We start from the raw sequence: 72,089 nt of genomic DNA, 5'->3' as shown, positions 1-72,089 counted from the left end.
CTTAATTTCAAATCATCTTATCTGAGTAATTGATTGAACAAGATTTTCTGAGCAGTCTTGTTCAGACAAAACTCAATACTATAAGAGAGAGTGAGATTGAGAGTTACTATCTTGCAATCAAACACTGCAGCATTAAAAATACATATCAGCAGGTTCAAGTAGAAGGTATACTCACTGTCAGAGATGTGAATAGAAAGATCACACAATGCAAAGAGAAGAAAGCAGAAAAAGAACATTATAAGAGAGTCAAATATGTTGAGAGAGCTTTGAAGAAAAATACCACAGATTCAACTCAACAAGAGGTTAATGATATATATGAACATCTCATGAATAATACAGCTACTACAGATGATATAGATAAATTAATTATCATAGATTAGCAGCATGGTGATGAGATATTAATTTTTGAAGTTCTAATTATCCATAATTTTATTATTATGCTGTTTTTATCATTACGCTGTGGCGCAGGGTGCGCGGGGCACGATTATTAGCCTGACTGATAAAGTAAGCACATGAACTGGACGGAAAACAACTCAATTTCCTTAGTCCCTCATATAGGCCAGCTAGCCGCTTCTTGCTCTTCCGGTTCGTAATAACGCATCTTCAGGCAAATATTTAGGGGAACAAAAGAATGGACAGACGAGTCTGAGGCGAACACTACCCTTGACCTTTGGCTCTTATCAAGCTCGGGGGAGTATTTCGAGAAGAACATTTGCTCCATTGTACGGAATATCACTGGTTCTGAGTTACCTGCTTCTTTCTACGAAGAGTTGACATTTGAGGCGGATCAGCCGGCGAGTGACCAGGATTGCGACTTGGTCTTGTCGATGTGCCTTAGTGAGGTGTTGGCTGGTGGTGTGGAGATGAAAGAGATTGGGGATTATTAACAGTTAGCGGTGGAGAGCAAAAGTCTACTTACTATGAGGCGATTTCTGCAACCAGATTAAAAGGTGGGATTGTCGTTCCTATAATGCATTTTTTTATATACAGACTGAATGAAAGGCTAGATATTTATAATTGGGGTGTTTAATGCTAAAATCATGAGTGCACCCACGTGGCTTGATGGCTTGTTTTCTGATATCTGATTACATTATTTTTGGGGACCCTATGTACGATCTATATTCAAGCAACCTCAACAACGACCGGCGCGCTCGTCTAAGCTAAGTTATCTAATTTTGGAAAATTTCGCCCGGACATTTTTTGCAGGTAGTAAAACTGTGGCATTTTAGTGAGAATATCTTCTTATACGTGGAACGAACATGCATTTTTGAGTATAAGCTCTGTTAAAATAGGTCTATTCCAAACCTGATATAAACATAAGAAATATCCAACCATACATACATACATCATAAATGACAGAATGATATAAACTCAAGCGTATATGCAAGGGGAGGAAGATAAATTAGGAATAATAACTAATTGGAATGTACAAAAGACCCAACCAAAATGTATTTCACATCAAGCTTGTTCTTCCTCCAATCTCCCGTCCGCCCTCTCCAGAAGGCATCTCCCCGTTCCTCCCCACAATGAATTCCCTATAGATGACTTCGAGGCGCTTCCGCTCCACGTCACTGATGGAACACCGAGTGGTAGCAATGGATCGCTCGATGTGGGTCCAGCCTATATGGATGTCATCAACAGCACTTTTATTAGCACCGTCCACACTATTGGCACGGCTCGTAGAAGCCTCAGTTAGCGAATCTAATCCTTCACGTGAGATCTGGCGTTGACGTCTGCGGGCTTGTTTAATCGCGTCTAGTTTTGCTGCCACAATAGCAGACGGGATCAGAGAGGCAGCGGAGCTGTCAGTTGGTCGGTACCCAGATGCTAGAGCTGTAGCATGCTGGTCTGAAGAGTACAGGAATTGGATAAAGGGCCTACTTGCCGATTGGCCTGAGTGAGTGGCACCGTTGACTCCTGGTTTGACGCTGTTTGCTAACGCTTTCGATTTAGTCTGTGAATTTGGATCGGAAGATCTATCGCCCAAAACGTCGTGGATGGCTTCGAGATGGGCGTTATATAAAACTGCCTGCAGATCGGCACCGGAATATCCCTCTGTACGATCAGCAATTTCCTCAACTCGCGCCATTACTTCCTCTCTAAGTTTGAGTTTCTTGCTCAGGGTTTTGATGATATCCACCCGGTCTAAGTGTGAAGGCATGTCGCACAGAAGGGATTTATCGAGACGTCCCGGTCGGAGCAAAGCGGGGTCAATGAGGTCTGGTCGTGACGTAGCTGCCAGAACGTACACTCCCGAAAGCCCTTCCGCACCATCCATCTGGGTAAGAAGCTGATTGACTACTCTATCAGTGACACCTGTGGAGTCATGTCCTCGCTTTGGCGCGATACTGTCGAATTCATCGAAGAAAAGGACGCAGGGCCTCGCAGCCTCAGCTCGTTCAAATAAATCGCGCACGCTTTTTTCACTTGCTCCGATATACTTGTTGAGAATTTCGGGGCCCTTTACACTGATGAAGTTGAGTCCGCACTCCCCCGCAACTGCACTTGCAAGAAGTGTTTTCCCGCATCCCGGAAATCCATAAAGCAACAAACCAGAACGTAGGCGAAGTGGACACTGAGCAAATATCGGTGCATATGTTGTGGGATACTGAAGGGTTTCGAGGAGTGTTTTTCTCGTCTCATGAAGCCCACCTATTGACGCAAAGGTGGTCGAGGAGGATGTCAGAGTGACATTGCGGAGAGATGCAGGGGTAAATCCCTTCAGCGCACGGGCAAAATCTTCTGTACCCAATGTAACTGTGGCCGAAACAGATGATGTATCTTTAACCAAACGGATCAGAACTTCATTCCTTGCACGAGCAGTTAAAAGGACGAGATCTCCGGGCATGTATCCGTCTGTCTTTCCAGCTAAGTCAAGAAAATCCAAGTCTCGGCTCAAAACGAAACCATCGGACCCGCGGGACGAACTTGGTCGGCTGCCGGGATTTGAGGGGTCGAGCCAAGTCTCTTGCGTGGACGAGCTGCGACTTCTAGAATGACCGTTGACTTTAATTTGGAAAGTTGCAGCCGCCGCGTCCTCAAAAGTTAATTTCTCCAAAATTTTTCTTCTTCCGTCCTTATTTGGCGCCTTCAAGCTAATGATTTCCCGTACAACATGACCTCCAACAACAACGTTGTTAAGGGATTCTTTCGCTTGTGCTGTCGCAAGTATCACAACCGAAGACCTAGCCGAACAGAATTCTCTTACTGTTGAACACACGATCTCACTGATCTGGCGACTCCTTCCATTCTCACCGCCAACTTGAAGCTCTGTTTCCACAGGACAGAGTCGATCAAGGTCATCCAAGATCACGATTGACTTGCCACCTTGCCTAGCACACCAGGTTGCAGACAAGAAAAGGCGATGAAGCGTTTCCTTAATGGCGAAAATTCGTGTTTCATCCGTGACCAACTTCCGGCAAGAAAAATAGGAGACGTTAAATAGGTAATCCTCCCGTAAACTGTTAGCTAGTAAATGGCAGAGAGATGTCTTGCCTGCCCCTAAACCGCCAGTAAGAAGAACCGATGACGACCGAGTAAGATTCGATAAACAACTTTCGATAGTTGTATCTATCCCTACCAAAATAGGCGCTTCATATGGAATGAGAACAGTAGATGGGGAGAATGAAGGAACACTGTCCTGCGGTATTGGTATTTCTGGCTGGATCTCTAAGTTGGCTCTGCATTCCGAGCCCAGAAGCCAGCCAAACGCAGGCCTGCCACCAGCATCCGAAGACGTGTTCAATGGAGGGTCGAAGCGAACAATAGCGCCTTCAAAGTCAGACGATGTGAATCGGTCTTCAAGGCTGGGCAAAATCATCCCATCTGTGATTGGGCCCGACAGCATTCCTGTACCCGATGAACCTGGGGTGCCATATAATAGTTTAGTTTTTTCAGCCAGAGCATCGCGGGATGCAGATGGATCGCCACCGAATTTTAAACCATCCTTCTTTTTCAGCGAGGCCGTAGCGAAAGGAAAGACTTTGATTGATTTTACAGAAGACCACTGGATTGGAAGGGGCGCTGGCTCAACACGAACAATCCCCCCAACCATTCCACCAGATCCTAGGGCGGAACAGAGTTGGGAGGAAAGGGTGACATGTTGGCAATCAGGGCTTTGAACCCATGGGAGAATTCTGGCAACAACTTTCTTGGAAGCCTTGCCTGCATCAGAGGTCTCTTGCTCCTTTTGCTGTACCTGCTGTTGAGGGTCGACAGGTGGAAGTAGTCCGGGTGGAGTTACTATCGAGACGCATGCCCATATTGCTCCGCGCAGCTCATTTTTCGCCAGGATGTCATAGTCAACCCATATCCTAAGTCCCTCGTTTTTCTGATTGTCTGCACCCTCATCAAACCAATTCCGAGCCACGCTCCGATCTACACCTCGAAGATAGACTGTTCCGCGCGACGCCAAATCGGAATGGCTACTCCTGGGACGGATAGTACTTCCACTGCTACGACCACTGATGCTTTTGCTCCCAGCGCTCGCCGTGCTCCTAATTTCGCTGCGCGAAGGTCTTCCAAATTTTGGACGCACTTTTGGAGCAACTATAACTTCAGCATCTGGTGCAATTTTCGCAAAAGGCGAAGTGGAAGGCGGCGGTGGAATTAGTGAGGTGATGGTAATGTTGGCCGTTGAGGTGGGTGACAGATGTAGTGTGAGGCTATGGGAATGGGATATTTGTCCAGATGTTGCCATGCTATATGCCGGGTTTGGAAGAGCGCGAATTTGAGACAGGAGATTAAGTTCTAGGAATGTAGCATGCAGCTCAATAACTATGGGGAACGTGTTAGCCATGCGATTCGGAATAGAAAGGTGCTATCAAGGACATACTCTCCCAATCCGCCGATGTTAGGGGTTCTATATTGACAGTATGAGCCACTGGGGGGTCGAGATGCAATAGCAACCCGACCTAACTCGAAGTCAGCAGTCTGACAGTATTAGAGCTTAATATTTTAAGTTGTGTGCTAATCACCCGTTGACCGTCACTCAATCCCAAAACTCTACCAAAGGAAGAATCTATATCCAAGATGGGGATCTCGTGCTCTCTTGAGGAGCCTCTTGAACCGCTAATTCCGTCTCTGCTGACTACCGGTGAGAGCCTGCGCTTACTTGGCATACCCGTCCAGCCAACGTAGGAGAATTTTTGCGATTGTGACACGCCGGCGGTAGAGTGGTACTGAATTTCGACAACAACATTTTGGGCAGGCTGAGAAACAACCAGGCATTAGAGATCAAGCGTTTCTAAAATCTGACAGGACGATTACTGTACCGTATTTGCGTTTATCAACAGAGAAACCAGCGACGATGGCAAATTAACAAGACAATTCTTGAGCGGTACAAGGGCAACCTCCGCCGTGACTGATGTTTTCCCATTAGCCGGAGGCATGGCTGATAATTACGAAAACGAGGTCTCCTCTTGCAAATGCATTAACAAAAGAAGAAAAGAGCCTCTAGCAAATGAAGCTATAAGAAATATGTAATCTACCTTACTAAACAAATGTTGATGTTGTAGATGTTGTAGATGCTGGTTGTTAAAAGCTCCCGGGTCAAACTTCGGCTCATGTCGGCAAGAAAAGCCCAAGCCGAGATCTGGGCCTAAATATAATCCGCTCCGGTATACACTAGGCCATATTAGGACTAGATGTCTTTTTACGTGTCGCGCCGAAAACGCGTCGAAGGCAGCTCTGAAACAAGGTTCAGGGAGACTCAACTTCTTCTTATTAGTCCAGCAGTTCGCTACACACTACCATACTTTTCCTTCAACACAGTTACTCCTCTTACAATTTAGATATTATATCACTCTCAGATTCCCATTTGCCTAAGTCGAATCACTACCTTCCTCTCTTGGAAGCTGTTCCATGGCGCTTCTCCAGTATCGCGCGCCCGTCAAGTATGCGGTGCAACAGGAGATCTTCAAAAACTTTCTTCAGACATTTAAGATCTTCTCATCAACTTCAGAAAATGCTGCCACTGAGGCAATCGAAGGCCTTCATCTCGACGGCGATGATATCAGCGACGAGTACAATTTCACGGATGATACAGATGCAGATGGCCAGCGCGCAAGAAATGATCGATCGAAGGAACCAAAGTTGAAGTATATGAAGATGCTGCAAGATGTCTCGGACCGAATACGAACCAATATTGTCATAGAATTGGATGATCTGGACACTGTAAGTTGGAGAAAAAATTTGGCGACATGCCAGCATTCTTCGCTAATTCATTTGGTGGTAGTATGTTAAATCCTTGCCAGATGGGCCGGAGTCAAATATCCTCAACAACATCCAGACCAATGCGAAACGGTACATCGATGTATTCTCTGATGCAGTCGACGAAATTATGCCTAAAGTGACAAGGGAACTCTCGTGAGTTACCTATTTCCCGTGTCCATTCATTAATTGCAATACGGTTTTGTGCCTAATTTCCTTTCTGCCAACAGATTTAAAAATGATGTTCTCGACATAATAATGTCCCAACGCGAACGAAGAAACGAAACTATGACCATGGCGGTTGAAGCTGATCCTGAAGCTGAAGCTGGCATGCCATCCTCAATGTTTCCTCCCGAACTTACCCGTCGCTACACCTTGAATTTTAAGCCATTAACAACTTCTTGTTCAAGCACTGATCGAAGCAAAGCAATGGCAGTACGGAATGTTCGTGGAGAACACCTTGGTCATCTCATTACTGTTCGTGGAATTACAATTAGAGTCTCGGATGTGAAACCTGCAGTCAAAATCAATGCCTACTCCTGTGATCATTGCGGATCAGAAGTATTTCAACCTGTTGTCACGAAACAATTTGCACCCCTTTTAGAGTGTCCTTCTGCTGAATGCAAGCAGAATAACACGAGGGGACAGCTGTTCCTATCTACTAGAGCCTCCAAGTTTATTCCCTTTCAGGAGGTTAAAATCCAAGAGATGGCGGATCAGGTACCCGTTGGCCATATCCCTCGTTCTCTAACCGTCCACTGCAATGGAAGCTTGGTGCGACAGGTAAATCCTGGTGATGTGGTTGATATTTTTGGAATTTTCCTTCCAATACCCTATACTGGCTTCATGGCCATCAAAGCAGGCCTCCTAACAGATACTTATCTCGAGGCTCAGCATATAACCCACCATAAAAGGGCATATGAGAATCTTGTAATGGATGCCCGAACACTCCGTAAAATAACCCAACATCAAAAATGGGGAAATATGTATGAGTACCTTTCTCGATCCATTGCCCCTGAAATCTATGGCCACCTAGATGTGAAAAAAGCTCTCCTTTTGTTGTTAATTGGGGGAGTCACGAAGGAAATGGGTGATGGAATGCGCATTCGTGGTGACATTAACATATGTTTAATGGGTGATCCTGGTGTTGCAAAATCTCAGTTGCTCAAATATATTACTAAAGTTGCTCCTCGCGGTGTTTACACCACTGGTCGGGGAAGCAGTGGCGTTGGTCTCACAGCAGCAGTGATGCGAGATCCCGTTACTGATGAGATGGTGCTTGAGGGAGGTGCCTTGGTCTTAGCAGATAATGGCATCTGCTGTATTGACGAATTTGATAAAATGGATGATGGGGATAGAACTGCAATTCATGAAGTCATGGAGCAGCAGACAATATCCATTTCAAAGGCCGGCATATCTACCACTCTCAATGCTCGTACCTCAATTCTCGCCGCAGCCAATCCACTCTATGGCCGATATAATCCCCGCATATCACCGGTTGAGAATATTAACCTCCCAGCTGCCCTTTTGTCTAGATTTGATGTTCTCTTCTTAATGCTGGACACCCCATCTCGCGATGCTGACGAAGAGCTTGCAAAGCATGTCGCTTATGTCCATATGCATAACAAGCATCCCGAAACTGAGGACAATAATGTTGTTTTCACCCCCCATGAGGTCCGACAATACGTTGCGAAAGCCCGAACCTACCGCCCAAATATCCCCAAACGCGTCTCTGACTACATGGTTGGATCCTATGTACGTTTAAGACAGGACCAAAAACGCGACGAAGTGAGCAAGAGGCAATTTTCACATACTTCTCCGCGTACATTGTTGGGGATACTCCGCCTGTCGCAAGCTCTGGCCCGCCTACGCTTCAGCAACGAAGTAGTTACAGAAGACGTGGACGAGGCCTTGCGTCTAACGGCAGTGAGCAAGGCGAGCTTGTATCATGATGCCCATGGAGGTGGTGATCACTCCCCGATAAGCAAGATCTATAATCTCATCCGGAGTATGCGAGATAGCGGTGCTGCCGCTGTCGAAGACGGAAATGAAGGAGAGATGAGCATGCGAAGAGTAAGAGAACGCGTTCTGGCAAAAGGCTTTACCGAGGACCAATTGATGCAGACCATTGAAGAATATACGGAGCTTTATGTAGGTTTATATTGTCCTTGCTTGCTTGCCGGTCCCATTGGGTTCAGTTTCCCATTGTATTAACGATTCTTTTTTTCCTAGATCTGGCAAGTAATTGCCAATGGGATGCGCCTCGTCTTTATTGACGTTGACGATGACGATGAGATCATGGCATAATTTAATAACAAAAATAGGCAAGTTTACGAGAAAGGATTGTACCAGCTGAACTACGTTAGAATATGGCAGGGTTTATCTACCATTATTTGCATTTCCATTTCAGTTAAATGGTTCTTGAATGTAGACACATGATATCTTCTCTGAAATCTGTTTACGTTATCCAGTTGTTATGTTTTCTTTTATCATTTGCTTTGAGTACCTTAAACGGAATTTGCGATGTTATCCGAACAGGTGTTTTCTATTTACTGGCATGGCGTTGATACAAGACAGGAAGGATCATCTAGAATCTCAACACAGCTATTTTGTTAACCTTGAGGTCCATGCACTCAGTTCAATCATGCTATTGAAATATTTACTCCCTCTTGTTCCTTTGTAAGTTGACTCAATAACCGTATGCTGTCTTTCTCTGCGCTGGGATGAGTAGGTATCCCGGGGTCTTCTTGAACATTCTAGAATGTATTCCGCGCTAGAGCCTTGTGATGCTTCTTGAGCTTCAGATGTGACAGGGATAGAGAAAGTCCTGAGAAGTTGTAGAACCATTGAACAGTGGCATTGTCATGTTCATTCCTGGGATGTTCCGCTCTGATAACTTTCGAGCCTGCTAGTGGTTGAAGCCTGGTCTCAACCCATGGAAATTCTGAAAACGTCAAACTTAAAGAATAAATAATGGTAAGCTTAAGATTCAGGATAAAATTCCTTGGAGTTTCTTATCGTTGGGAATAATTGCGTTGATTAAAGTCAATAAATACATGGTCTTAATTGTAGTTGACCATCATGCTGATTGGAAACATTCTGTTTTTGCCATGATGAGTGAGGTCGCCAACTGTCACCACTTTTTGACTAGTTCTGACTGGGACATTAGAGGGTGTTGGTGGTAATGATTTGAAAACATGTTTAGTGTCAGGGAGCGAATGCGAGCTGCATAAGAAGGGATTCTCTGCGCTGCTAACTGCTACAACGAAATACCAAGCTTTGTGAGAGAAAAGGGTCGTCCGTAACTTCTTGCTCAATTAGCGCGGTGTCAATTAGGGTATATTAACTAGTTAGTTGTATGATTTCTCATTGAATAATCAAAGTAATTTTGGTAATAATTGTGCACTGCGCACCCACACCTGATGTGGGTGCAACACAGTGTAATGATAAAAACAGTGTAATGATAAAAATATCAACTTCTTTATTAATCAATCTTCAAATATTAATATATCACCACCACCATGATCAATAAGATAGATGATCTTGAAAAATGTATTCAGAGTGTCATTGAAGTCTATAATGACAATTGAAAACAGAAAATTCTATCTCTAATGTGCAAATTCAATGTTTCTTATCAATATCTTCAAGCAAGAATTAATAAAAGAAAAACACACAATGCAAAGACTACACTGAACAAAAAGCTTAACAAGAGTCAGAAGAATGTGTTAAAAGAGTGAATAGCTCATATGAACAGAAATAATTACTCACTGACTGCAGAGCAGATTCAAGATAACATAAATCTCATTCTCAAATATTATAATACTGATTCTTCAATCTTCTCATCTGTGATCAGCAAGATGTGAATTTATTAATATATACAATGTTTGAATGAGTATAAAAGAGTTAAGCAAAAGACAATGAATCTGAAAAGAATTACTATTGAGAATATTAACTATATCAAAATGTGATTTAATCATTTGAAAATCTTACTTTAAAAGTATATATTTTAAATCTGTGATATCTACAACTTTGATGAGATTGACTTTCAAAAAAGTCAAGAATGTGGAGAATAGCTTATTACTGCTTTTAAATACTTTAATTCAGTTATAACTTCATCATATTCTCAAGAATTGATCACTGTGATTGTATGTATTTCAGCAGATGATGAGATATTGAATTCTTTCATCATCATGAAATTTAAAACTCAATTTGAAGATTGATATACACAAAGAAATCTATCAGATGAATATATAATCACAACATTAGATACTGATTATATCAATGATGAGATTGACTTTGTATGAATTCAGCACTTTAATGAGATCTCTAAAAAATATCAGCAAAATAGTCATCAAATGCTGCTTTTTGACAATTATAAATCTTATCTCACTGAAGAATTTCTACAATACTGTGATCTTTATAAGATTATTCTATATGAATTTTCTTCACATCACATTCAACTCATATACTGCAATTTCTAGATGGTATGTTTTTTCATCAGTATAAGCACTATCATTCAAAGACAGTTAATCAAGCTGTGTAATACAAATATGAGCAGTATGAAAAACATCAATTTCTATAGAATCTAGTTGATGTCTGCAAAAAGACTTTTCAATCTTCTACTTTTCAGACTAATTTCACAGATTGTGACATTGTCTCATTCAATCTGCAATCTATACTGCTTAAGCTAGATTTAAAGATCTCTGACTACTGTTAGTCCCAGCGCTCAACTGAGCTCGACCGAGGCCCGGTGCCCGGTTAGACTCGATGTCGGATTAAGCTCAGTGTCTGATTAGGCCAAATATTCTCACATGATCAAACAATCATGCAGGTGGTTATAATCTGAGCAGGCTTCAGCACCTCTTTCATCCCATCAAGCTTAGTATTTCATTATATAGCAGTTAGCAATGCAGAGAGTTTCCTTCTTATGCAGCTCACATTCACTCTCTAACATAATACTAAGCTTCATTCTACTTCTTCTACTCAGAATTGAGTAGAATCTGCTCAGCAAGAATCTGACAGCACAATATACAACAGCAACTCATCTCATCCCCTCTAGTCACCAAAGAGACTCAGATCAGAATGGTCATCTCAGACTTCCAGCCCTCTGAAAAGATCAAGAGGGACTGATGATATGTTTTAACTAGGCCAATCAATCAATCACAGATCTCACTTGAAGAATTCAAACATATGATTCACTCAGACAAGAATCATGTCTACAAAAAGTTAGCAGCAATCTTTGACAGCATCTTTAATGATGAAAAAATGTTGAGAGATACAATCACACATCTGAGAATGGAATGAAACAGTGTCACTGACCAGACTACTGTCAAGCAAAGTCAGATTGATGAGCTAATTGCTGAATGCAATGAACTTAGCCACACTCTGGTTCACATGACATTTAGCAATCAAGCAGCAAGTCAAGAGATCATCTCCTCTGAGACTACTCAGAGATCTGTCAAGATTGATGACTCAAAACATCTCACTGACAGCAAGAAGTCAAAATTTGAACACTGACTCTCTCAGATGAAGAACAAGCTCTGGGAGAACACTGACCACTACCCTACTGAACACATGAGAATTGCATATATCAAAAACCAGACTGATGAGGATGCAGCACATCACATTGCACCTCATATGAAAAAGAACCACTTCAAGCAATATCAAACTGCAGAAGAGATATTTGAGCATCTCAAGTCAATATATGAGAATGCTAACAAGCTGCAAAATGCCAAGAGTGATTATTGCAAGCTGATTATGTACAATAAGAACAATTATCATAAATTTGTAACAAATTTCTTACATCTGGCAGATGAGGTTGAGATTGTCAAAGAGAACTATAAGACAGACTTCAATGACAAGCTGTTCATTAATCTTCAAAGAATGATGGCAGTAGCTAATGCAATTATTAATACATATGCTGAGTTTCAGAAGATCTGTGCTCAGGCAGCTCACATCCTCCAGACAATCAATACCACTCAGAAGTCAAAGAGCTTTCAGAGAAATGAGTCTAATATCTTCAAGCAAAACACTCTGTGAGTCTCTGACAGTCAAACTTTCTACAGTATCTCAGTCACAAAATCCTCTATCATAAAGAAAGCCTTGAGCACTCATTCAGATATTCAGTGCTACTACTGCAAGAAGAAAAATCACATTATCAGAAACTGCTCTGCAAAGCAGAAGTCTCAACAAATGATCACTGAGCTCACAGAGAATGACACTTCTGATCCTTCAGCAGATTCAGAAAAAAAATGAGTCAGAGAGAAGACTTCATCTCAGATAGTTCAATAGTCTGTGAGAGATTTGAGATGAAGGTCTTGATTGAGGGAAAGAACTTTAATGTCTCAATTAAGTTAGCTCACAATGAAATTGCTACTTCTACAAATTCTCTCACTGATACTGAAGCAAATGATGTGAATTTTATTGATATTTGATACACTATAGAATTGGTGAGATTCTTCAATAGAAAGTTTCAGAAACTTTCATTCAAATGCTGCATGAAGGGATACAATGACATCTCTGATGAGATGATAGACTGCACATTGACTCTAAACCTCTGGATGAATGACTGGAGATTTCAAAATGTTCCCCTGCTGGTGACAAACCTAGGCTAGTACCCTATTATCCTGGGATGAAAGTGGTTGACAGCACAGGATATATGACTTGATGTTAAAAACCAACATCCGATTTGACTGAGTGAATGATTGCATTGGCTACTGCCATCATCCTCTGAAGATCAAAGAACAGCTTGTCATTGAAGTCTGTCTTGTAGTCCTCTTTGACAATCTTGGCCTCACCTGCCAGATGTAAGAATTTTGTGATAAATTCATGATAATTGTCCCCATTGTCTATAATCAGCTTGTGATAATCACTCTTGGCATTTTGCAGCTTGTTAGCATTCTCATATATTGACTTGAGGTACTCAAATATCTCTTCTGCAGTCTGATATCACTCAGGGTGGTTCTCTTTCATACAGAGTGCAATGTGATATGCTGTGTCCTCATCAGTTTAGTTTTCAATGTATGCAATTCTCATGCATTCAGTAGAGTAGTGGTCAGCATTCTCTCAGAGCTTGTTCTTCATTCAGAAGAGTAATTGTTCAAATTTTGACTTCTTGCTGTCAGTGAGATGTTTTGAATCATTAATCTTGACAGATCTTCAGATAGTCTCACAGAGGATGACATCTTGACTTGCTGCTTGATTGCTGACTGCCATGCAGATCAAAATGTGACTAAGTTCATCACATTCAGCAATTAGCTCATCAATCTGACTTTACTTGACAGTGGTCTGATCAGTGGTGTTGTTCCATTCCATCCTCAGATGTGTGATTATATTCTTCAATGTTTTTTCATCATCAAAGATGCTGTCAAAGATTGCTGCTAACTCTTTGTAGACATGATTCTGATCTGAGTGAATTACCTGTCTGAATTCTTCAAGTGAGACTCATGGTTGATCAGTTGACCTAGTTAGAACATATCATCAGTCCCTCTTGATCTTTTCATAGAGCTGGAAGTCTGGGGTGGCCATCCTGGTCTGGGTCTCTCTGGTGACTAGAGGGGATAGAATGAGTTGCTGTTGTATGTTGTGCAATCAGATTCTTGCTGAGCAGGTTCTACTCAATTTTGAGTAAAAAAAGTAGAATGAAGCTTAGTATTATGTTAGGGAGTGAATGTGAGCTGCATAAGAAGGAAACTCTCTGCATTGCTAACTGCTATATAATGAAATACTAAGCTTGATGAGATGAAAGAGGTGCTAGAGCCTGTCTGAGTTATAATCACCTGCATGATCATTTGATCACATGAGAATATTTGGCCTAATCGGGCGCTGAGCTTAATCTGACGTTGAGTGTAACCGGGCACTGGGCCTCAGTCGGGCTCAGTTGAGCACTGGGCCTAACAATCTATCTCTGAACAGATGGCAGAGCTGATGCTGAAGATAGTGCTCTGATCAATACTGAAGTGTTCAGACTCTAAATCTGAGCATCAGACAGATGCAAAACAAAGAGAGATCAAACTAGACAAGAAGATCAGACAGAAGCATCAGACTCAGCTCTGCAGATTGAAAGAGATCAGCTCAGTCATGACATCTAAGACAAGGCAGAAACTGACCTGGGAGAAGACAGCATCACAGATGATGAATATGAACTTCATTAAAACTGCTTCTTTCCACAGTTATATGAAGAACAAGAACTTGACAGTCTTCATAATCAGTTTGTATGAAATTGATAAACAACTTGAGAAGAAGTAGAGTTTAGTGAGAGCTGAGAAGAAGTCTGATGAGAAGCTGATCAGCAACTTATCAGAATGATTGAAAGATCAGAAGAACTGTTTTTCAAAGAAAGCATCAGATGAATTACCTCCTCTACAGAAGAATGTTGATTTTAAGATAAAGCTTCAGTCTGACACTGATCTCATTCAGGACATTGAACATGCACCTCTTTATAAGATGAATTTGAAGGAACTAGAAGCAGTGAAGATCTATCTTGAAATCAACCTAGCAAAGAGCTTTGCCATTTCAAGTTCAGCCCTCTACACCTCCTCAATTCTGATTGCTTGTAGTGGAAAGAAGCTATGATTCTGTGTTGACTTTTGCAAGCTGAATGCTATGATCAAACAAGATCAGTATTTCTTGCCTCTAATAGATGAGCTGATAGACCAACTCAATGAAGCAAAATACTTTACAAAGCTGGACATTCAGCAGAGGTTTCATCACATCTGAATGAACCCTAAGTCAGAGAATCTGACCATCTTTAGAACTCATTACAGAATCTATAAATACTGAATAGTCCCCTTCAGCCTTACAAATATCTCTGTCTGCTTTCAACAATTTGTCAACAGTATCTTCTTTGACTATCTGGACAAGTTCATGACAGCATTCATAGATGATCTTCTAATCTACAGCATGACTCTCAAAGAATACAAGCAGGAAGTGAATCTGATACTGGACTGATTAAAGACAGCAGACTTGCAAGCTAGCATCTGAAAATGTGAGTTTATTGTTCAGAGAACAAGATATCTGAGATTTATCATTATCACAGAGGGAATTGAGACAGACTCTGAGAAGACTGCTGTCATCACAAAGTGGCAGATCTCAATCACAGTAAAAGATGTTCAATCATTTCTAGAATTTGACAACTTCTATCAGTAATTTATAAGAAATTATAGCTGAATTGCAAAATCATTATATCAGTTGATAAAGAAGACAGTTTCATTCATGTAGACATCAGAATGTTAATCAGTCTTTGAGAAATTGAAGAAGCAGCTGATAGAGACTTCAACTTTACATTACTTTGACTCTGAATGTGAAACCTGCATTGAGACTGATGCCTCAGATGAAGTGATGACTGAGATACTGAGTCAAAGATTGAATGATAATCTTTGACACTCTGTGATCTTCTACTTCAAGTCAATGAATGATGCAGAGCTCAACTATGAGATTCATGACAAAAAAATGCTTGCAGTCATCTGAGCATTGCAGAAGTGATAAGCTGAGCTTGAGAAACTATAACAGAAATAATGATTCAAGATTCTCACTGATCATCATGCACTGGAATACTTCATGATAATCAAGAAGCTGAATTCACATCAGACCTGCTGAGCAGAATTCCTTTCTCATTTCTATTTCAAGATTAAGTATTGACCAGGTAAGATCAATCTGCTAGCAGACATGCTGAGCAGATCTGAGTAGATTAAGAAGCAACAGAACAGCTGTATGTAGATTCTTCTAGAATCAAAGACTTTTGACTCTCAGATCACTTTCTCTATGAATGTTGCTGACATCAACTCCTCAGAGAAAGAGAACATTGCTGAACACATAGTGTATTTAAACAAAACAGTCATCTCAATTGAGCCCCTGCAGCAGCAAGTAGAAGAGGAGAACAGCCTCTATACAATGAAGGATAATATGTTGCTCTATCATGGAAGATTGATAGTGTCTGTTCAGAAAGAAATTCTTATAGCTGCTCTGCTAAAGAAAATTCATAATCAGATCTCAACAGCACATCCAGAGGGATGAAAGACTCTGATTCTGATTCACCTCCACTATTGATGGACCATGTCTTACACTATGTTCAGAACTGTCATACATGCTGAGTTAGTAAGATCTCAAGAAACAATGCCTCTGATCTGCTAAAGCCACTATCAATATCAGAACAGACATGGCAGCATATTGCAATAGACTTCATGGATATATCAAAGAGCAAAAGTGACTGTGATGTCATTTTAGTTATAGTCTGCTGATTAAGCAAGAAGACAATTTCAGTTTCTATCATCTGTGAAGTTACAGCTCATGAGCTGGTTTGATTATTCATCTGATTCTACTATTTCTATAATGAGACACCAGACTTGATTGTCTCTGACTGCAGTTCTCAGTTCATATCAAACTTCTGAGATGAGTTCACAGAAATTCTAGATATAAAGTTGAAACTCTCAACAGCACATCACACACAGACAGATGAGTAGACAGAGACAACAAATCAGTATATTGTCACACATCTTCACTCATATGTTAATTACTATTAAAATGACTGAGATGAGTGATTACTCATTATTGATTATGCTTCTGCAGTCATCTCAAACATCTTCACTGAGATCTCTCTCTTTCTAACTGCAAATGAATATGAGTCACAAACATCATTTGACTGAAGGTCTCTGTCAAGAGAACTAAGAACAGAGAAGAGAACAAATCAAAGAGCTGCTCAAAACTTTGTTAAACAGATGATAGAGATCTGAGAGTGAACAGACAAAAGCATGAAGATAGCACAGAAACAGATGAAGAGGCAGACTGACAGACATCATCAGAAATCTGACTTCACAGTGAGAGATTTTGTCTACTTGATATTGAAATCATATAGAATTGACTGATCAAGTCATAAGCTGACAGCACAGAACACAGACTTCTTCAGAATTCTAGAGAGGATGAACAACATCTATAGATTGAATCTTCTCACAATCATGAAAATTTATTCAATCTTTTTCTCAGACAAGCTGTGCAAAGATTCAAGAGACCTTCTATCAGAACAGACTGTCAAATCAACAGATTCAATTGAGATAGATGAAGAAAATGAATGAGAAGTGAAGCATATATTAGTCAGTTGAATAAATCAAGACAAACTGCAATATCAAGTCCACTGGAAGAGATTTGATGAGAACTCATCTTGGTACCTAGCTCATGACTTCAAAGAATCATCACACATCATACACAACTTCCATGAAGCTAATTCTACAAAAGCCAGACCTTCAAGATGACTAAATGAGTGGCTGAAGGCATGGGAGACAGACAGCTACCTGAAGAATGAGGTTGATGATGACTTACCAGCATGAGGACATGCCTGTCCCTAGACTGGGGGGTGATGTTAGGCCCAGTGCCCAACTGAGCCCGACTGAGGCCCAGTGCCCAGTTAGACTCGACGTCAGATTAAGCTCAGCGCCTGATTAGGTCAAATATTCTCATATGATCAAATGACCATGTAGGTGGTTATAACCCAGGCAGGCCCCAGCACCTCTTTCACCCCATCAAGCTTAGTATTTTGTTATATAGCAGTTAGCAATGCAGAGAGTTTCCTTCTTATGCAGCTTACATTCACTCCTTAACAACTACTCTGAGTTGCAAATATATAAAGAAGACTTTCATTATAAATCTAAGAGAACACCTCACATGAACAATCAAGAAATCATTGAGTAGGAATAAACTTAATGAGAGGGCTGACAGAGACTAAGCAATGAAACAGCAGAATGTGTTTCCGGAGAGGGTACAGATCACATGACTGATAGATTGATATGACTGATAGATTCATCTATCAAACCTATCAGTAGATTAGTATGATCAGTATATCAGATCTACCAGATCTACCAGAGGATTTCACCATGTATATAAATACACTCATTACTCTTAGGATCAAGGAAGCTTATCTTCTTAATCATGATTAATTTCATTACACTTTGAGAACACTCTATCTTTCAATTATTCTATTCAGTTATAATCATAGTTTTGATTCTCTTGAGATACCCTTCTACTGTATCTACATCTCTTACAGATCATTAGAGTCTTAGACACCTGCCTTAGCTATTATTGATAATAGAGATCAATATTTCTATTATTCAATTCTAGTGGCAGCTAATCTTTCTGCAGTGATTAAGCATGATAAGGCACTTAGTTGATCTGATATTAATCAACTCAGATGAATGCTTGCTGTAATGTAGTCAAGTCTGGTTAAAGCTGTTTTAAAATAAGCAACATCTACTACTCTTAAATATGTACAAGGATTTTTAGACTTTGTCAATTTCTATGAATGATTTATCAGAGATTTCTCAAAGATTGTGATCTCACTGACAATTCTTACATGTAAGAATATTTCTTTTTTGTAAATGAGCAAGGCTGAGGAAGCTTTTAAGTGTCTAAAATCAATGTTTATCTCTGCTTCAATTCTGCTTCAATTTGACTTTGACTCTGAGACTATATTGAAAATAGACTTCTCAGATTACATCTCAGAAGAAGTGCTACTACAATATGATAAGCAGAGCATTTTACACTTATGTGCATTCTTCTCTTGCAAGCATTCACCTGTAGAATGCAACTATGAGATTCATGATAAGAAGTTATTAGTGGTAATTGAGTGTTTAAAAAAATAGAACACTGAGCTATAAAGTATAAAGAAATTCAAGATTCTTATAAATCATAAGAATCTAGAATACTTTATGACTACATGTAGACTAAATGAAAGACAGCTATGTTGAATGGATATTCTCTATTAATTTAACTTCAGAATTGATTACTGATCAGAGAAGTTGAATACTGAATTAGACACTCTATCATGAAAAGAGCAGAATATATCACAGAGTGCTGATGATGAGAGGATCAAGCAGAGACAAGCTTAATTACTTAAGTTTAATGTACTGGCATCTGGAATGGAATCAATAGTGACTGCTGCCAGTGTGGAACTCAAGATGTCTCTTCAAGCTCAGTGAAATGAGGCTCACAAAAATGACAATATCCTGCAGTGTCTGGAGCAAACTCTTCATGAGAGAAGATTCAGATTTTCTTCTGAACTCAGCATTAAGGCCTCTATCTCTGAGTGCTCTTTAAATGAGAATAAGAAGCTTCTCTTTGAAGATTGTAAGTGAGTGTCAGACTTCAAACCTCTTCAAATCAGATTAGTACATGAGGCTCATGACTTACCTCTTACCAGCTATTTCAGATGAGAGCAAATAGCAGAAGTTCTAAGACATGAGTTCTACTGATCAGAATATATCATCAATGTGAGAAGAATGATCATGAACTGTCATTTTTGCAGATCAAACATCACATGAAGAGATTAACATCAGGAACTGCTTAAGCCTCTTCTCATTTCTGAACATATATGGTAGAAGCTTTCTATGGACTTTATTGTAGACTTACTGAGCTCTAAAGAATATATGAACATCATGATTATAATGAACAGACTGATCAAGAGAGTTATATTAAAAGCAGTTAAGAAAACTGATGCAGAGACAGTGACTAAAGTGTTTCTTCATGATATCATTTCTTGATATGACATCTCTAAGGCAGTAGTGTCAGATTGAGAGTTAGCTTTCACAAGCATGTTTTGAACTCAGATGTGTGAGAAATTAGACATTAAGAGATGACTCTTCACAGTCTATTACTCAGAGACTGATAAAGCTACAGAGTGAATAAATCAAACTCTGGAAATCTACCTACATAAGTACATTAGCTTTCAACAGAATGACTGGTGTGAATGACTCCCTCTAGCAGAGCTGGTCATCAATAATAGAGATGCTGTTTCAATGAATGTGAGCTCATTCTTTTTAACACATCTTTTTCACATCTTCTTCATTGATATAGCTAATGCACTCTCTGTTGAAACATTATATAATCTCATTAGATTTGCAAATGATCATATGAGGAAGGCTTATGAAGTGTTGAAGTAGACTCAAGTAAAAATGATAGATGCTCAGCAATCTCAAGAGAAATACACAAATAGACAAAGAGACCCAGCTTCAAACTTTCAACCCAGAGATAAGGTCTGGTTGAGCTTAGAAAACATGAGAACTAATCTTCTGTGCAAGAAGCTGGACATGAAATACAATCAATATACTGTGCTAGAAAAGATAAAATTTTATACTTATCAACTGAATGTCTTACTCAGCATTCATAATGTCTTTAACATAAAGCTTCTACATGCTGTGTTGATAGATCCCCTGCTCAATCAGAGGCAAATCAACTGGCAGTCATCTGCTATAGAGACCCTGGAAAGATCTGAGTTTTAGATTGAGGAAATTTGAGGTGAATAAATCCACTAGAGAAAAAAGTAATATCTCATTAAATAAGTAGGTTGAGCTAAGTCTATGTAGAATGACATGAGTCTCCTACAAGAAGCAAAGGCTTTGAATACTTGAGAGGCCTCTCAATAGATAAAATTAGATGTAAAGAGAGCTTTAAATACTCATAAAAGCCTGCAACAAAGAGAGAGAAGAGAGGTATTATAAGAGATTGAACCTCTAGATTCACTCTGACTGGCTGACTCAGCCTAGTCATCATTTGCATATATGCACATGATCATGCTATGTGAGCTTGCTTAAGCTCAAGTTCTCATCTCATTCTTTTCTTTCCTTTCTCCAGCAATTTGTTCTTGTTATATAGGAGGACTAGCCTCTAGTTCTTAGAGCTTAACTCTTTACAAACAGCTTGATTGTAGTGAAAAGAAGTCTTCTTCATATATTTGCAACTCAATGTAGTCAGAGATCTTTGAATCTAGCTTAAGCTGTATAAATTGCAGATTAAATGAGACAATGTCATAATCTGTGAAATTAGTCTGAATAGTAGAAGATTGAAAAGTCTTTTTGCAGACATCAACTAGGTTCTGTGAAAATTGATGTTTTTCATACTGCTCATATTTGTATTACACAGCTTGATTAACTGTCTTTGAATGATAGTGCTTATACTGATGAAAAAACATACTATCTAGAAATTGCAATATATGAGTTGAATATGATGTGAAGAAAATTCATATAGAATAATCTTGTGAAGATCATAGTATTGTAGAAATTATTCAGTAAGATAAGATTTATGATTATCAAGAAGCAGCAATTGATGACTGTCTTGCTGACATTTTTTAAAGATCTCATTAAAGTGCTGAATTCATGCAAAGTCAATCTTATTATTGATATAGTCAGTATCTAATGTTGTGATTGTATATTCATCTGATAGATTGCTTTGTGTATATCAATTTTCAAAATGAGTTTTGAATTTCATGATGATGAAGAAATTCAATATCTCATCATCTGCTAAAACACACTCAATCACAGTGATCAATTCTCAAGAATATGATAAAGTTATAACTGAATTAAAGTCTTTAAAAAGAGTAATAATCTATTTTCCACATTCTTGACCCTCTTGAAAGTCAATCTTATTGAAGTTGTAAATATTACAGATTTGAAATGCATACTGTTGAAGTAAGATTTTTAAACAGTCACATCACATCTTGATATAGTTAATATCTCAACAGCAATTCTTTTCAGATTCATTATCTTCTGCTTAACTCTTTTATATTCATTCAAGCTTTGTATATATCAATAGATTTATATCTTGCTGATCATGAGTGAGGAGGTTGAAGAATTAGTATGATGACATTTAAGAATGAGATTCATGTTATCTTAAATCTGCTCTGCAGTTAGTAAGTAATTATTTCTATTCATATGAGCTATTTACTCTTTTATCACATTCTTCTAACTCTTGCTAAGCTTCTTGTTCAGTGTAGTCTTTGCATTGCATGTTTTTCTTTCATTGATTTTCACTTAAAGACATTGATAAGAAATGTTGAATTTGCACATTAGAGATAGGATTTTCTGTTTTCAATTGTCATTATAGACTTCAATGACACTCTGAATACATTTTTCAAGATCATCTATCTTATTGATCATGGTGGTGGTGATATATTAATATTTGAAGATTGATTAATAAAGAAGTTGATATTTTTATCATTACACTGTTTTTATCATTACACTGTGGTGCACCCACATCAGGTGTGGGTGCGCAGGGCACGATTATTACCAAAATTACTTTGATTATTCAAGAACATCTGGCTCTCTCTGCCTTCTAATCTCGATGCAGCGTGGAATGCCAGAACATCTCGCCGAAATTTCACCTGCCTGGGTTCTGCTTGTGGACCTGCTATCTCCTCGGACGTTAGACTTTGAATACATCACTGCCGCGTACACCCTCTCCAGCAACGCAATTACATGCTGCTGATCATCCTTATTGTTGTTGTAGTTGCATTCTCGTCCAAAATCTAAAACGTGATGAAGCCTTGCGGCGAGCTCGTCTCCTCCAAGGTCCGGCTCAACCGCATTCTGCTGCTGGGTGAGGATCCGCAATTCTTCCAAAAAGGGACGACATTACTGGTCTCCGGCAAGTATTTCGTCAAGAAAGTCCCTTTCCCTCAAAAGCTTTGTTCTCAAGCAGAACAGGCATACGCTTCCTGGTAGTATTTGAGATAATCTAACTTCATGCGGCATTCCTGGAGTTTGAACTTGAGGATGCCGGAGGCAGAGGAGATCGTCGTTGGAAGTTGAGGCATCATCGAAGGGCAGAAGACTAACAGGGTCCTTTGTTCTCGAGGGGTGGGGTTGTTGGGGAAAGCAATGATGCGTATCTTTCTGGTATTATGGGGCAGTTAAAGAAGCTGGACGCGGGATTCCTCTTTGGGATGATAAGGCCTCTGCTAAGGCGATTGAAGTGGTCATGCTAATACGATTTCTGGCAAACGTACTTGCATATGTACACCAGGGAGAGATGTTGCCTGAGAGAAAACAGGTGAGTCTCTGACCTTTGAAATGTCGGCCACGATTTTCCAGCAGAAAGATGGTATTTTCAGGAGACAATAGAAATCGTATCCAAGTGACATGCTAAAAAAAGATAGCCATTGTTGATCGCCCTTAGCTAGAGTGTGACCGAGCCTTTTCAAATCCCGGTAGATTTAGTGTCGCATACAACCTTGGTAGTTGCGAAATGGCTCAGTTCCTCTACACTAGTCGTGGATTCGTCGGTCCCTTTGCAAATAACAGAATTTCTCACTAATAGTGAACTGGACGAACTTATATCCACTGATCAAAAAGGAAACAGGGGAGCAATAGCGATATTTCCTTGATGGATGAGAAGATATAATGGAAGACAACACTTCTATTATTTTAATCCATAGAGAGATGAGAACACATAGGAAATTGTTCGATATAACTATCAAAATTATATCGAGACGCAGTAGATGAGGGTACTAATGCAAATTGATACAGCCTGGGTAACATCCAGATACAAGCGGATACAGAGATGTGTTTGAAATGATAAAAACCAATACAATAAACCGAGTATAGGGAGAGGTAGTGGCAAGGGAAAAACAAAGGTAGGGGAAAACAAAGGTAGAATACAGTGCAAACGTTGAATGACGATAAAACGGAAGCGCTAGCATCAAAATATTTAATGGAGTTGTGGAAACCTTACTTAGCTTTTCGCCAGCACAGGAATTGGAGGTGGCACTATAACCCTCCTGCCCAACTTCTCCAGCTCCCCGACGATACCCTTGCCAGACAAAGTCCACTTCTCACTAACAAACTCTTCTGTGACTTTTTCTCTTAAAATACCGCTGAGCGCAAAGTACTCCAGTAATACCTTTGAATCTTTTTTGCTCAAGCCGACGAGCATTTGAGTAGTCAGATCCTTAGCATCGTTAAACAGCGCAAGGACTCGTGGATCAGGGCGACGGTATGGGTCAGCAGCTGGGAACTTGGGTGAGTCAGTGGAAAAACCAGCAGTCCGGGCTGCGAGTTGTTTAAGCAAAACTTCGAACGTGTAAATGGTTGGTGTATTGGAGGCAGATGTGGAGTAGAGGAGGAGCCCTCCGTTGGGCAGAGCTGAAGAAGGTCGATTTGACGACAATAATGAAAGGAAATGATTGACCAATGCAAGATCATGAGCATGAATAACCTCATATTCGGCGTTTCGGTATTTAGAGTTCATCATCCAATGTGAAAGACCATCGACTGTGACCAACATTGGTGGGCGTGGAGTGAAAGGCTTCTGTTTCTCAGCATCGGTTGTCGCTTTCGTTGCTGTCAACTCGGACCAGAGAGCCTGAAATATCGACCAGGCATACGCAGTATCATCAATACCTATGTTGGCTAAATGCGACAAAGACATCTCAGGACGAATTGGCGCCTTCAAATGGGGGTGTTTCTGTGATATATGAAGTTTGGAAAGTACAGGTGCATTGGCTGTAACAATGCGCTGAAGCAACTTAGCAACTACATCGTTTTGCACATATTGCACTGGCTCTGTATTGGTCGGGGAGTAGGCAGAATGTCCAATTGTGAGGTCCTGAGCTGTTAAAAAAGAAAAAGCACGCAAACGTAAGTGACATTATAAATCAATAAGCCATGAAATAAGAATTCACCACTTTACCTTCAGGAACGGTGACGACAACCCAGTCTTTCAAAAGGGCCATTGTCATTGCTTGTGTTAAGTGAATGCTTTTACCAACTCCCTTCTCACCCGTGATAATTCTCTTCACAGTTTTACCTTTCATCTCGCCCTCGCTCTCTCCAATATCATTAATCAATTTACCCAACTCAACTGTTTCACTCCTAACCAGAGTCCCTGGCCTCCTAAACAAGTTCCAGCCCTGGGTGGTTTTGAAAGAGCGAGCTCCTCTCAACCTATCTACCAACGACATTGGCAAACCAACGATGTGGCCGCGCATTTCAGCATTCCCCATATTTTCCACGGACATATCCTGCATATCTGGGACCTCAAGGGCATTGGTATTACTGAGAACAATGCGTTCCCTCAAGGCCCTCCGTTCGCCAGGGAGAGGAGTGCGAGGCTTCTCACGCTTCACCTTCTTTTTAATACGAGCCGACCGAGACTCGCGAAATTTGGGACCTGTATCCATGCGGTTCGACTTCTTTTTGACAGGCAATGCAAAGAGTGGAGCCGTGGTGTGGAAAAAAGCAATTCGGGGAACGAAAGGCGGGTGAAGCAGACAGGGAGCTGGACGGAGCTTTGAAAAGCAACCCCAACAGACAACGGAAGAGGCCATTGTGGTGGGGAGCAACTGTGCCGTGGCCAATTATTTGCCAGAATGAATGTTGAGGAAATGACAATGTACTGTGATCGTTGTCAAGTTGGTCGAAAATGAGGCCTCTGCGAGAGACAGATATGAACTGCTTAGTCATACAACGTGACTTTAACCACCAAATGAGCCATACCACTAAATGAGCTAGCTGCTCTTAGCAAAACTAACTCAACTTGCTAGAATTCAATTAATTCCACAACAGCAAAATAAATATTAATTAGATTATTAAATAGTAATAAGAGTATTCTCTAGTTCCATACAAAATAGATGATTTAGTAAAATAGACGTGTGCTTGACTGAAGAACACATATATGATAAAAGACTTAGTATGAAGTTATTATAACTCAACTATAGATATGATAATAACAATATAAAAGTTCAATTCATATATCTAACTAGGTATCTGCAATGAGAATACTAAACTGGAAATTAAAATGTGGAATGAATGAGCAGTCAAATATATATAGATGATTGAGAATTGAAGTAAATTAATCTAAAAATTAAGTATAATTAATATTAAAATAGATCAATCTTATTTTATATTATTAATAATTAATCATGCCCTGCGCACTCACATCTAATATGAGTATGTCACAGTGTAACATAAAAACAGTATAATGATAAAAATACCAACTTCTTTATTAATTAATCTTCAAATATTAATTTATCACTATCATCATAATCAATAAGATAAATGATATTGAAAAATATATTCAGAGTATCATTGTGTAAAGGGTTAAGCTCTAAGAACTAGAGACTAATCCTTCTATATAACAAGAATGAATTGCTTGAGAAAGAGAAGAAAAGAATGAGACAAAAACTCAAGCTTAAGCAAACTCACATAGCATGATCACATGCGCATATGTAAATGATGACTAGGCTGAGTCAGCCAGCCAGAGTGAATCTAGAGGTTCAATCTCTTATAATACCTCTCTTCTCCCTCTTTGTTGCAGGTCTTTACAACTATTTAAAGCTCTCTTTACATCTAATTTTATCTGCTAAGAGGCCTCTCAAGCATTCAAGACCTTCACTTCTTGTAGAAGACTTGCATCATTTCATGTAGGCTCAGCCCAACCTACTCATTTAATGAGGTATTGCTTTTTCCTCTGATAGATTCATTCATCTCAAATTTTCTCAATTTCAAACTCAGATCCTTCTGAGGTCTCTATAGTGAGTGGCTGCCAGTCAGTTTGCCTCTGACTAGGCAGGAAATCTGTCATCACAGCATGTAGAAGCTTTACATTAAAGACATTGTGAATGCTGAGTGAGATGTTCAGTCAGTAAGTATGAAATTCTATCTTTTCTAGCACAGTATATTGATTATATTTCATATCCAGCTTCTTGCACAGATGATTAGTTCTCATGTTCTCTAAGCTCAACCAGATCTTATTGTCAGATTGAAAGCTTGAAGCTGAATTTCTTCATCTATTCACATATTTCTCTTGAGATTGCTGAGCATTCATCATTTTTACTTGAGCTTACTTCAACACTTCACAGACCTTTCTCATGTAATCATCTGCAAACTCAATGAGATTATGTGGTGTTTTAACAGAGGGTGCATCAGCTATATCAATAAAGAAGATGTGGAAAAGATGTGTTAAAAAGAACAGACTCACATTCATTGAGACAGCATCTGTATTATTGATGGCCAGCTCTGCTAGAGGGAGCCATTCACACCAGTCATTCTGTTGAAAGCTAATGTACTTGTGTAGGTAGATTTCCAGAGTCTGAATCATTCACTCTGTAGCTTCATCAGTCTCTGAATGATAGACTGTGAAGAGTCATCTCTTAATGTCTAATTTCTCACACATTCAAGTTCAAAACATGCTTGTGAAAGCTGATCTTTGATCTGACACTACTGTCTTAGAGATGTCATGTTGAGAGATGATGTTGCAAAGAAACACTCTAGCCACTGTCTCTGCATCAGTTTTCTTAACTGCTTTTAATATAACTCTTTTGATCAGTCTGTTCATTATAATCATGATGTTCATATATTCTTTAGAGCTTGATAAGTTCATGATAAAGTCTATGGAAAGCTCCTGCCACATGTGTTCAGAAATGAGGAGAGGCTTAAGCAGTCTTTGATGTTGATCTCTTTATATGATGTTTGATCTGCAAAGATGGTAGTTTCTGATCATTCTTCTCATATCAGCAGCATAGCCTGGCCAGTAGAACTTATGTCTTAGAACTTCTGCCATTTGCTCTCACCTAGAATAGTCAGTAAGAGATGAGTCATGAGCCTCATGCACTAATCTGGTTTGAAGAGGTTCAAAGTCTAGCACTCACTTATGATCTCAAAAGAGAAGCTCTCTGTTCTCATTTAAAGAGCACTCAGAGACAGAGGCCTTAATGCTAAGTTCAAAAGAAAATCTGAATCTTCTCTCATGAAAAGTTTGCTTCAGATGCTGCAGGATCTTATCATTTTTATGAGCCTCATTTCACTGAGCTTGAAGAGACATCTCAGGTTCCATGCTGGCAGTGGCCACTGTAAAGGGTTAAGCTCTAAGAACTAGAGGCTAGTCCTCCTATATAACAAGGACGAATTGCTTGAGAAAGGGAAGAAAAGAATGAGATGAGAACTTGAGCTTAAGCAAGCTCACATAGCATGATCATATGCATATATGCAAATGATGACTAGGCTGAGTCAGCCAGTCACAGTGAATCTATGAGTTCAACTCCTTATAATACCCCTCTTCTCCCTCTTTGTTGCAGGCCTTTACAACTATTTAAAGCCCTCTTTACATCTAATTTTGCCTGCTGAGAGGCCTCTCAAGCATTCAAGGCCTTCACTTCTTGTAGAAGACTTGTGTCATTCCATGTAGGCTCAGCCCAACCTACCCATTTAATAAGGTATTGCTTTTTCCTCTGGTAGGTTCATTCACTCTGAATTTCCTCAATCTCAAACTCAGATCCTTCCAGGGTCTCTATAGCAGATGGCTGCCAGTCAGTTTGCCTCTGACTAGGCAGGGAATCTGTCACCACAGCATGTAGAAGCTTTACATTAAAGACATTGTGAATGCTGGGTGGAATGTTCAGTCAGTAAGCATGAAATTCTATCTTTTCTAACACAGTATATTGATTGTATTTCACATCCAGCTTCTTGCACAGATGATTAGTTCTCATGTTCTCTAAGCTCAATCAGACCTTATCTCCAGGTTGAAAGCTTGAAGCTGGGTCTCTTCATCTATTCACATATTTCTCTTGAGATTGCTGAGCATCTGTCATTTTTACTTGAGCCCACTTCAACACTTCACAGGCCTTCCTCATGTAATCATCTGCAAACTCAATGGGATTACATGGCATTTCAATGGGGGGTGCATCAGCTATATCAATGGAGGAGATGTGGAAAAGATGTGTTAAAAAGAACAGACTCACACCTGTTGAGACAGCATCTCTATTATTGATGACCAGCTCTGCTAGAGGGAGTCATTCACACCAGTCATTCTGTTGAAAGCTAATGTACTTGCATAGATAGATTTCCAGGGTCTGGTTCATTTGCTCTGTAGCTCTGTCAGTCTCTGAGTGATAGACTGTGGAGAGTTGTCTCTTAATGCCTAATTTCTCACACACTCAAGTCCAAAACATGCTTGTGAAAGCTGACCCTTGATCTGACACTACCACCTTAGAGATGCCATGTTGAGAGATGATGTTGTGAAGAATCACTCTAGTCACTGTCTCCACATCAGTTTTCTTAACTGCTTTTAATATAACTCTCTTGGTCAGTCTGTCTGTTATAACCATGATGTTCATGTATTCTTTAGAGCTCAGTAAGTTCATGATAAAGTCCATGGAAAGCTCCTGCCACATGTGTTCAGGAATGAGGAGAGGCTTAAGCAGTCTCTGATGTCAATCTCTTCATGCAGTGTTTGATCTGCAAAGATGGCAGTCCCTGGTCATTCTTCTCACATCAGTGGCATAGCCTGGCCAGTAGAACTCATGTCTTAGAACTCCTGCTATTTGCTCTCACCTGGGATGGCTGGTAAGAGGTGAGTCATGAGCCTCATGCACTAACCTGGTTTGAAGAGGTTTGAAGTCTGGCACCCACTTATGATCTCAAAAGAGAAGCTCCCCATTCTCATTTAAAGAGCACTCAGAGATGGAGGCCTTAATGCAGAGTTCAGAAGGAAATCTGAATCTTTCCTCATGAAGAGTTTGCTCCAGACACTGCAGAATCTTGTCATTTTTGCAGACCTCATTCCACTGAGCTTGAAGAGACATCTCAGGTTTCACACTAGCAGTGACCACTATTGATTCCATTCCAGATGCCAGTACATTAAACTTAAGTAGTTGAGCTTGCCTCTGCTTGATCCTCTCATCATCAGCACCCTGTGGCATGTTCTGCTCTCTTCATGATAGGGCATCCAGTCCAGCATTCAACTTCTCTGGCTGGTAATCAATTCTGAAGTTGAATTGATAGAGAATATCTATCCAACATAGCTGTCTTTCATATATCCTTGCCTGCTTCAATGATGAATTCAAGATATTTTGTGCTGTTCACCTCAAACTCACTCTTTCTGATGTCTGCCTGCAGGCCTGCTTTCTGTAGACACATAAGCATCTTTTGTACATGCTCACAATGCTCCTGTAAGCTTCTTAAGGAAAATATCAAGATGTCATCTAAATAGACTGAGCAGAAGTCGTCCAGATATCCACATAATGCCCAGTTGATATATTTTTGAAATGTGCTTGGAGCATTGGCCAAATCAAAGAGTGTAATCAGCCACTCAAATAGCCTGTATCTGGTTCTAAAGGCTGTCATCCACTCATCACCTTCTGTGATTCAAATCTTGTGAAAAGCTGCAATAATGTCCAGCTTAGTAAATCATTTAGCCAGTCCAATTTGCTGTAGAGTCTTGCTGATTAATGATAGAGAATATCAATTCTTTCAGATGATTTTGTTAAGAGCTCAATAGTTCACACAGAATCTTAGCCCACCCCCAGGCTTCTTCACAAATAGTACAGAGGCAGCTGCAGGAGAGTTGCTCACTCTAATAAAACTCTTATCTAGATAATCTGTAAGAGTCTTTCACAAAGCCAGTAGTTCCTCTTGAGACATATTATATAGCAGGCCTCAAGGGGGTTGTTCTGCACTACCATCAGCCTTTTTAATCAGTTCAATCCCATGATCTCTACCTGGGCCATGAAGTGGGGGTAGAGCGTCGGTGGCTTTCTTATCAAATATGTTCAAAAACTCATGATAATGTTCAGACAGCTTTTCTCTAGGGTCAATCTTTGATTTCACTTCTAGAGTCTTTTGAATGTCAGCCAAGCTGACAGCAAAGATCTCAATGTTTCACTTCTCTCAAGTGCTCACAAGCCTAGAGAAGCTTACAGCAGAGATGGGAATCACATCAGCTTTTGCATTTGAACTAGGCTCTACCTCTATGCCACTCTTTTCAAATCTCACAATTCTTTAATGAGGGATCACAGTCACCTTTTGCTGGGCCAGCCAGGGGTCACCTAGATACATATCATGACCATGTAATCCATTCACCATGTAGAGAAAGGCCTGTTCAGTTATGTGACCACCTATATCAATTTGAATGCCAGTCACTATGCTTGTGAAGAGTCCCATGGAGTCTTCAAAGCTGGTCATTTTAACAGAGGGAATTTCAATGCACAGGAGCTTATGCTTGTTAATGTAGAATTGAGAAATAAGACTATAGACATTACATCCACTGTCTATCATTGCTCTAGTTGAAAAGGCATTATCTACTAGAGCATCAACAGTGAAGGGTTTGAATATCATCTTAGATTTAAATCCTCTTCATTGCTTTTTCATAAGCTTCTTATTTCACTTCTTTCAGTGTCTTTTGATTGGAGCTACTCTTTTTCCTGAATCCTCACTTGTATCCACATCATTGTTGTCAAGTACCGGCTCAGGGATCACCTTAGCTATTGTGGGGGTGGCAGGGCATCTGAGAGGTTTGAACAGACAGCTCTTAATCATATGACCTCTGGCTCTGCATCTCAGGCACAGGCCTTGCTCTCTTCTTCAATTAACCTCTGTCTGATTTATCAATTTGATGTGATGAGTGCTTGAGATCACAGCACCAGGAGAGAGATCCATCAGATCATCAGCAGAAGCTTGAGACTGGTTTCATTGATTGAGAACAGCATGACAAAGTAGAGAGTGTGGATTAGATGTTGTATGATCTGAAGAAGATCTGCCCTCATGACATTTAGACCACTGTCTTAGAGTCTTAAGCTCAGAGAGTTGATGATCAACTAATCTAAGCTCCTTGCAGTAATCCTCATAGAGAGACAGTTCTCTTACACCCATCATGCCTTCCCTCAGCTCCATGCTTAGGGCGGATTTCAAATACCTCTTTTTAATGTGATCATCCCATCCATGACTGCCAGCTTCCAGTAGTAGCTGATTAAATTCAGGCAGAAAGTCAAAGAGAGCTCTTCTACTCTGTCATAGATTGTTGAGCTTTTGCATAGCCTTTTCCTGTCATGTGGAATCACTAAAGAGCATGCATGTCTGCTTCAGTAAGCTCTCTACTGTGAAGTTGATCTTGTTCTTATTATTCTCAACTCAGAGGTAAACTTGAGCTGCTGCCATTCCTTTCAGTCTTGAGTACACATATCAAACACATTCCTCATTATTGCCTAAAGCTTTCCCATTGACCTTAAGCTTTGATTGAAGCTTTAGCTCCCACTGAGGGTAGTGCTTCAGATTAGAACCATCATACTTCTCACAGTCTGATAGCTTGGTCTTTGGTCTTCTGACTGCAATGAGTGGTTGCAAGTTAAATTGAGAGAGAGTTGATGTCAGAGTGTTCAAAGCTTGTCATAGATTAGCTATTTCAACTTGCTGAGCTGCTATTAAATTCCTGTTCTCACACTGGACCTGTTCCTGCTGTTGGAGAAAGGCCATTCATTGTTGTTCAAAGCTGCTGAGGGTGTCCCTGCTCATTGCTTTGCATTGATTCATTTGTGTATTTGTTGTACAAATCTGTCACTTTATCTCATTTGGCTAGATGTTTTCAATGTTGCTCATTCATTTGTTAGCATGATTGCTAACCCAGTCTATTCATATACCAGTGCTATCACTGAACTTCATGATGCAGGATTTAAGGCTCTCAATAGTCTATCATATGTCAGCACATTTGCTGAGCTTCATGATACAGGATTAAGGCTCTCAGTGGCCTATCAATGAAAGGAGTGAAGCAATTTGTAATGTAAAGGGTTAAGCTCTAAGAACTAGAGGCTAGTCCTCCTATATAACAAGGATGAATTGCTTGAGAAAGGGAAGAAAAGAATGAGATGAGAACTCAAGCTTAAGCAAGCTCGCGTAGCATGATCATGTGCGCATGTGCAAACGATGGCTAGGCTGAGTCAGCCAGCCAGAGCGAATCTAGGGGTTCAACCCCTTATAGCCACTATTGATTCCATTCCAGATGCCAGTATGTTAAACTTAAGTAGTTGAGCTTGTCTCTGCTTGATTCTCTCATCATCAGTGCTCTGTGACATGTTCTGCTCTCTTCATGATAGAGTGTCTGGTCCAGCATTCAACTTCCCTGGCCAGTAATCAATTCTGAAGTTGAATCAATAGAGAATATCCATTAAACATAGCTGTCTTTCATTTAGTCTGTGTGTAGTCATGAAGTATTCTAGATTCTTATGATCTGTGAGAATCTTGAATTTCTTTACACTTTGTATCTCAGCATCTCATTTCTTTAAACACTCAATTATCACTAATAACTCTTTATCATGAATCTCATAGTTGCATTCCACAGGTGAATGCTTGCAAGAGAAGAAGGCACATGAGTGTAGAATGCTCTGCTCATCATATTGTAGCAGCACTCCTTCTGAGGTGTAATCTGAGAAGTCCATTTTCAATATAGTCTCACAGTCAGAGTTGAAATGAAGCAGGATTGAAGTGGAGATAAACATTGATTTTAGACACTTAAAAGCTTCCTCAGCCTTGCTCATCCACAAAAAAGAAACATTCTTGCATGTAAGAATCATCAGTGAGGTCACAATCTTTGAGAAATCTCTGATAAATTGTCTATAGAAATTGGCAAAGCCTAAAAATCCTCATACATCTTTTAAGAGTAGTAGGTGTTGCTCATTCCAAAACAGCTTTAATCTTCTCCAGATTCATTCATATATCCTTGCTCACTTCAATGATGAATTCAAGATATTTTGTGCTGTTCATCTCAAACTCACTCTTTCTGATATCTGCCTGCAGACCTGCTTTCTGTAGACACATAAGCATCTTTTGTACATGCTCACAATGCTCCTGTAAGCTTCTTGAGGAAAATATCAAGATGTCATCTAAATAGACTGAGCAGAAGTCATCCAGATATCCATGTAATGCCCAGTTAATATATTTTTGAAATGTGCTCAGAGCATTGACCAAACCAAAGAGTGTAATCAGCCACTCAAATAGCCTGTATCTGGTTCTAAAGACTGTCATCCACTCATCATCTTCCATGATTTGAATCTTGTGAAAAGCTGCAATAATGTCCAGCTTAGTGAATCATTTAGTCTGTTCAATTCACTGTAGAGTCTCACTGATTAATGATAGAGAATATCAATTCTTTCAGATGATTTTGTTAAGAGTTTGATAGTCTACACAGAATCTTAGCCCACTCTCAGACTTCTTCATGAATAGTATGAGAGCAGCTGCAGGGAAGTTGCTCACTTTAATAAAACTCTTATCTAAATAATCTGTAAGAGTCTTTCACAAAGTCAGTACTTCCTCTTGAGACATATTATATAGCAGACCTCAAGAGGGTTGTTCCACACTATCATCAGTCTTTTTAATCAGTTCAATCCCATGATCTCTACCTGGGCCATGAAGTGAGGGTAGAGCGTCGGCAGTTTCCTTATCAAATATATTCAAAAACTCATGATAATGTTAAGACAACTTTTCTCTAGAGTCAATCTTTGATTTCACTTCTAGAGTCTTTTGAATGTCAGCCAAACTGACAGTGAAGATCTTGATGTTTTGCTTCTCTTGAGTGCTTGCAAGCCTAGAGAAGCTTACAGCAGAGATGGGAATCACATCAGCTTTTGCATTTGAACTAGGCTCTACCTCTATGCCACTCTCTTCAAATCTCACAATTCTTTGATGAGAGATCACAGTCACCTTTTACTGGGCCAGCCAGGGGTCACCTAGATACATATCATGACTATGTAACCCATTCACCATATAAAGAAAGGCCTGTTCAGTTACATGACCACCTATATCAATTTGAATGCCAGTCACTATGCTTGTGAAGAGTCCCATGGAGTCTTCAAAGCTGGTCATTTTAACAGAGGGAATTTCAATACACAGGAGCTTATGCTTGTTAATGTAGGATTGAGAAATAAGATCATAGACATTACATCCACTGTCTATCATTGCTCTAGTTGAAAAGGCATTATCTACTAGAGCATCAACAGTGAAGGGTTTGAATATCATCTTAGATTTAAATCCTCTTCATTGCTTCTTCATAAGCTTCTTATTTCACTCCTTCTAGTGTCTTTTGATTGGAGCTACTCTTTTTCCTGAATCCTCACTTGTATCCACATCATTGTTGTCAAGTACCAGCTCAGGGATCACCTTAGCTATCATGGGGGTGGCAGAATGTCTAGGAGATTTGAACAGACAGCTCTTAATCATATGATCTCCAGCTCCACATCTCAGGCACAGGCCTTGCTCTCTTTGTCAATTAACCTCTTTCTCATTTATCAATTTGGTGTGATAGATGCTTGAGGTCACAGCACCAGGAGAGAGATCCATCAGATCATCAGCAGAAGCTTGAGACTGGTTTCATCAATCAAGAACAGCATGATGAAGTAGAGAGTGTGGATTAGATGTCATATGATTCAAAGAAGATCTGCTCTTGCCATATTTAGACCACTGCCTTAAAGTCTTAAGCTCAGAGAGTTGATGATCAACTAATCTAAGCTTCTTGCAGTAATTCTTGTAGAGAGATGATTCTCTTACACCCACTATACCTTCCCTCAGCTCCATGCTTAGAGTGGATTTCAAATACCTCTTTTTAACATGATCATCCCATCTATGACCACCAGCTTCCAGCAGTAGCTGATTAAATTTGAGCAGAAAGTTGAAGAGAGCTCTTCTACTCTATCATAGATTGTTGAGCTTTTGCATAGTCTTTTTCTATCATGCAGAATCACTAAAGAGCATGTATGTCTGCTTCAGTAAGCTCTCTACTGTGAAGTTGATCTTATTCTTATTATTCTCAACTCAGAGGTAAACTTGAGCTGCTGCCATTTCTTCCAGTCTCAAGTACATATACCAAGCACATTTCTCATTATTACCTAAAGCTTTTCCATTGATCTTAAGTTTTGATTGAAGTTTTAGCTCCCACTGAGAGTAGTGCTCCAGATTAAAACCATCATACTTCTTGCAGTTCAGTAGCTTGGTCTTTGGTCTTCTGACTGCAATGAGTGATTGCAGATTTGATTGAGAGAGGGTTGATGTTGAGGTGTTCAAAGCTTGTTGTAGATTAGCTATTTCAGCTTGCTGAGCTGCTATTAAATCCCTGTTCTCACACTGGACCTGTTCCTGCTGTTGGAGAAAGGCCATTCATTGTTGTTCAAAGCTGCTGAGGGCATCCCTGCTCATTGCTTCATGTTGATCCATTTGTGTATTTGTTGTACAAGTCTGTCACTTTATCTCATTTGGCTAGATGTTTTCAATGTTGCTCATTCATTTGTTAGCATGATTGCTAACCCAGTCTATTCATATACCAGTGCTATCACTGAACTTCATGATACAGGATTTAAGGCTCTCAATAGCCTATCATATGTCAGCATGTTTGCTGAGCTTCATGATACAGAATTAAGACTCTCAGTGGCCTATCAATAAAAGGAGTGAAGCAATTCATAATGTAAAGGATTAAGCTCTAAGAACTAGAGGCTAGTCCTCCTATATAACAAGGACAAATTGCTTGAGAAAGGGAAGAAAAGAATGAGATAAGAACTTGAGCTTAAGCAAGCTCACATAGCATGATCACATGCGCATGTGCAAATGATGGCTAGGCTGAGTCAGCCAGCCAGAGCGAATCTAGGGGTTCAACCCCTTATACATTGAAGTATATAATGATAATTAAAAACAGAAAATTCTATTTCTAATACATAAATTCAATATTTCTTATCAATGTCTTTGAGTAAGAATTAATGAAAGAAAAACACATAATGCAAAGACTGTATTGAACAAGAAGCTTAGCAAGAGTCAAAAAAATTTGATAAAAAAGTAAATAGCTCATATAAACAGAAATAATTGCTTACTAACTACAGAACAGATTTAAGATAATGCAAATCTTATTCTCAAATATCATCATACTGATTCTTTAATCTTCTCATCTGTAGTCAATAAGATGTAGACCTATCAATATATATAAAGCTTGAATAAGTATAAAAAAGTTAAGCAGAAGATAATGAATATGAAAATAATTGCTGTTAAAAATATTAGCTACATCAAGATGTAATTTGACTGCTTGAAAATTTTACCTCAAAAGTATGTATTTCAAATCTGTAATATTTACAACTTCAATAAGATAAACTTTTAAGAGAGTCAAAGATGTGGAAAATGAGTTATTACTGTTTTTAAAGACTTTAATTCAGTTATAACTTCATCATATTCTTAAGAATTGATCACTGTGATTGAGTGTGTTTCAGCAGATGATGAGATATTGAATTTCTTTCTTATTATGGTATTCAAAACTCAATTTGAAGATTAGTATACACAAAGTAATCTACTAGGTGAATATATAATTGTGACATCAGATACTGACTATATCAATGATAAGATTAACTTTCTATGAATTCAGCACTTTAATAAGACTTCTAAAAAATATCAGCAAGATAGTCATCAATTGCTGCTCTTTGACAATCATAAATCTCATCTTACTGGAGAATTTTTATAATACTATGATCTTCACAAGATTATTCTATATGAATTTTCTTTATATTTAACTCATATACTGTAATCTCTAGACAGTATATCTTTTTAGTAGTATAAGCACTATTATTTAAAGACAGTTAATCAAGCTGTATGATACAGATATGAGCAGTATGAAAAATATCAATTTCTATAGAATCTAGTTGATATATGCAAAAAGACTTTTAAATCTTCTGCTATTTGAGCTGACTTTGTGAATTGTGATATTGTTCTATTCAACTCATAATCTATACTGCTTAAGCTAGATTTAAAAATTTCTGAATACTCTGTGTTATAAATATATGAAGAAGACTTCTTTTCACTGCAATCAAGCTTTTCAGATACTGCTTTATCCCAGCTATTCTCATTCAAAATAATCAAGAAGCTATATTATCATATTCAAATGATAAAGAAACTAATACAAGATATGAAAAATATACTTCATTTTAAATCATCTTATCTAAGCAATCAATTGAACAAGATTTTTCAAGATAGTCTTGTTCAGATAAAACTCAATGTTATAAAAGAAAGTGAGATTGAAGATTACTATCAGACAATCAAACACTGCAGCACTAAAAATACATATCAGCAGGTTCAAGTAGAAGGTATACTTATTGTCAGAGATGTGAATAGAAAGATTGCATAATGTAAAAAGAAGAAAGAAGAAAAAGAATATTATGACAGAGTCAAATAAGTTGAGAGAGCTTTGAAGAAAAATATTACAGATTCAACTCAACAAGAAGTTAACAATATATATAAATATCTTATGAATAATACAACTATTATGGATAATATATATTAATTAATTATCATAGATTAGCAATATAATGATAAAATATTAATTTTTAAAGTTTTAATTATTCATATTTTTATTGTTATGCTCTTTTCATTATTATGCTATTTTTATTATTATGTTATGATGTACTCACATTAGATGTGAATACACAGAGACACAATTATCCTATGATATTATTTTCATATTTAAAACAGTACTTTCTCTTGGGTAGTTATGTTAAATATAAAAAAAAACAGCAAAATAAAATTTATCAAATTTATTAATAGACTAATTATCTTAATATATTTTGTTAATATTAAGTCATTATTATTAGATTTTTATATAAAGACTTGAATTTATTTGATAATTTAATAGTAATAAATCTTAAAAAAATATAAATAAATTAACAGTTTTCAATTTAATGATTATTATATTTAAGGATATTAAATTCAATCTAATTTAAATTTATAAAATTATAGTTAATAAAGTAATTAAAGTAAGCAGAGTAATTGACATAAGTAGAATTATCAAAGTAAAGTGATTGAAGCAAGCAGAGTAATTAAAGTAAGCTAAACAATTGAAGTAAGTAGTATTATAACTCAGTATAGAAGTATGATAATAATAAAATAAAAGTTTAATTGATTTATCTAATTAAATAACTATGATAAAAATATAGAACTAAGAATTAAAATATAGAAATAAAATAAATAGTCTAATTTATATAAATAATTGAAAATTAAAGTAAATCAATTTAGACAATTAAATATGATTAAAAATTATAATAAATCAATTTTATTTTATATTATCAATAATAGTACTATAATATTACTCTTTGATTTAAAAGTACTTGCTATCAAGCAGCTATACTAGATATAAGGAAAAAGTATATTAAACTCTATTAAGCGTATTAGTAGATTGATTATCTTAGCTATTATTTATCAAATTCTTATATATTTCTTTTTATATCTTACTAATATTTAAGTTATCATCACTAAATTTTTAATTAGAATCTGAAATTCATTTGACAGTTTGATAGCAGTATTAAAACTTAGAAGAATATAGATAGAAATAATAGTTTTTAATTTAATAATCATTAGATTTAAAATATATATAATAGTTTTTTTGATAATATTTCTTCTATTAAAAAGAGAAAAATCAATAAGATACATGATGAAAAATTATATGAAAAGTTAAAAGCATTGATTTAATTTAGATTCATAAAGTCAGAGTAATCATGATGAATTGAGTGATTATAATTAGCTAAGTAATTAGTCTGCTAAGAAGCAAAAGATAAAAGTAAAAAGTAGAAATTAAAACTTAATTACTAAATAATATATAATATAATCCATCATCTAGTTGATCAGATCATCTAGTCAATTGATTTATTCAATATGTATATGTCTAGCATTCACATCAACAAAATACTTATTCTACATCCTTCTCAAGTTTCCACTCAGTAAGGAAAGATCCTTTTGACTATATAGATATTAAAAAGAGATCAAACTTCAAGTATTAAGAAAGCTGCAAGCTTGTATAGCATCTCTTTTATCATCTTACAGAATTGATTGAATGATTATATGACATAAGTCAATTCTCAACTCAATAATTGAAAATTAGCCTCTACTGAAGAGTCAGTTCTTATACAGTAAATTCTATTTATGAATGAATATGACCAGCCTTCTCAAGTATGCACTGTATAAGAAACAGCTAATCTTCTTCTTGCCAACTGAGATCCTAGCATTGAGGTTAAACCTCCATCTACAGTTGGTAAATACTGAGTTAATCAATTTATTGATCATAATTCTGAGCTCAAATTCAAGTTCTCATACATGTATGATCATCAATGAGCTCTATGTGAGGATTTTAAGATTATTTATGAGTGGTTCAGACTTGCACAAAACATCATTACAAGTATAGAATTCTGAAAGATGATATCTATAACTTTGATGAGACTAGATTTCAGATGAAAGTTATTAACATGTTATAAACTTAAGGGAACACCCTGCATGAACAATCAAGGAATCATTGGGTAGGAATAAACTTAATAAGAGGGCTGACAGAGACTAAGCAATGAAACAGCAGGATGTGTTTCTGGAGAGGATACAGATCATGTGACTGATAGATTGGTGTGACTAATAGATTCATCTATCAGACCTACCAGTAGATTAGTATGATCAGTATACCAGATCTACCATGTCTACCAGAGGATTTCACCATGTATATAAAGACGCTCATTACCCTTAGGATCAAGGAAGCTTATCTTCTTGATCATGATCAATTTCATTACACTTTGAGAACACTCTACCTTCCAACTATTCTATTTAGTTATAATCATAGTTTTGGTTCTCTTGAAATACCCTTCTACTGCATCTACATCCCTTACAGATCATTAGAGTCTTAGACACCTGCCTTAGCTATTATTGGTAATAGAGATTAATATTTCTATTATTCAATTTTAGTGGCAGCCGACCTTCCTACATTGATCAAGCATGATAAGGCACTTAGTTGACCTGACCTTAATTGACTCAGATGAATGCTTGCTGTAACGGAGCTAAGTCCGGTTAATAGTTCAGAATCAACAGTTAGTATATACTCTTCATATGAGATAGGGTCTTCTTGTTGAACATCTCTTTCAGTCAGTACAAGCTCAGCTGGTCATTTATTCAGTCATTCTCACTGACTTCAATCACTCAATCTCTAGACAGTCTCTCAGTCTGATATCAACAGAACTGATGCATTTTTTTCTTGAGAATAATTATTATATGTATTGCTCAGTCAGAGACATTGACATCAACAATGACAATTACTCATTTTTGATCTTCAGACTGTACAAACTTGAGATTTCTAGCTCTTTCAGATTTAGTAATCCCTCTGAAAGTCTCAATAACTCTCATTTGAAATTCAGTCTCATTAAAGTTGTAGATATCATCTTTCAGAATCTCATACTTTACAATGATATTTTATATAAATGTAAATCACTCACAGATAATTTCAGAATTATTATATAGTACAAATTGATAATCATACTTGTAAGATAACTTGAATTTCAGCTTTTCATGATGTTTGATAAAGTTTGGTACTCAGCATTCACCCACTGTGGGTGAGGGATTGAATTCTCAACTGATAAGAAGTAGATTGATAATTTCTTGTATAGCTACAACTCAGAGTGACTAACCTCACTCATTCATGATTAGAATTCATTGAACAAGAGATTCTTCCTCTGTAAGACTAAGTTTTTAATTCTTTGAGAAAATGTTAACACATGCTATAAGATTATATATCTGATCATCTAAGATGAAACATAAAACATCATACAGCTTTGCTACAGCTTATATATTTGAAATTTGATCATTTTTAAATGCTTAAATGATTAAAAAAAGTCTTTCTTTTTGAGTAAAGATTTTAATTCTTTGTGTGATTGGCATTTTTGATGATAATGATATTATTCAGAGATGAGATGAAAAGTGACTGACTTGCTTATATAGCTGACTTGCTTATTGATTATATTAACTTCATTCAACTATTTTATAAGCTTATTCATCAATAGAATTAAATAATAGTTCTTTTTTAAAATTATATTAAATATTTTTTAATTTATACAAAATCTTAATTTACTTACTATATAAGTAATAAGAACTAATAATGTAAAGAAAGAAGTAATAAATGAGATAAAGCTCTTTACTAAATTAATCTCAAAATACTAATTGACTATCTCTAGTTTCTTCAAATATATTCAATATTAAGATGCATAATCAATAACTTTATTAAAAATAGTTTTTTTTTAAACTTAATCTTATAATTTGTTTTTTTTAAAAAAAGTAATAATTGATCAGAGATAGTTTTTAAGAAAATATCAGAGAACACTTTATAGTCTTTCAGTAGCAATTTATCAACTGTTTTTTTTCTTCTTCAAATTTACATCAAAAATGATCTTCTTCTTTTCATCAATAATTTAGTCTATATCATAGAGACTTAAAATAAAGATCTTTGACTTCTTACTCTTCTGATAGTAATAAAAAACATTATCTTCAACAACTATTATTTTTGATAAAGTCTTGAAAGTCAACTTTTTTTTCTTAACAGCTTTACATCTGACTTTCTTATCAATAAATATATTATGACAATTAGCATTTTATTGATACTTTGATTATACTACTAATCTCTTTAGAATCTTTTTTAAAATTATTATATTATATTCTTTAGAAATCTCATCTTCAGATATTTATTGGTCTGGTCTAACTAAATATTAATTTCTTATATCTTGTCATATTTTCTACTCTATTAGTCAAAACTAATTTATAATTATATCAATACTTTTTAGATTTATTAATAGTATTAATATATTGAGAAATATTTACTTATTCACTTATAAATATAAAGAGATAATCTCTGTAATTTCAATTTCTACTTGATTATTAAAATTCATAATCTGATGATCTTTCTTTAGTCTCTCTGAGTTTACTTTCAAGACTTTTACATACTTATATACAAAGCTCATGTTGATAAGAATATAGTAATTTACTTTAGAGTTTACTAGTAATCTTATAAAAATGATATATTCATTAAAAACTACTTTTGTATAGATAGTTAAGAGATTTTCACTCATCAACTGACTAAAATTCAAAGTTTTTAGGACAACTATCTTATTTGAAAAGAAGACTTCTTTTAAATTTAATTTTTTCTTAATTTAATAATAATAGTCTCAGTATTTACTTCTGTTACCTCTGTTTTTTATTTTTATAAGTAATTTTAAACTTTATAATTCTTACTTTAATAATTGAAGCATTTCATTATTTTATTTTCAATTTTTTATTTTTAACTTATTTTTATAAGTCTATATTATTATAATTAATATTGATTTGTGAGTTTGAAAGAGTTTTCTTTTTTTACTATTGTTTTGATAATGATCTATATTGAATAATTATCAGCTATTTGATTTAAATATATTTCAAAAATAATATACCTTTTTTAAAACTTAGATAATTTTTAGAATTTTGATTTAAAAATACTTTTATTAGAGAGTTTTTGTTAAAATTGATCAGCTTTTTAATTTTTATATTATTTAGATAAAATTTGAAAAATTGATTATTAAAAATATACTTTTTTTTAAAAAGAAAATATTTATCAATAATTTTCATCATCAATTTAAAATATTTATTCTAAAGAGAATAACAATTAAATGACTAAGAGATTGATTAGATTAAACTAATTTAGCTAGTTTTTAAAAGCTTTTATTAAGTTATTATTGAGAAAAAAATACATTTAAGCTTTTTAAAAACTATATTAATTTTGATTTTCTTCTCACTACATCAAATACCTCCTCACGTTGCACTTATTAAAGTTTATCAAGATATAGCAAAAAGATATCTATAGAAAATGAAGAGTATATAGCCTAAGTTCCTTGTATCTAATCTTCATAAACTATAGACTAAAGATTAGAACTAGCAAAGTATAGCTGAGAATAGAGATAAGCTAGAAGTAAATATATATAAAATATTTCATAAAGTTGAACTTTAACTAATTTTTTAATAAGTTTAATATAGCTTAGTTAACATTTAATTAAAATCAATTAAAGCTTTAACTGAATCTGATTAAACTCTAGTAGAGAAGATGTTTTAGTGAGATCTATAGATCTCTCTTAAAATGATAGTTTTTTCTGATTTTTCTTCAAAAAGTCAGAAAAATCTTATCTAAATTTAACTTTTTCTTTGATAATGAAAAATTTACATATTGAATCTACATCTATTTTGAAAAATTACACTACACACTAATTATATAGAGAAAATTTCTTCTATATAGATAGAATTAATTAAATTTTAACAATTTTTCTATAAAAATTTTTATTTTTTTACTAGATTTTTATTAACAACTAATATTTCTTTCCTGACTTAATTGAAATTAAAATTATTAGTTTTTCACCTTTTCTATATCTTAAGAAGTATTTATAAAAAATTTATTAGTTTATATTAAAAATTAATCTTAGTTTATTAAACTTTTTTAAAAAATCTAGTTTAGTTACTAAATTAATAATAAAATCAGAAAGATTTCTATCAAAGCTTAAATTAAATATATAAAAACTATAAATAAAAGTTGAAAAATAAAAAAAACATTTTCTATATCTAAAATAGAAAAAAAAGACTTGACAAAAACTTATCAAAAACTCTTTAAATAAAATATTTAAAAAAATAAAAGAGACAAATTGATAGATCAAGTTAAATAGCTTAATAATATAAAACTTGTAGCATTTATCTTGAAAAATCAAGTAAATGAAAAGAAAAATCAAAAAAATAGATAAAGACCTTATTACTCTTTATAACTGATTAAATGCTAAAAACTTTTAAATATATTAACTCTAGATTTATAGTTAAAACTCATATTCAATGTAAAAGATATCAAAAATAAGATTACTTTATAGAAGATTGTAAATATATTATAGCATATAAGATTTATATAGAAAATCATAATATAATAGATCATACTTATATCATATATGATGTAAAAAGTAAATTATTTTCTCACATCACAGTTAAGTGCAATAATTGCAAGGAAAATCATATATCAATAGCTTTAATTTACTTTTTCTATCTAAAGAATAATAGAGATAAAGTCTCAATAGAGAATTAAAAAGATAATATAGTCTTTAATAAGAATAAAGCAAATTATCAGTCAAGAAATAGAACTAAAAGATGAAATTCTTAAGTAGAGAAATCATCAGAGAGCAAGTCTTTAGTAAATATTAAATAAACTGTCAATTCAACTCCTATTATAAGAATATTTAACTTTAAATCTCAGAAATTAATTTTTATAAAAGATGTTATAATTACTAATAATAGTAAATTATATTGCTAAAGAGAGAAAATTTTTATTTATATAATTATTTGAATATTTATTATATTAAAAATAAATAAAAAATAATTTTTTTTCTAAAATTATATATTTATAGAATAATATAAAAAGAAGTAATATTTCTATTTATTCTTATCTAAATATAGCTTTTATTTAAAAAATTGATTTTATTTTAACAAAAGAAGGAAATTTAAATATTGAATATCAATTTTAAATTTTATATTCTAACTATTATTATTTTTTATTAGAGAAAACTAAAGTCAAATCTAGAGTAATTATTAGGCTCAGCGCCCGACCGAGCCCGACCGAGGCCCGGTGCCCGGTTAGACTTGACGTCGGATTAAGCTCGGCGCCCGATTAGGCCTAACCCTCATCATGTGAACATGCAACCATGAAGGTTGTTATAAGACCCTTATGTTGGCACCAACCCGTTCCAACGACGTGATTTATTAAAACCGTAAATTCTTACTCAAGGAACAGCACGAAGTGCCACATGATAGCAAGGTGGGGTAAAATCATCGTGTAATTTATTTAAAAAGGAAAGGCCTCATATAGAATTTCATCTTTTAGGTCGAGATTTCGTTACTAACAGCCGGCCAGACGCATCAAGTAAAAGAATCAATGCGGAATGCTCGTCGTCAGCAAACAAATGGACACACATTCACCAAGTAGGCCTCACCAGTGTATGCGATCTGCTGCGGCATTGATGTCATCCACAATTTCACTCAGCCACTCATGCCAGTCCTCTCTTGACAAGCTTTGTAGCCTCAGCAGAAGCTACACCCAATACTTCCTTCACCCAACAGACGCATGCCTTGAAGCGGCCAAGGAGGCAGAAATAGTGTGTTGGTGTTGTGTTTAAGATAAGAATGAATTATTATCATTTCGATTGCATGTGCTATGTCAACTTGATCCAGAATATCTCCAGAATATCTTTATACGCCTTTCCGTAAGCACATTACCCATAAATATCATCACGTATTGCGTAGCCGTCTGGATCCCCCGCCATGGACTCGCCATGAAAATCGTGTGATCGCTTTGTGTTTTAGTACCGTAAAAGTCGCGTCCAGGACCCCATAAAGCACGCCTTAGAGCCGGAACAGATCTCTTGATGATCTGACCCAGGAACTGTAACTCCAGGAACTCTCCCTGAGAATGTGACGCCCAGATCATAGAATGAGTGAATGCTAGAAACGAGCCACTGGTTCATTTTCAGTCCAAAAACTAATGGAATGTGAGTTCTTCATATACTGAGACGATGATCAACCGCCGTGCCAGCATATAGAACAGAAAGCGCGCATCAGAAGGGGTATGACATTGGAAATACTGCTGCAAGGACACCTCACTCCAAGAGACTGAATTCTTCTCCGACCTTTACCAGCACCGGAACAGGATCCAGCCAAATTTGTGTTTTTTTTGTTGAAGATAGCATTTTAGAATTTATTGCGCTTTTCACAGGGATAATAAAACTAGATCCCATACTCTTCAAAGCCTGCCTCAGGCAAAGTAAGATCTTCAACTTCATAGAAATTTTGCAGCCCAATTTTCACCACCGGCAAAAAAAGAAATTCTCGCTTCATCTCAGCAGTCGACTTCTGCAGTGACTCTTGGCCAAGTAGGCCCATCAATTGGTTCCCCAGAGGGAACAGCGTTGGAGGGCGGGCTGCGTATATTGGCATTATTTTTGCATACATAAATGGAGGCTCGCCGTTACAGATAGCCTGAGCCAGCTTCTCTATCGGGGTATTTTAGCCAGTTTTGATTAAGCAGCTTCAACCGTGCGTCGGGCACATATATACCCAACGGGGATGACCTTTTTCGTTATTCACGCGTGATATGGGTACTTAGGGACCCATCGAGAGGATTTGATTAAGTGCAGTAGAAAAGGTACGCTTCATCAAGTTTCCCTTTTGCACAATCGGCTTGCTGCAGTAGATAATGAAATTTAGAATCGGTCGCGAACCCCCTTAGGCGAGCTGCAATTGGTGCACTTACTAAACAGTCCCAGAAGCCAAGAACAATCTCCTCCTCCTCGTCCAAAAGCCTTTTTTGTTCATCGGTGACTGGAAGGTTGTAAGTCTCTGCTCGATCAAAATCTATCCAAACAACTCTTTCCGAATCGTCCTTGACGATCATCATGTTCCTAGGTTTCGGATCCCTGTGCCGTACTCCTGCTCCGTGTATCTCCTGTATGCCTTTGAGAAAGTTGTCCTTTCGTCTCTGTGTATAGTTGTGCAGATGAATCATCTCAAGATTCGGTATGTACTCCAGAAAAATAGCGCTAGGAAGGTATTTATCATCAAGGAACATTTTCAGGTAAGGTTGGCATGGTTTCGGATCGAACTTCTCCATCGTCCCAAGGAAACGAGGGATAACTCCACGTTCACACAACCCTCGATCCCTTAGTCGCCGATAGGCGGCAGACTCAAGCACATGGATATCCAATTCACGATCTTTCGGTTCGTAGTACCGTCGTGGCCCTCGACCGTGATGCTGTTACCATCAGTATCAGACCATAGCAATTCTCGGAGGATCTTACTTACCACCTTCATAACACATATCTGGCCATGAACAATAACAAGAAATATCACCGAATAATCGGAGGCAAAAAGCTTCGCCTTGAAAACTATCTCGGAAGGTTTGATATTGTTAAGCTCCATCGTTACCTAGATCCTTTCGAAAGTGGGTTTGGGTCGCTGGGCGAAAGACGGTCTGTGACTTTTGACGTCGAGAAAAGGAAGTAAAGCACGTGATATAAATGATACCTTGGTATGTTTGTCTTGTTTGTCTGTCTCGCCCCGTTCGAGAAAGTGGTGAAATATGTTAACTGGCAAGCGAAGCCCCCCTGTACTCACGCGTTGGGCACGTGAAGGTTGTACAAAACGTGGTGTGCCTTTAGGCAGCAACCTCTGGAGTAGCTAGACGTGGCTGGTGATAATTAGACGTGGGCAACGTAATCGTGAACACTCGTTATTTCCATACAGTCTGGCCGATGGCCTTACCCTGAAACCAAATATGCCGTTACATTTCAGAACTTATGAGACTACAATATTCCTCGGCTAGCGACTGGCGAATAACTTGCGACCGAATAGTAAAATTGATTCCTGCTCAATATGGCGAACCAGGTGTCCCTCTTAACTTACCTACAAAATGCTTTACCAGCGATTCCAGTCAATCCACCTCCAAACCCTGGGCGCAACACCACAAATACAGCATACGAAGCTAGCGACATCCACAATATAGGGGTTTGGCATGGCTTCAACTTGAATGCACTTCTTCAAAGTTACCAGAATCTTTTGGTTAAAGCACGGCTCCCACCGGACCCCATGCCGACATCCCCACCCCGTGCTATAACAGCGGAGAATGCTCTTAGAAGCAAGATCTCAGAATATGTGTTTCCAAGAGTGCGACGGGCTCTTCGAACTGGGTTTGACCGGTTGATGGCAATCAACCAAATGAACGACCTCACACCCGTGTCGTTTGATGTTGGAGAGTGCGCCGAAGTTATCGATGCTTTCAAGCCAGACACCGCTTATTTTGCGGTCGCACTACCAGCAGGCACCGGTCCAAACCGCGCTCCAGGAGATGTCAAGCCATCGTGGAAATGGAGCACAGCCCTTGCAACCCACCCACTCCTCGGAATTCGCAACGAGTATCGCCAAGCACTCAGTCAGGTCAACTGGTATATGAGACAGCACAATTCTCGACACGGCTTTCTTCTTACCAATCTTGAATTGGTCGTATTCCGAAGAGTGGATGACAGCGGCAACCTTGAGCTTGTTCCACCCATCCCATTCACATCCGGAGGTACCACTGAACAGCCCCAAATGACTGTTCTCTTGGCACTGTGGTACCTCGGCATGCTTGCTGCCCAAGATGGCTGGCATATGTAATCTTTTCTCTGCGGGGTCCTTATATACTTGGGCTGTTTCTGTTGCAAATGTACTGTTTCAAGTGTGTGGCCAGGTGAAATGGACAGTCCGAGAATCACCCCATTAAAGTTGAGGTTGGCATGGCCCAATTAGGACTAGTGCAGGGTAAATTGGTTAAGTTAGTTTAGCCAGCAGGCGAAGATCATTCCGGACCGTCCCGTTATATGCAGATCACATTAAACTTCTTCAGAAGGGCTAGAATTTATAATTATTTTTTGTAATAAGGTCCTGGCGTCTGCAAGGATTACTGCACCAGTCAATTTGAGTGGCGGAAAAATGGCGCTAATTGTTCCTCGCCCCCAGACGAGATACCACAGATAGATAACCATCCATGGATATATAATTTTGGACAACTAAGCTGTTGAATTGTGACCATCGTTTTACTTTTGATTTAACTAAGCTTCCATGAATTATTGACCTTGCCAAAGAGGAACAAAAAACGCATGTACAACAGAAAATTGAACAAGACGTATTCCTCATACCATTCGTACAGAAGGGCAACAATGGAGTATCATTAGGCCTTTATCCAGTGCAAAGATGGGACGGGAACAAGTTGAATCAATACAGTGACAGGTTGTAGCTAAACTGTAAACCGCGCCTAGGGGAAGGAAGGGAAGGACTTATGTTGGAACGCCACAAGACCCAAAACCTTATATGATCCTATTATTAAAGCGTACGATGATGCGATAGCTCTGATTAAACCTGATAGGATTAATGATTGCTCTTTTCTGGAAAATAAGTATCATTTATATTAGCCTGCTCAATGCACACGGTTTAACGTGTCCAGTTATTTCTCTAATTAGGTCCACTCCAGTTCCTAGGCAGCTTACTAAATCCATGATCTACTTTAAGGGTGAAATATGGACCCCAGCAAAGCCTGGAACGTCAGCAGTTCTCCTGCAGCACAACTGCCACGCTAAATATCCCGGTTATAATGCTGAATCTTGATCGGTCGCGTTCTCCATTCGGCGCAGGGCCTGCTTTGTTTAAATTTCTGTCCATTGTATAAAGCTGGATTTAGAGATCATGTGAATGAGATAGAAGTTAAGTGATTTAAATGTTGTTTCCGACGTCGTTGAAGAATGCAACCACCCAAAAAGCTTAACTAAATATAGAGTCCTTCGCAGTTGGTGCCCAACATAATTTTTCGGTGGTGAAGTAGCAAAGCCCCTCATTTACCTCCAAAACATCCATTTGACGTGGAATTCTGCAAGAGTATCTTGTGAGAAACTGTAACTCTCACGTGGTCGTCTTGGTGCCCGAAACGAGAGTGATTTCTCTATATCTGAACTTGTGTTCTCTTTCGACTGGGCCTTCCATTTTTCGTAGTACTTTCTTTTCTACAGACAAGAGGCTCTTGGATACAGGAAACCAAAGGTTAGTATAAACCGAAACTTTTCCGACTTCTACGTTCTAACCTCTGACCTCTATTTAGCCATCCGTTTTCCTAGAAGACAATTGCTGGAGTTTACACAAGTAGGACTCTTCAATACCTACCTCAATTATTATCGGTGATTTCGCCATGCCTGGAGAGGCAAGTTTACAAAATCTAAACTTCAGATTTTTATTTATCTAATAGGAAGATAAAAATTAGACCCCGAAGGCCGAAGAAGAACAACTTGAGTACGTTCGCGGCCGCATATTTTCAGTGGTGGAATACAGAACAATTAAATGCCGAGGTGCATTGATCAGAATCTCGGATCCAAAGGCAGCGAAAGGCACCAAACCATACCTTGACCTTAGAGATATCACTCAGGATGCTGAATATACCGTTTCTGCTGGGGCTTGAGATTGAAGCGATAGATGGCTGGGTAAAGCTGACCATGTCCGCTGCAACATGAACAAACCGAGTGATGGAGATATCTTCCCTCACGTGGTCTGTGCATATGGTGATTGGCAGGTCGGCTGTTATGCTGGTCGATTTCGGGTTCTTGATGTTCTGAACCGGAATGGAACCTGTTGAGAAAACAGATGACCTGGCACCCATTTGTTCTTTTAACTCACCCATCTTACTGCCGTAAGCTAATAACGGATAATCTCTACCAGCAAAATGGGTAAGTAGCACAAACCCTTCTACAATTTAGTCACTAAGGACAGTCTTAGAACATCATTTCGTCGTCGCCCCTCAACTACCTGAGAGAGTCCCGAATGCACAGCACCGGGCACTATGCAAAACAATCGAGTGTCTGTACGCGCGTGTGGTTGTGCTGGAGGATATCGTTGGCAGTGTGGGGGCTGAACACCACTTGAATACAGTGTTTGGCGGCCCCATTTGCACTTTAAAGGAAATAAAAGTGTCATATTGCCAGGATTGGATGGGCCCACAGCTACTGAAGGGCATTGCTCCAGGATGTAAGTGCTGGAATCAAGAGTATCAGTCTCCTGAAAACCTTGCCAACCACATTTGAAACACACAGGACTGTAGTCACCAGTTCCACTGTGTGATACTTACCGGAATATACTGTTTTCAGTGTGAAAAGGAATTTTTCAAAAGCAAATCCTCTCTTGCAAGACATGAGAAAGATTATCATGGAGAGTTAAGTATGTCTAGGATTGAAGCCTCCTGAACATTCCACACTGCATGTGGGTTGTCCTACTTGTCTGTATAGCTTACATACTAATAGAGATAGTCACTCATTGAATCAGAGGCCTTACCCTCTTACAACCGAACGGGAATCATTTCGCCTGTCAAAAAGATGAAAGTGAGGCAGCCAGTGAGGGAGAGTCGCGGGACATCTCTACAGCAGATGGCTGCAATGACAGTTCATGCCATTGCAAAGAAGTTATGCAGATGTTTGAACTGATAAACAAAAGAGTTGAATGAGTTGAAAAAGAAAATGATCAGCTGTGTGAAATCCTGGATGGAATCTGACCCTCAGGGAAGAGGAAGAGGAAGCAAATTGACAACAAAACATGCACAGGTGTGACTGAATCTGAATCAGTCATATCAGGCAAATGTCCCAGGGACTCGGCCCCGTCGCCATTCATTCATGACCATAGTGACGGCGCGTTAATCAAGCCCTACTCAGATCAAGTATCATCGTCCGACGGATGGTTATACCCAGCTCAACTACAGCCATTCTCCACCGGCTCTATCTATAACCCCCGATTCAATCCCTCCTCGCCACCAACTACCAGCTTCCACGGGTCGATATACCCAGCTCAACTACAGCCATTCTCCACCAGCTCTATCTATAACACCCGTCCTAACCCCCCCCCCAACCTCCGCCGACCGTCTCCGAGGGATCTATCTACCCAGCTCAACTATTGCCAGTGCCCGCTGAGTCCATCTACAATTTCCCCTCATCTGGATAATTATAATGGCAGAGCTTCTTTGAAGGATAGTAATTACAGTTTTATCTACTGTATATTGAAAATCCCATTACCATAATGCTACCTATATCTACTTCAGATGCACCATTTTCCTTCCAGTTCCTAAATAAGTTGTTCTGTACTAGTTTAACATCAACCATACTCCCTTGAAGTTTTCACCAAGAGTAATCTGACTGATAATAGTTTATTAGGTATAGGTCTGTTTTACCTGCCGGCATGGGAAGCTGCTGTAATAGCCAACCGCTGCATATGATCCTGTGAAATGTTAATAACAGACTTATTGTTTGAGGCTTGGGTTTCACGTACACGTATCCACCGGTGACTTGAATGGTCTTTGGTTGGTTACCCTCGCTGCCTCCTATGCAGTACTGCCACCGCCACTGCATCTTATTATCTTTCCCGTAGAGATGATAAGCAGTCACGCCAAGGATCTCATCTTTCCTCTCTGCTAGCTTCTCCCCCTGGGGAAAATGTTCAAATGGGGAGTTTTCAAGTCGAGAAGCGGGCATCAGAATAGGTTTGTCCTATCCGAAATTTGTGCTCATTCTAGTAAGGAGGTAATTGATGTGCTAGGTTACTTCAGTCAAGATGAACAGAGGTTGCGGGGCGGAAATTCTCACCTGATTCTTCACAACCAGCTCAATGGAGTTTGTATCCGTCGCATCCTTCAACACAATCCATCCATCATCAATGAGTGACCGGAGGACTCTGCCTGAATCTCGATAGAGGTCCAGTGTGTCACCAGATTTGATCGAAACATTCACATCCATCTTCGTCCTGACCTGGTCGAACGCATCGCAGTGCGGGGCTTCATAGAGGGGTGGTGCGGGAAGGAAGCAGACGACCACGTGATGAGTTAAATTAGTCTTGGCACCGTTAATTTTGAATATCCCGAATCTTTACTGTGAATCCTATGAGGAAGCCTAACCCTTACCGTCCGAGCTCGAGGACGCCTAATTTTTTTGCCAGCATAGAGCTCATCCTGAGATCTGGGATTTGGAGACGACACTGAAGGGAGCTGGGGGAAAGATGACGTGTTAAGCAGAGGGAGCATTGTATGCTTCAGACTTGCACTTATGACAGGGACATCAGTGGGTTGTCTGCTTGTTTAAATATGTCAATCTCAGTGACTAACTTCATGCCTGATTATGCTTTACTTGGTGAATGAAGAGCCTTGCATGAGGCAGCCGGTTTGCCTTACCACTCCAATTGCAGGATCAAGAGGTGTGCCCTAATTAGCAGCTGAGCTTTAAAAGGTGTAGCTGGTATTAAAATTCTGAAATGAACTGTAAATTAATGTTACAGGTGTTGTGAACTATGGCAGTTACATGTTCCTAACAAGGAAGGAGTGAATGGCTATGTGATTGAGATACTGACTAGGCCATAATGTGGTGCTAAAAGCAAATACAGAGCTTGAACATGCTCTCAACTCTCTCCATGACTTCTGTCTGTGCAGTGTATGATCTGAACAAGAGCAAGTCATTAGCATTCAATGTTGCCCTCCGCAAATAAGTCTCATATGGGGGGGAGGATGGTTTGAGCTGTTGGAGGATCTGAATGGACATCTGATACTCTTTGAAAATGGGAAATATGAAAGGCAACATGGGTTGCCTCTTCTCTATCAACATTCACAAATGGTTGTGATATACATCATAGTTCTCCAGTTCAAGAATTCTACCCAGCTCCAGTGAGATCATTGTTTCATTATATGCAACACTCTTCAGATAACTCTTCAGATCCATCACAATCACAGTCACTCTGTAAAGATGTCTTTGCTTGTACAAGCACTTTTGATATGATGTCAGAAGTACTCCAAGGCAAAGAGGCTGCAGTGATCAGCTTACCATGGTGAGTTCAACCAAGGGTCCACTGTATTTGAAGTCTGTTCAAAGGCATTTGATGGAATCTTCACTTCATTGTTGCCAAGAGCAACTCAAGTGATGCCACCCCTCATCTCACTCTGAAAGCACGAGGGCGTAGGCGTTCTGGAAGCATCTCAAGTCTTCAGTTGTGATGGAGCCGGCTAAAGAGGCTGGTAGCATGTCTCTAATTCCCCAGGAAAGTATCAAGTTGGTGCGAAACCTAGCCGTCCGATCGGTTTCGCCATATATACGCTGAAAGCGGGCATTCAGAAGGTAAAATTCGTCCGCGTCCAAATAACAGAGCTGATGACCGAAGACATCAGTAAGGGGTTCAGTGATGAAGCCGATTTCAAGATCATGGGCCACGCATTTCCACGACTGGGTGTTCTGAACGCAGCTAGATATCACTGCGTGGGCAAGAGGGTTTACTACGGGAATAGCCTGTCTCCAGAGTCAGCACACAGTATAGTTGAATTATCTGAGTTCTAGCCTACCTCCCAAAGTTCATTCTTGAACCTTGGCGGCTCAGAATGCATCTAAAGAAGACTATGGAGTTGAATACAGAGCACATGGTATAATCAAAAGAAACTATCCATCAGGTCTATATCATGCCCAATCACTTTTAGTACCCACACTGCAAATGGAACCTGCAAGAGCACTGATCAGATTGTGGTGTCAATTGCATGAGCTACAGCATGGGCATTGATTGTATTCACTACCATCAGCAGATTTGCTTCATAAAGTAAATCTATCTTTGATACAGACTGCTTCAAATCATCAAGACTTAAGCAGTGAGCAGAGACATGCATTTTGAATAGACCACAATGATATCTGATGAATAAAATAAGAAGTTTTCTGACAAGTGAGACAATGACAAGACAACAATGAAAAGTCATCATACCAGAGCATTACCTGCTATATATGTTCAGGAAAACACCAGGGGGAGGTTGACTGGTACAGAGGTTATGCTAAGACTATTTAAGTCAGAAAGGCTCAATGCTAAGGCCATTTTAATCAAAAAGATTCAACACCAAGATCATCTCAATCAGAAAGCTTAAATGCTAAGACTGTCTTAATTAGAAAACACCTCATTGTTGCAGAGAGTTAGCTGTGAAGTTCAATGTCTTAATAATTGTGACACAACAATTGCAGAGAATTATCTGAATAGCAGAGGCTTTGCTGTCAGTTTGATCACATGATGCAGAGACTATGTATGTATATGTGTGTGTGTGTGTGTGTGTGTTTTTATTTAACACCTGGTTAGTCCACATGCCTTATGAGCATGTGATCTAGTAGAGTCTGTGTTGAACTATAGAGTGAGTAGAGCTGTGCTCATAAGTGACTATCTATCTAGTAGCTATCTTACAAATGAGGCAAAAGAGTTGTGTATTGTTGCACTGGCAGAGCTCATGAGTCAGTTGTCATAGAGCAGAGGTTTTGAGAGGTTCTAGATTTGTGATAGAGAGGTAAAGAAGATGAATAGAAAGAAAGACAAGAAAGAAAAGAAAGAGAAGAAAAGAGAGAAAGAAAAAGAAGATGATGAGAAAGACAGAGACAAGACAGAGAAGAGAATGATCTGTGAGATCTAATCTGAAGATGCACAACAGTGCATTGAACAGATATGCTGATAGAAGACTGTTTCTCTTAGTCAGTTATTGAATTCTAAAGCCTCACATGAGGTTGCTAGTGTCTCACAGAGATTGTAGATAGACTGACATCACTTTGCTGCTTTTCTTGCAAGAGTGTAATAGTAGATATGTTCTGAGATTTTGCTATGTTCACACCAGCAGTAGCACTCTGCATCTTCATACTTAAGATGACTGTGATAGGCTGCAAAGTCTTCATATTCTGATCAGATGACATAGAGCTTTTCTAATGTGAAGTATGAAAGTTTTACCTCTGTTGAGACTCTCTTTAGTGGAATCTCCAGCTTCATATAGTGTTTGAGCTGATTTTTGACTCAGTAGTTCTCAAAGATCCATGTGATTTGTTTCATAATGTGCCACTTTATATAAGCTAGAGTGTCTATACTGTCAGATTGAGATATCATGCTTGCACTTGCTGTCTGTGCTGCAGCTGCTTTGACTTCAAGATCTGTCTTTTCATTATCAGTCATGTCTGTGTGATCTGAGACTTATCTAATGATCACTCTGCTCTGAGTGATCAATGAAAGTCTATCTCTGCTCTGTCAGATCTTTATGACTTTCAGAAACTGCACAAAGACCTGTTGGCTAGAGGTGTTTGACACAGATTCAAGAGCTTATGCTATCTTCAAATTGTCTAGACAAATGTAGACATTGCTGACAAACTTTGTCTGAGATGAGATGATGACTTTCTTTAGATTCTGCAGAGCTGTCATTGTCTCTGTGTCAAAGATCTTTGCTTTATTCATTGACAGATTTTCTGTGAAGATTAAATGATGTTTGCTACTTCAGCATATAGCTCATTCTGCATCAGTCACACACTGAGAGTGCTCTATCTGTGAATCATCAGTAAAGATTATCAGATTCAGAGAATTGTGTTGTTGTAGTCAGCTCTTAAAGTCTTGTGCTGTCTGTTTCTTTGTACAGTCTGCCTCATACTTAATCTGCAGATTTTTTTTTCTGAGAAATCTCATTCAACAGAGTATGAGTAAAAGCTCATATTATAAGAGGTTGAACCTCTAGATTTGCTCTGGCTGGCTGACTCAGCCTAGCCATTGTTTGCATGTGCGCACATGATCATGCTACGTGAGCTTGCTTAAGCTTGAGTTCTCATCTCATTCTTTTCTTCCCTTTCTCAAGCAATTCATCCTTGTTATATAGAAGGACTAGCCTCTAGTTCTTAGAGCTTAACTCTTTACATTATGAATTGCTTCACTTCTTTCATTGATAGGCCACTGGGAGCCTTAATTCTGTATCATGAAGCTCAGCAAATGTGCTGATATATGATAGACTATTGAGAGCCTTAAATCCTGCATCATGAAGTTCAGTGATAGCACTGGTATATGCATAGACTGGGTTAGCAATCATGCTAACAAATGAATGAACAACATTGAAAATGTCTAGTTGAACAAGATAAAGCAGCAGATTTGTACAACAAATACACAAATAAATCAACATGAAGCAATGAGCAGAGATGCCCTCAGCAGCTTCAAACAACAATGAATGACCTTTCTCCAACAGCAGGAACAGGTTCAGTGTGAGAACAGGGATTTAATAGCAGCTCAGCAAGCTGAAATAGCTAATCTATGACAAGCTTTGAACACTCTGACATCAACTCTCTCTCAATTGAATTCACAATCACTCATTGCAGTCAGAAGACCAAAGATCAAGCTATCAGACTGTGAGAAGTATGATGGTTCTAATCTGAAGCACTACTCTCAGTGGGAGCTAAAGCTTCAATCAAAGCTTAAGATCAATGGGAAAGCTTTAGGCAATAATGAGAAATGTGCTTGGTATGTGTACTTGAGACTGAAAGAAATGGCAGCAGCTTGAGTTTACCCCTGGGTTGAGAATAATAAGAACAAGATCAACTTCACAGTAGAGAGCTTACTGGAGCAGACACTCATGCTCTTTAGTGATCCCACATGACAGAAAAAGACTATGCAAAAGCTCAACAATCTATGACAAAGTAGAAGAGCTCTCTTCAACTATCTGTCTAAATTTAATCAGCTACTGCTGGAAGCTGGTGGTCACAGATGGAATGATCATGTTAAAAAGAGATATTTGAAATCTGCCCTAAGCATGGAGCTGAGGGAAGGCATGGTGGGTGTAAGGGAACCATCTCTCTACAAGGATTACTGCAAGAAGCTTAGATTAGTTGATCATCAACTCTCTGAGCTTAAGACTCTAAGACAGTGATCTAAACATTGTGAGGACAGATCTTCTTCAGATCATACAACATCTAATTCACACTCTCTACTTTGTCATGCTGTCCTCAATCAATGAAATCAGTCTCAAGCTTCTGCTGATGATCTGATGGATCTCTCTTCTGATGCTGTGATCCCAAGCATCTGCCATGTCAAATTGATAAATCAGACAGAGGTTAATCAATAAAGAGAGCAAGGCCTGTGCCTGAGATGTGAAGCTGGAGGTCATATAATTAAGAGCTGCTTGTTCAAACCTCCCAGATGCCCTGCCACCCCCATGATAGCTAAGGTGATCCCTGAGCTGGTACTGGACAATGACAATGTGAATATGAGTGAGGATTTAGAAAAAAGAGTAGCTCCAATCAAAAGACACTGGAAGAAGTGAAATAAGAAGCTTATGAAGAAGCAATGAAGAGGATTTAAATCTAAAATGATATTCAAATTCTTCACTGTCAATGCTCTAGTAGATAATGCCTTTTCAACTAGAGCAATGATAGATAGTGAATGTAATGTCTATGGTCTTATTTCTCAATTCTATGTTAACAAGCATAAGCTTCTGTGCATTGAAATTCCCTCTGTTAAAATGACTGGCTTTGAAGACTCCATGGGACTCTCCACAAGCATAGTGACTGGCATTTGAATTGATATAGATGGTCACATAACTGAACAGATCTTTCTCTATATGGTGAATGAATTACATGGTCATGATATGTATCTAGATGACCTCTGACTGGCTCAGCAAAAGGCGACTGTGATCCCTCATCAAAGAATTGTGAGATTTAAAGAGAGTGGCATAGAGGTAGAGTCTAGTTCAAATGCAAAAGCTGATGTGATTCCCATCTCTGCTATAAGCTTCTCTAGGCTTGTGAGCACTTGAGAGAAGTGAAACATCAAGATCTTCACTGTCAGTTTGACTGACATTGAAAAGGCACTGGAAGTGAAATCAAAGATTGACCCTAGAGAAAAGCTGTCAGAACATTATCATGAGTTTTTGAATGTATTTGATAAGGAAGCTGCTGACACTCTACTCCCACTTCATGGCTCAGATAGAGATCATGGGATTGAACTGATTAAAAAGACTGATGATAGTGCAGAACAACCCTCTTGAGGCTCACTATATAATATGTCTTGAGAGAAACTACTGGCTTTGTGAAAGACTCTTACAGATTATCTAGATAAGAGTTTTATTAGAGTGAGCAACTCCTCTGCAGCTGCCTCTGTACTATTCACAAAGAAGTCTGAGAGTGGACTAAGATTCTGTGTGAACTATCAAGCTCTTAACAAAATCACTCAAAAGAATTGATATTCTCTACCATTAATCAGTGAGACTCTACAGTGAATTGAACAGACTAAATAATTCACTAAGCTGGACATTATTGCAGCTTTTCACAAGATTCAAATCACAGAAGGTGATGAGTGGATGACAGTCTTTAGAACCAGATACAGGCTATTTGAGTGGCTGATTACACTCTTTGATTTGGCCAATGCTCTGAGCATGTTTCAAAAATATATCAACTGGGCATTACATAGATATCTGGACAACTTCTGCTCAGTCTATTTAGATGACATCTTGATATTTTCCTCAAGAAGCTTACAGAAGCATCATAAGCATGTACAAAAGATGCTTATGTGTCTATGAGAAGCAGGCCTGCAGGCAGACATCAGAAAGAGTGAGTTTGAGATGAACAGTATAAAATATCTTGAATTCATCATTGAAGCAGGCAAGGATATATGAATGGATTCAGAGAAGGTTAAAGCTGTTTTAGAATGAGCAACACCTACTACTCTTAAAGATGTATGAGGATTTTTAGGCTTTGCCAATTTCTATAGATGATTTATCAGAGATTTCTCAAAGATCATGACCTCACTGATGATTCTTACATGCAAGAATGTTTCTTTTTTGTAGACAAGCAAGGCTGAGGAAGCTTTTAAGTGTCTAAAATCAATGTTTATCTCTGCTTCAATCCTGTTTCAATTCAACTCTGACTGTGAGACTATATTGGAAATGGACTTCTCAGGTTACACCTCAGAAGGAGTGCTGCTACAATATGATGAGCAGAGCATTCTACACTCATGTGCCTTCTTCTCTCACAAGCATTCACCTGCGGAATACAACTATGAGATTCATGATAAGAAGTTATTAGTGATAATTGAGTGTTTAAAGAAATGAGATGCTGAGCTATGAAGTGTAAAGGAATTCAAGATCCTCACAGATCATAAGAATCTAGAATACTTCATGACTACACACAGACTAAATGAAAGACAGCTATGTTGAATGGATATTCTCTATCAATTCAACTTCAGAATTGATTACTGGCCAGGGAAGTTGAATGCTGGACCAGACACTCTATCACAAAAAGAGCAGAACATGCCACAGAGCACTGATGATGAGAGAATCAAGCAGAGGCAAGCTCAACTACTTAAGTTTAATGTACTGGCACCTGGAATGGAACCAATAGTGGCTGCTGCCAGTGTGGAATCTGAGATGTCTCTTCAAGCTCAGTGGAATGAGGCTCACAAAAATGACAAGATTCTACAGTGTCTGAAGCAAACTCTTCATGAGGAAAGATTCAGATTTCCTTCTGAACTCAGCATTAAGACCTCTGTCTCTGAGTGCTCTTTAAATGAGAACAGAGAGCTTCTCTTTCAAGATTGTAAGTGGGTGCCAGACTTTGAACCTCTTTGAATCAGATTAGTGCACAAGGCTCATGACTCATCTCTTACCAGTCATCCTGGGTGAGAGCAAACAGCAGGAGTCCTAAGAGATGGGTTCTACTGGTCAGGCTATGCTGCTGATGTGAGAAGAATGATCAGAAACTGCCATCTTTGCAGATTGAACACTGCATAGAGAGATTGACATCAGAGACTGCTTAAGCCTCTCCTCATTTCTGAATGCATGTGGTAGAAGCTTTCCATGGATTTTATCATGAACTTACTGAGCTCTAAAGAATACATGAACATCATGCTTATAACAGACAGACTGACCAAGGAGGTTATATTAAAAGTAGTTAAGAAAACTGATGTGAAGACAGTGACTAGAGTGTTTCTTTGCAACATCATTTCTTGACATGGCATCTCTAAGGCAGTAGTGTCAGATCAAGGGTCAGCTTTCACAAGCATGTTTTGAACTCAGATATGTGAGAAATTAGGCATTAAGTGATGACTCTCTACAGTCTATCACCCAGAGACTAATGAAGCTACAGAGTGAATGAATCAGACTCTGGAAATCTATCTATGCAAGTACATTAGCTTTCAACAGAATGACTGGCGTGAATGACTCCCTCTAGCAGAGCTGGTCATCAATAATAGAGATGCTGCCTCAACAGATATGAGCTCATTCTTTTTAACATATCTTTTCCACATCTTCTCCATTGATATAGCTGATGCACCCTCTGTTGAAATGTCACATAATCTCATTGAGTTTGCAGATGATTACATGAGGAAGGCTCACAAAGTGTTGAAGTGAGCTCAAGTAAAAATGGCAGATGCTCAGCAATCTCAAGAGAAATATGTGAATAGATGAAGAGACCCAGCTTCAAGCTTTCAATCTGAAGATAAGGTCTGGTTGAGCTTAGAGAACATGAGAACTAATTGTCTGTGCAAGAAGCTGGATGTGAAATACAATCAATATACTGTGCTAGAAAAGATAGAATTCTATGCTTACTGACTGAATGTCTCACCCAGCATTCACAATGTCTTTAATGTAAAGCTTCTACATGCTGTGGTGATGGATCCTCTGTCTAGTCAGAGGCAAACTGACTGACAGCCATCTGCTATAGAGATCTCAGAAGGACCTGAGTTTGAGATTGAGAAAATTCAGAGTGAATGAACCTATCAGAGGAAAAAGCAATACCTCATTAAATGGGTAGATTGGGCTGAGCCTACATGAAATGATACAAGTCTCCTACAAGAAGTGAAGACCTTGAACACTTGAGAGGCCTCTCAGCAGGCAAAATTAGATATAAAGAGGGCTTTAAATAGTTATAAAGGCCTGCAACAAAGAGGGAGAAGAGAGGTATTATAAGAGATTGAACCTCTAGATTCACTCTGACTGACTGACTCAGCCTAGTCATCATTTGCATGTGTACACATGATCATGCTATGTGAGCTTGCTTAAGCTCAAGTTCTCATCTTATTCTTTTCTTCCCTTTCTCAAGCAATTCGTCCTTGTTATATAGGAGGACTAGCCTCTAGTTCTTAGAGCTTAACTCTTTATACTGATATGCTATAGAATTGGTGAGATTCTTCAATAGAAAGTTTCAGGAACTCTCATTCAAATGTCACATGAAGGGATACAATGGTGCTTCTGGTAGGGTGATAGACTGCACATTGACTCTAAACCTCTGGATGAATGACCAGAGATTCCAAAATGTTCCCCTGCTGATGATGGACCTAGGCCAGTACCCTGTCATCCTGGGATGAATGTGGTTGGCAGCACAGGATATATGGCTTGATGTTAAAAACCAATATCTGGTTTGACTGAGTGAACAGTCTATCTCTGAACAGATGGCAGAGCTAATGCTGAAGATGGTGCTCTGATCAATACTGAAGCATTCAGACCCTAAGCCTGAGCATCAGACAGATGCAAAACAAAGAGAGATCAAACTGAACAAGGAGATCAGACAGAAGCATCAAACTTAGCTCTGCAGATTGAAAGAAACCAGCTCAGCCATAATGCCTAAGACAAGGCAGGGACTGACCTGGGAGAAGACAGCATCACAGATGATGAATATGAACTTCATTGAGACTGCTTCTTTCCATGATTATATGAAGAACAAGAACTTGATAGTCTTCATAACCAGTTTGTATGAAATTGATAAACAGCTCAAGAAGAAGCAGAGTTTAGTGGGAGCTGAGAAGGAGTCTGATGAGAAGCTGATCAGCAACTTATCAGAATGATTGAAAGGCTAGAAGGACTGTTTCTCAAAGAAAGCATCAGATGAATTACCTTCTTTACAGAAGAATGTTGATTTTAAGATAGAGCTCCAGTCTGACACTGACCTCATTCAGAACATTGAACATGCATCTCTATATAAGATGAATCTAGAGAAACTAGAAGTAGTGAAGACCTACATTGAAATCAATCTAGCAAAGAGCTTTGTCATTTCAAGTTCAGCCCTCTACACCTCCCCAATTCTGATTACTTGTAGTGGGAAGAAGCTATGATTCTGTGTTGACTTTTGCAAGCTGAATGCTATTACCAAACAAGATCAGTATTCCTTGCCTCTAATAGATGAGCTAATAGACCAACTCAATGGGGCAAAATACTTTACAAAGCTGGATATTCAGCAGAGGTTTCATCACATCTGAATGGACTCTAAGTCAGAGAATCTGACCATCTTTAGAACCCACTACAGAATCTACAAATACTGGATGGTTCCCTTCAGCCTTACAAATGCCCCTGTCTGCTTTCAATGGTTTGTCAACAGTATCTTCTTTGACTACCTGGACAAGTTCATAACAGTATTCATGGATGACCTTCTAATCTACAGCAGAACTCTTGAAGAACACAAGCAGCAAATGAATCTGATACTGAACTGATTAAAGACAGCAGGCTTGCAAGCTAGCATCCAGAAATGCAAGTTTGCTGTTCAGAGAACAAGATATCTGAGATTTATCATTACTACAAAGGGGATTGAGACAGACTCTGAGAAGACTGCTGTCATCACAAAGTGACAGATTTCAATCACAGTAAAAGATGTTCAATCATTTCTAGAATTTAGCAACTTCTATTGATGATTTATAAGAAACTATAGCTGAATTGCAAAATCACTATACCAGTTGACAAAGAAGACTGTTTCATTCATATGGACATCAGAATGTCAATCAGTCTTTGGAAAACTGAAGAAGCAGCTGGTGGAGGCTCCAACTCTACATTACTTTGACTCTGAATGTGAAACCTGCATTGACACTGATGTCTCAGATGAAGTGATGACTGGAATACTGAGTCAAAGATTGAATGATAATCTTTGACACTCTGTGATCTTCTACTTCAAGTCAATGAATGGTGCAGAGCTCAACTATGAGATTCATGACAAGAAAATACTTGCAGTCATTCAAGCATTGCAGAAGTGATGAGCTGAGCTTGAGAAACTATAACAGAAAGAACAATTCAAGGTTCTCACTGATCATCATGCACTGGAATACTTCATGACAATCAAGAAGCTGAATGCATGTTAGATCTGCTGGACAGAATTCCTTTCTCATTTCCATTTTGAGATCAAGTATTGATCAGATAAGGTCAATCTGCTAGCAGATGTGCTGAGCAGGTCTGAGCAAGTTAAGAAGTAACAGAACAGCTATATGCAGATTCTTCTAGAATCAGAGACTCTTGACCCTCAGATCACTTTCTCTATGAATGTTGCTAGCATCAACTTCTCAGAGAAAGAGAATATTGCTGAATGCATAGTGTCTTTAAACAAGACAGTCATCTCAATTGAGCCTCTGCAGCAGCAAGTAGAAGAGGAGAATAGCCCCTATACAATGAAGAATAATATGTTGCTCTATCATGAAAGATTGATAGTGTCTGTTCAGAAAGAAACTCTTATAGCTGCTCTGCTAAAGAAAATTCATGATCAGATCTCAACAGCACACCCAGAGGGACAGAAGACCCTGGCCCTGGTTCACCCCCACTATTAGTGAACCATCTGGCAGGCAAATGTCTTACACTATATTCAGAACTGTCATATATGCTGAGTTAGTAATATCTCAAGAAACAAAGCCTCTGATCTGCTAAAGCCACTATCAATACCAGAACAGACATGGTAGCATATTGCAATGAACTTCATGGATGTGTCAAAAAGCAAAAGTGACTGTGATGTCATTTAATTGATGATTGATTTGATTGATTTGATTACTTCATACACTGACCCAGCCGCCTCGAAGGCCGCTATGTGGGAATAAGCTAGTTCTAATCCATTCAACTACTCAAAATATAAGCAAAACAACCAATGCAGTCGCTAATTACAAGATTTCATTTAAATCACATGCAGGCAGTTACAAAAGAATTGAAAATTTGACATAGAAAAATAGTAAAAAGAAAGAAACATGTTGTTAGTTAGATTTTTCTTTGTGACTGTTGTACAATTCTTATCTTGCCTGCATACATTGCTGCAGTGAGGGCTGTTGAGCATCTGAAACAATTAAGAACTCATTGCTTGACAGTTTAACTCTGTACACTCTCAAATTGCTCAAGAAGCTTAGTTTTAAGCATGAAGTTGGCAGTCTGGGCCACCATGTCTGAATCTGTAAGTATTCTTTGAAGGTCTGTAGTTCTTTCTCCATTTCAAAGTTCATTGCAAAGGCTAACATGTCTGTTGCAGTTTAGTAAAACATGTGAAATTGTTTGATTCTCTTGTCCACATTCACATCTTCCATCCTCAATTCCTGGAGCTTTTCTTGAGAATAGAAATTGTCATAGTCTGATGTTGGCTGTGCATAGCTGAGTTAGGACACTTGATAGTGGTCAGATCAGTTTTGTATGAAGCTTTGGTATTTTCCCACTGGGTTCCTCAGCTATTCTGAAGAGATCATGTCTCTGTTTCTCTTGTTTCCAGGTCTCTTTCCATTTCACTTCCATTTGAATCCTGAGTCTAGTTTTGAGAAGCTTCAGTGGTGTATGAACATTGAATTATGATGCAGTTTGATCTGTGTCCATCTGCATCTTGCAATCTCTGACATTTGTGATCAGTCTCCATCCAGTAGCCTTCTTGGCTATGATATCCACTTTTTCATTTTCTGGAATGTCTTCATGTGCTGGTATCCACCTGATCTTGACCTGGATGTTATTTTCTTGAAGTTGGTTCCAAATGTCCACTATTCACTTCATTATTTGTTGTCTGTTGGTCTGGGGGTCTTGAATTGCTTGAATTGCTGCTTGACTATCTGAGAAGATGACTGCATCTGTCTGTAGTGTTTCTGCCATGAATAAAGCTGTTTGAATCCTCTTGAGCTCTGCCAGGTAAACCATGGCCCTGGTTGCACTTTCCAAGTATATCTTTTCTGTGAAGTTAAGATTCTCTAGCACTACTGAGACATCTACTTTGTTGTTGATTACACTTCCATCTGTGTATATCCTCAGCTTTGTTTCTGTTTCTTGTTGATATCTGTCTTGACTTTTTCTGGCATCTTCTCTGTCCTTAATGTGTATATCTGATGATGTTCATCAAGGGGGCACTATAAACAGCTTTCTAATTTTCAGATTGTCAATATCTTCTCTTCCAAGTGTTTTTCAGCAGCAGCACTCATGTCTTTCCAGTGATGTCCACTTTCTTATTAGACTTTCCCAATCATGTGAGTATTCTCTTCAGGTTTTCTCTTTCTGAACTCTGTTTAGAATTTTTCATTGAGATGTTGTTTTGAGTCTCAGATAAGTTTCTGCTGTTATTTTCTCTATGTACAGTTGAAGTGGCAGAAGATATGTCTCTATATTCAGTGCTGGTTCTGAGATAGTCTTGAATGAGTCTGTAATAATTTTAGCAGCTTTTCTTTGAACAGCCTTCAGCTTGTTTATTAGCAGTGCTCTATAGTTAGGCGTGCTCTCAATTGACATGAATTATGTCAATGCTGCAAAAGTCATTTGTGGTAGAATTATTGCTCTGTATATGCTTCTCAGCTCTTTATATTCTGTGCCTCAGATGAATTCTGCTAGACTGGTGAGAGCTTCTAATGTCTTGATCATTCTGGCTTCCAACTTTTCCATATGATCCTTCCACTTGAGCTGATCATCTATTATAAGTTTCAGGATTTAGCAGCATCAGCTCAGAGTTATAGTGTGTCCTCTTATAGTCATGATCTGATGATTATTGAGTTCTCTAGATCTGTAGGAAAGATGAATCAGACTGTATTTGATTGAGTTGAACCTTGAGTCATGAGTTATTTCCCACTTATTATACCTCTCATGTATCTTTTCCAGAGTTCTGCAGTTCACTTCAGCTGATTCACTCACAGTCACTATATTCATATCATCAATCCAGCCTACAGCTGCTGTGTTGCTCTTTGTATCTTGACATTCTTCTATCAGATCTGCATTGAAGAACAGATAAAGCATTGATGACATAGAAGATTCTTGTGATATTTCTGATTCAACATTCCTCTCTTCTGAACTCTCTTCTGGTAGTTTTATTGAGGTTCTTCAGTTTGTTAGAAAGCTTTCAATTCATTTCACTATAACTATCAGTATCTTTCTCTTTCTGAGATTGTGAGTAAGTCTTAGATGCAAGATGTAGGCAAAGGCACTGATTGCATTCAATGATAGTACAGATACTGTCTTAGATGTCACCTGCTCTTTAAGTGCTGTCTCTATCTTTTCCAGTAATCAATGCAATGCATGTTCAGTTGAGATGTCTTTCCTCTCTCCCAGGTGTAATTCAGAAAGCAGCTCATACTTTTCCACTCAATATGATAATCTTTTGACAATGATCTTCTTGAGTAGTTTGCCCATTGTGTTGAGTAGAGCCACTGATTGATATGATTTAGTCTGAGTGCAGTCTTCCTTTTCTTGCTTTTTGAGCACTACTGTTATGAATCTTTGAAAGTGGTCTGGACAGTATTTTTGTTCCATGCAGGCATTAAACAGATCTGTAAGAACTGGCACTAGTTCTTCTTCTAGTATCTTGAGAACTAGGTTCAGAATTCCATCTGGACCTGATGCTTTCTTTGTGGCTACTTTTTGAATAGTTTTCTGCACTTCTCTGACTGTAATTTCTGTCCATGCAATTGATTCCAGGTACTCTGCTCCAATTATATCATCTAGTTCTGCTATATCTGGGGGTGGGAAGAAAGATTTGCTGAGTAGATTGTACTTTTTCTCCAGTTCTATTTCCAGTGGACCTTGTTCATATCATAGAGGTGGTGTGTGTGCTGGCCTATACTCTCTATTTTTTGCCCACTTTGCCAGTTTTCAAAGATCTTGCATAGATTCTGTGGCTTTCTGAACTTTTTCTCTGTGGTTTTTTCTAAGCAGTTTTTAAATGAGATGTTCCTTGTAGTTTCTTGCTTCTCTATACTCTTTTCAAGTCTCTTGTATTTGTGATTTCTGATGGATTCTTTGCAGCTGTCTTGCTTTCATCTGAGCTTCTTTTATTTCCAGAGTCCAGTTTGGGATTGATCAAGGACTGATGTGTGAGCTTGAGCAGTGTGTTTCAATTGCCATGATGACTGTCTTGATTATGTCTTTTAGATAGTGGTTGATTTCTGCTCTGTTCTGTGGTTTTGTTGTCATTGACAGATTTCTTTTAACATTCTCTTTGAACTTTTTTTCTTTTATTCTATGCCATATTGTTGTTTTCCTAGGTTTGCTTTTGACTGTTGATATGTTCTGAATTGTTGCTACTGATAGATGGTCTAAGTCATGGTCTAGCTCTGTGCCTGCTAGACCACAGCATACCACTCTTTCTTGCATTCAACTTGTTCCCAGGACCAGATCTAGTGTTGATGACTCTTCTCTTTCTTGATGTGTTCTGGCTCTCACTGGTAGAAGTAGACTCAGCTGGTGGCTTGTGATCAGCTTGAGCAAGATTTCTGACCTCTCTGATGTTTTCCTCATTCTGAATCCTCCTCACATTGGGTGGTGTAGGTTGAAGTCTTCTAGAACAATGTGTTCAGCTTCTGGTTCACTATTCAGTGCTTTTTGCAAGTTCAATAGTGTGTCTTCTGCTTCTAGTGAGTGTGTTATCAGATTGTATATGTTGTGTATGCAAATTTGTTGATTCTGATCAGTTCTCTCTCAAAGTTTCAGAGTTACTAGATCTGGTGTGTGGTACATGTACGTTCAGTTCTTAGCTATATTCTTATTTATGAAGAAACATACTCTAGTCTTCTCATTCTTCTGATATATCAGATTGAATCTGTCTTTAATTGAATGATATGTGGTTTTCTGAAATTTGTTTCTCTATGATTTCTGGATTGCTATGATGTTGTACTTCAAAGTTGTTTGACTTGCAAGCAGTGACACCATAACTTGATCTCAAGACTTGTTGATATTGTATTGTAGGATTGATAGAGTTGTACTATTCATCACAGATCATTAGTGTGTCTGTGTTCTATGTGAAGGTAGAGGTCTCTTGATCTTCATAACATTGATGTTTGTTGTTGTTAACATTTCTGACTGATAGCATCAGTTGTTGATTGCTATTTAGCTCTTATAGTATCTGTACAGCTGCATCTGTTTCTTCTTCTTCCTGGGTTTCCACTCTATGACTCTTTCTTGAGGACTGTCCTCTTTTCTGTCCTGAATCTGTCCTTATTCTCAGTTGAAGAATAGGTCTGATGAGTGTTGCATTTGTAGTTATGTCTTTTTTTTAAGTTCATGGTCCACTGGTGGTACTCTGCCTGTGCTGTGCTGCTGCTTTCTGATGAGTAATAGATCTATTTCTTTTTCATTCCTCCAGTCTGGCCAGTTTCATCTTTCTCATCCTACACTGCACACTTCAGGTGGGATGTTTTCCTCCACAGTTTGCACATTTTGCTTCACTTCCCTCTCTTGATCTCAACTTGCACTTATTGATATTGTGGTTTTTTGCACAATATTCACATGCTGGTTTTGTCTTGTAATGAGTTCTGACATGTCTATACTTCTGGCACTTGAAGCATTGTCTCAGCTTATAGATTCAGTTGTAGTACTCACAGGTAAACATTTGCATCCTCATTACTATTTCTTTGATGATTGCATTATCTGCATGTTCACTATTGTTGAATTCCATCATCAGAGTAAATGCTCTTTTGCCTTCTAGTTCTCTTTTCAGCCATTCTGTGTATATGATGTTCACAGTTTCCAGTGTTGGATTGTTTCATCTTATCTTATCTTCAATCTCTTTGATGTTTGTGGCATCTATTGCTGTAGAGACTTCATGTATGAGAATTTCAAAGAATGTTGTTTGTAGCTGTGCTGTTTCTCCCAGTGCTTTCAGTCATTTCTTCTTGTGTATCTGCATCTTTCTTGTTGCATCTTGATCATTTGTGTATAGTGTGATGTCCTCACTAGAGTGTCACTTTACAGCAAGAATTTTCATTCTCTTTAGATTCTGATTTAAGCTTTCCTCCAGTGATTTGTTGACTCTGTCTTTAATGATTTCTTCAGTGGCATTTCATATTTCACTTTCTGGGACAGTGTTGCCTATTTTGATTAGAATTTCCCTTAGTCTGCTTGAGGGCCTTGGCTGTAGAGGTGTCTGAAGAAGGTATGGCTTTTGAGTGGCTTGAGTATATGATAGTTCTGGGATGCTAGTGACTTTCTCCATTGAGGCTGTTAAGATGTTCTTGATATAGATGATGTCTTTTTTCATCTTCTTCTGAGCTTTTGCTATGGCTTGGAGGTCTGCAGTCCATTCTGCCTGTGTTGACTGTTTTTCAGTTTTCTTTACATAGATGGTAACACTTTCCATGAATGCTACCAGCATTTGCCATGAGGGGTTTCTTGCTTTTCCTAGTGAGTTGTTATGATATTCCTGAAATGCTTTGATATCTGCTTCAATTTAGATAATATAGTTGTTAAGCTTATGTGGCTGAAAATCTACCTGCAGGGTGTTTTGACTACTCATCATACTTTCTTGCTATTGAGTGATATCTAGATAGCTGATGAGTAGATTGAGCCACAGTATGAGTAAAATAGAGCAGTGATTGTAGAGATATTTCAAAAATTTAGTTCTGACAGTATGAGATTGTTTCTGTGATGTCATTTTAGTTATAGTCTGCTGATTAAGCAAGAAGATAATTTCAGTTTCTATCATCTGTGAAGTTACAGTCTATGAGCTGGCTTGATTATTCATTCAATTCTACTATTTCTATAATGAGACATCAGACTTAATTGTCTCTGACTGCAGTTCTCAGTTCATATCAAACTTCTGAAATGAGTTCACAGAAATTCTAGACATAAAGTTGAAACTCTTAACAGCACATCACACACAGACAGATGGGCAGACAGAGGCAACAAATCAGTATATTGTCATACACCTTCACTCATATGTTAATTACTATCAAAATGACTGAGATGAGTGATTACTTATTATAGATCATGCTTCTGCAGTCATCTCAAACATCTTCACTGAAATCTTCCCCTTTCTAGCTGCAAATGAATATAAGTCATGAACATCATTTAACTGAAGGCCTCTGTCAAGAGAACTAAGAGCAAAGAAGAGAACAAATTGAAGAGCTGCTCAAAACTTTGTTAAACAGATGAAAGAGATCTGAGAGTGAGCAGGCAAGGGCATGAAGACAGCACAAAAACAGATGAAGAGGCAAACTGACAGACATCACTGAGAATCTGACTTCATAGTGAAAGATTTTGTCTACTTGACATTGAAATCATACAAAATTAACTGATCAAGCTGTAAGCTGACAGCACAGAACACAGACTTCTTCAGAATTCTAGAGAGAGTGAGCAACATCTATAGACTGAACCTCTCCACAATCATGAAAATTCATTCAATCTTCTCCTCAGACAATATAAGGGGTTAACCCCTAGATTCGCTCTGGCTGGCTGACTCAGCCTAGCCATTGTTTGCATGTGCGCACGTGATCATGCTACGTGAGCTTGCTTAAGCTTGAGTTCTCATCTCATTCTTTTCTTCCCTTTCTCAAGCAATTCATCCTTGTTATATAGGAGGACTAGCCTCTAGTTCTTAGAGCTTAACCCTTTACATTATGAATTGCTTTACTTCTTTCATTGATAGGCCACTGGGAGCCTTAATTCTGTATCATGAAGCTCAGCAAATATGCTGACATATGATAGACTATTGGGAGCCTTAAATCTTGCATCATGAAGTTCAGTGATAGCACTGGTATATGAATAGACTGAGTTAGCAATCATGCTAACAAATGAATGAGCAACATTGAAAATGTCTAGCTGAATGAGATAAAGTGACAGACTTGTACAACAAATACACAAATGAATCAACATGAAGCAATGAGCAGGGACGCTCTCAGCAGCTTTGAACAACAATGAATGATCTTTCTTCAACAGCAGGAACAGGTCCAGCATGAGAACAGGGATTTAATAGCAGCTCAGCAAGCTGAAATAGCTAATCTACAACAAGCTTTGAACATCTCAACATCAATTCTCTCTCAATCAAACTTGCAACCACTCATTGCAGTCAGAAGACCAAAGATCAAGCTACTGAACTGTGAGAAGTATGATGGTTCCAATCTGAAGCACTACTCTCAGTGAGAGCTAAAGCTTCAATCAAAGCTTAAGGTTGATGGGAAAGCTTTAGGCAATAATGAGAAATGTGCTTGGTATGTGTACTCAAGACTGAA

The 72,089-nt window shown here is 38.2% G+C and overlaps 8 protein-coding genes across 8 annotated transcripts; 2 read left to right on the top strand and 6 right to left on the bottom strand.

The window, feature by feature from the left end:
- Nucleotides 1-1,453: 1,453 nt before the first annotated feature.
- Nucleotides 1,454-5,390, bottom strand: PADG_08559 (AAA family ATPase peroxin 1; the record flags this gene model as incomplete). The annotated part of the gene is made up of 4 exons (XM_010765577.1): nucleotides 1,454-4,776; nucleotides 4,835-4,913; nucleotides 4,977-5,210; nucleotides 5,274-5,390. The coding sequence occupies 4 exons, from the start codon at nucleotides 5,388-5,390 to the stop codon at nucleotides 1,454-1,456; spliced, it is 3,753 nt and encodes a 1,250-aa protein (XP_010763879.1).
- Nucleotides 5,391-5,862: 472 nt separating this feature from the next.
- PADG_08558 (DNA replication licensing factor MCM7) lies at nucleotides 5,863-8,517 on the top strand (the record flags this gene model as incomplete). The annotated part of the gene is made up of 4 exons (XM_010765576.1): nucleotides 5,863-6,174; nucleotides 6,236-6,366; nucleotides 6,441-8,361; nucleotides 8,443-8,517. 4 exons carry the CDS (start codon nucleotides 5,863-5,865, stop codon nucleotides 8,515-8,517), a joined length of 2,439 nt encoding a protein of 812 aa, XP_010763878.1.
- A 13,754-nt stretch (nucleotides 8,518-22,271) lies between these two features.
- PADG_08555 (uncharacterized protein) lies at nucleotides 22,272-23,110 on the bottom strand (the record flags this gene model as incomplete). The annotated part of the gene is made up of 3 exons (XM_010765575.1): nucleotides 22,272-22,562; nucleotides 22,680-22,862; nucleotides 22,976-23,110. The coding sequence occupies 3 exons, from the start codon at nucleotides 23,108-23,110 to the stop codon at nucleotides 22,272-22,274; spliced, it is 609 nt and encodes a 202-aa protein (XP_010763877.1).
- A 590-nt stretch (nucleotides 23,111-23,700) lies between these two features.
- On the bottom strand, nucleotides 23,701-25,294 carry PADG_08554 (uncharacterized protein; the record flags this gene model as incomplete). The annotated part of the gene is made up of 2 exons (XM_010765574.1): nucleotides 23,701-24,578; nucleotides 24,658-25,294. The coding sequence occupies 2 exons, from the start codon at nucleotides 25,292-25,294 to the stop codon at nucleotides 23,701-23,703; spliced, it is 1,515 nt and encodes a 504-aa protein (XP_010763876.1).
- Nucleotides 25,295-46,328: 21,034 nt separating this feature from the next.
- PADG_12488 (uncharacterized protein) lies at nucleotides 46,329-46,538 on the bottom strand (the record flags this gene model as incomplete). The annotated part of the gene is made up of 1 exon (XM_010765573.1): nucleotides 46,329-46,538. The coding sequence occupies one exon, from the start codon at nucleotides 46,536-46,538 to the stop codon at nucleotides 46,329-46,331; it is 210 nt and encodes a 69-aa protein (XP_010763875.1).
- A 190-nt stretch (nucleotides 46,539-46,728) lies between these two features.
- PADG_08553 (uncharacterized protein) lies at nucleotides 46,729-47,519 on the bottom strand (the record flags this gene model as incomplete). Its single annotated transcript, XM_010765572.1, has 2 exons — nucleotides 46,729-47,352; nucleotides 47,403-47,519. The coding sequence occupies 2 exons, from the start codon at nucleotides 47,517-47,519 to the stop codon at nucleotides 46,729-46,731; spliced, it is 741 nt and encodes a 246-aa protein (XP_010763874.1).
- A 453-nt stretch (nucleotides 47,520-47,972) lies between these two features.
- Nucleotides 47,973-48,752, top strand: PADG_08552 (uncharacterized protein; the record flags this gene model as incomplete). Its single annotated transcript, XM_010765571.1, has 1 exon — nucleotides 47,973-48,752. The coding sequence occupies one exon, from the start codon at nucleotides 47,973-47,975 to the stop codon at nucleotides 48,750-48,752; it is 780 nt and encodes a 259-aa protein (XP_010763873.1).
- A 3,527-nt stretch (nucleotides 48,753-52,279) lies between these two features.
- PADG_08550 (uncharacterized protein) lies at nucleotides 52,280-56,102 on the bottom strand (the record flags this gene model as incomplete). The annotated part of the gene is made up of 12 exons (XM_010765570.1): nucleotides 52,280-52,379; nucleotides 52,431-52,648; nucleotides 52,745-52,990; nucleotides 53,059-53,224; nucleotides 53,282-53,355; nucleotides 53,774-53,911; nucleotides 53,969-53,993; nucleotides 54,084-54,427; nucleotides 54,481-54,522; nucleotides 55,703-55,806; nucleotides 55,884-55,934; nucleotides 56,018-56,102. The coding sequence occupies 12 exons, from the start codon at nucleotides 56,100-56,102 to the stop codon at nucleotides 52,280-52,282; spliced, it is 1,593 nt and encodes a 530-aa protein (XP_010763872.1).
- Nucleotides 56,103-72,089: the final 15,987 nt, after the last annotated feature.

This window comes from Paracoccidioides brasiliensis, assembly GCF_000150735.1.
Source record: "Paracoccidioides brasiliensis Pb18 unplaced genomic scaffold supercont2.20, whole genome shotgun sequence".
Classification (NCBI taxonomy): Eukaryota; Fungi; Ascomycota; class Eurotiomycetes; order Onygenales; family Ajellomycetaceae; genus Paracoccidioides; species Paracoccidioides brasiliensis.
The sequence above is the reverse complement of the archived record's forward strand: the minus strand, read 5'-3'. Positions and strand labels throughout refer to the sequence as shown.